Consider the following 72089-nt stretch of genomic DNA (forward strand, 5'->3'; position numbering starts at 1 on the left):
GGTTTAAACTGTTGAAGTGATTTTAATCATTTTGATTCTTGTATGTGAATGTTACTGACCTCAGTCTCTCCAGTTTACAGTGTGAATCCTTCAGTATGTCACATAAGTGATTCACTCCTGTGTTTTTTATTTGATTCTCACTCAGGTTCAGTTCTCTCAGGTGTGACGGGTTTGATTTCAGAGCTGAAGTCAGGATGAGACACTGTTTCTCTGTAATACTGCAATCACACAGACTGAAAACAGAAGGAGAAAAGACAATGAATCAGATCTATGATGCATCATGAACAAATGTCATACATTCACTAATAAACCAGCAAAATCATGGAAACTTCTAATATATGAATGAACAAACCAAGAGAGGAGTATTTGAGGAGACTAGTTACAATCCAAGTCTGGACCCTCAGTCAACAAATAAGTCAATTTTACCAATGGAAATTAATATGTAAATATGCATTTCCCTTAATAAAAAAAAATGAGTGAAGTCCAGTATAAATCTAACTGTCAGAAACATCTACTGTCATTTGTTAGACTGTTTTTTGTCTGTTTTCACTGTTGTTTTATTTTACAACAAAGATGTCAAATTTCAGGAAGTTTCATGCTGTTTTTTACAGATACACATAAAAACATTGTATTTCTGAATCTTTCTTCAGATGGAGAAATGCCAGAAAGTGCAGCACTGGAAATGATGTGACAAGAGCCCAGCGGTCTTAAACTAAACAGTGAACTTTAATCTCACTGTCACTGCTGTACAGTATAATGATACTAACTCTAGTTTCTCCAGCTTGAATTGTGTGTTCATCAGTAGATCACTGAGGTTTTTCACTCCAGAGTCTCCTAGTTCATTCCAGCTCAGGTTCAGTTCTCTCAGGTGTGATGGGTTTGATTTCAGAGCTGAAGTCACAGCAGAACAACCTTCATCTGTCATTTCACAGTTGCTTAACCTGCAATGGCAAAAACAGCATAAAATAAAGAAAAGAAAATATTATCATTATCATCATGTTTCCTGATTCTTGTATGTGAATGTTACTGAGCTCAGTCTCTCCAGTTTACAGTGTGAATCATCCTGTGTTTTTTATTTGATTCAAACTAAGGTTTAGGATCTATGATGATCATAATATTGAAGAGGCATTTAGTTTCTAATAGTTTGTTACATTAGTTTTGTATGAGGGCAGGCACTGCTTCTACTTACTTACTTTTACTTTATTATTTTTTTTTTTAATGCCACCATTCTTTATTCTCTAATGAAAGGCTGATTTCTATGGAAGCCCGTTTCCGCCACTAAATAAAAAATAAATAAATAAATAAATAAAATATTGCGACTTTTTATCTCGCAATTCTGACTTTTTTTTCCTCGCAATCGCGACTTTATATCTCGCAATTCTGACTTTATAACTCGCAACTGTGAGTTTATAACAGGCAGTTCTAACTTTTGTTTCTCTTCATTTGCGACACTTTCTGGCAAAGCACCACAGTAAACCACGAGATGTGATTCTTACAGCACGGTGACGCATTGCTGCCACACACATATTTTTTTCCACTCAGCTATGTCGTAATAGCGAGATCTTTTCTCGTTAAAACGACATATTATGTCATAAAAACGATATGATTTTCCCGTTCTAGAAGATACATGGTTACATTATGTGAGCGAGCTAAGCGATTGTCCGCGCTGCCTTCGCCACAGTCCTGACATAAAGGAGGATCTGCACGTTGCTGAAGTTATAGAAATACACTGTTTTAAGTATTTTAATGTAATGCTTTCAATTGTAGCGGTATATTTATTAGGATTAATCTGTCTACAAACTGCACTCAGACCCAGAGGATATGACTCATTTAAGATGATCAGGGATGCGTTTCCCGTACAATGACGTAACTCGCTGATTAACCTCCATAGTACGATGCATTGTTGTGGAAACGAACTAGCTAGTCACGACTGTTTCCCGAACACGGTCGCATCTCCGTCGTTTGAACCACATTAGTTCAACAATATAGGGCCTTTGTTAATGACGTCACCGAGTAATAATTTATGCTATTTAACTTATTAGAGATCTCTAAAATGCAGCTATATTAAATAATGCACCTGATGACTAATTTACTATTTTTGTTCCGTGTCATTTCGCTTTATTTGATGTTTCATTCATCGCGGGTTCCCTCTTACGTCATACTCCGGGGTTCCCGTAGGCGTTTATGCGCATGCGCACTATTCAAAAACGTCCCTTGCAGAGGAAGCTAAAAAAAATACATAGATTAAAGTGCATTTATATTTAGATCGAGTGAAAGATATAGATTGCACTGCATGTTAGCTTGCTTACTGTGCCCAAGAGCATAATTTATTGAGCCCATATGTCTTACTAACAAGGAACTATGCTTCTAACCACAGGTTGAGAGCTGTAGTTTCAACCACGCAAGTTTGTGACGCTGTTTGCGAATGTTCGTTTGAACTATGGTTTCGGGAAACACCGAATCATTGAACTATGTTGGTAACGACAGAACTTGCGAACATAGTTGTCTAACGATGCTTTTGGGAAACGCACCCCAGATCAAAACTGTTATTTCTGAATAATCGACTCTGGACTTGGGATGTTATTTGGATGGCATAAGTTTGATTTAACAGCAAATCGAAATACTAACAGAAAGAAATGAAAGAAAAATGACAAGCGGTTTGAATGTATTATGATGATGATGATAATGATAATGATGATGATGATGATGATGATGATTTCGTTCTGTTTGAAAAATGGAGAAAAAAAATTAAGCCAGATTTTTCCTATTTTTGATCATGGGTAAAAAGAGAGCTTATGCTTTAATATTTGTGCGTGGGCGGCCCTGAAAAGCCACTTTTCTAAAGCGCGACACTGCACTTCTCGGGTCGGCGGCACTGGCGCGATCCATTACATTGTGATAATATAAATGTCTGCTTTATTTTATGTACGTCCACAGTAACAACAACAACAACAACAAAAAACGTTACAAATTTCTTTTGTAAAAATACATAGTGTGCTGTCGCAACGTATGTCTATAGACAGCTTGAAAGGTCTACTTCAATAAAACAATGGAAAACAAAATTTTGTTTATTTAATTCGTATAAATCCAACTAGAGGTAGTGTACAGTCTTTCCCGTGTGAGTTCATTGTCTGTAGCCTAACATTGTGCTTAAACTCAGACCCAGCGCAGCCTATTCCCACAGTATAAAGTCTGGAATTCAACCCAGAAGAACAAGATATCATTTAATAACATATAATAAATAATACATCATTTATATATAACCAGACTAAGTATCAAGGCCACCCACGGATGTTAAACAAACATTAAAGCAATAAGCTTATTTGTTTTACCCGCGAACAAAAATCTTAATTTTCGTTTTTCCGTTTCTCAAACAAAACGAAATAATAATAATAACAATAATAACAATAATAATAATAATAAGCTATTATTATTATTATTATTATTATAAAATATTTTTATTTCTTTCAGCCGGTATTTCGACATCAAACTTAAGTGTTCCAAATAAATATTCCAAGCCCAGAGTCGATTTTTCCGAAATGTTGACAATCTTAAATGAGATTTTATAATAAACATAATAATAATACGCCTAATAATAATAATAATAATAATAATAATAGTCTACTATTATTATTATTATTATTATTTCGTTTTGTTTATGTCTATAGACATAAGGTGCGACAGCGCACCCTGTATTTTTACAAAAGCAATTTGTAACGTTTTTGTTGTTGTTGTTGTTGTTTGTTGTTGTTACTGTGGACGTACATAAAATAAAGCAGGCATTTATATTATCACAATGTAATGGATCGCGCCGGCGCCGCCGACCCGAGAAGTGCAGTGTTGCGCTTTATATGAGATGTATGTTTGCAAGAAATATAGCCTATGCAACAGCCAGCCATTATGAAGAAACGCTATTGTGACTAATTTGCAGAGCGGTACATCAGACGAACATTTATTCTGCATGATGGGACAGACAGTAAAGTCAGGTTGAGTTGAAAAGTGGCTTTTCAGGGCCGCCCACGCACAAATATTAAAGCATAAGCTCTCGTTTTACCCATGATCAAAGAATAGAAAAAATCTGGCTTAATTTTTTTTCCCATTTTTCAAACAGAACGAAATCATCATCATCATCATCATAATACAATCAAACCGTTTGTCATTTTTCTTTTATTTCTTTCTGTTAGTATTTCGATTTGCTGTTAAATCAAACTTATGCCATCCAAATAACATCCCAAGTCCAGAGTGGATTATTCAGAAATAACAGTTTTGATCTGATCATCTTAAATGAGTCATATCCTCTGGGTCTGAGTGCAGTTTGTAGACAGATTAATCCTAATAAATATACCGCTACAATTGAAAGCATTACATTAAAATACTTAAAACAGTGTATTTCTATAACTTCAGCAACGTGCAGATCCTCCTTTATGTCAGGACTGTGGCGAAGGCAGCGCGGACAATCGCTTAGCTCGCTAACATAATGTAACCATGTATCTTCTATAACGGGAAAATCATATCGTTTTTATGACATAATATGTCGTTTTAACGAGAAAAGATCTCGCTATTACGACATAGCTGAGTAGAAAAAAATATGTGTGTGGCAGCAATGCGTCACCGTGCTGTAAGAATCACATCTCGTGGTTTACTGTGGTGCTTTGCCAGAAAGTGTCGCAAATGAAGAGAAACAAAAGTTAGAATTCCCTGTTATAAACTCACAGTTGCGAGTTATAAAGTCAGAATTGCGAGATATAAAGTCGCGATTGCGAGAAAAAAAGTCAGAATTGCGAGAAAAAAAGTCAGAATTGTGAGATAAAAAGTCGCAATATTTTATTATTTTTTTATGGCGGAAACGGGCTTCCATAGGATTTCTGCATTTACAAAAAAAAAAAAAAAAAAAAGTACAAAATGTGACCAATATGGCAAAAACCAGTGCACTGCTATAAACAATATAACTTAAGACCTGCTGTCGTAAAATAAGTAAACTTTAACTGTACTAACTCTAGTTTCTCCAGCTTGAATTGTGTGTTCATCAGTAGATCACTGAGGTTTTTCACTCCAGAGTCTCCTAGTTCATTCCTGCTCAGGTTCAGTTCTCTCAGGTGTGATGGGTTTGATTTCAGAGCTGAAGTCAGGATGAGACACTGTTTCTCTGTAATTCTGCAATCATACAGACTGAAAACAGAAAGAGAAAAGACAAAGAATCAGATCTTTGATGCATCATGAACAAATGTCATACATTCACTAATAAACCAGCAAAATCATGGAAACTTCTAATATATGAATGAACAAACCAAGAGAGGAGTATTTGAGGAGACTTTTTGCAATCCAAGTCTGGACCCTCAGTCAACAAATAAGTCAATTTTACCAATGGAAATTAATACGTAGAATCAATATAAAAACAATAGTAAAGTTAAATTAATGAAATGGTCTATTTTCACATTTCTAATGAAAGAAAATCAACAAATCAGTCAAATAAAAGAAATGTTGATTTTTCAAGCCATTTTAGAGTGTAGTTTACAATTTCTAACTATACAAATATATTAAATATGCATTTCCCTTAATAAAAAAAATGAGTGAAATATACTATTAGTCCAGTATAAATCTAACTGTCAGAATCATCTACTGTCATTTGTTAGACTGTTTTTTGTCTGTTTTCACTGTTGTTTTATTTTACAGCAAAGATGTCAAATTTCAGCAAGTTTCACACTGCTTTTACAGATACACATAAAAACATTGTGTTCCTGAATCTTTCTTCAGATGGAGAAATGCCAGAAAGTGCAGCACTGGAAATGATGTGACAAGAGTCCAGCGGTCTTAAACTAAACAGTGAACTTTAATCTCACTGTCACTGCTGTACAGTATAATGATACTAACTCTAGTTTCTCCAGCTTGAATTGTGTGTTCATCAGTAGATCACTGAGGTTTTTCACTCCAGAGTCTCCTAGTTCATTCTCACTCAGGTTCAGTTCTCTCAGGTGTGATGGGTTTGATTTCAGAGCTGAAGTCAGGATGAGACACTGTTCCTCTGTAATACTGCAATCACACAGACTGAAGACAGAAAGAGAAAAGACAATGAATCAGATCTAGGATAATCAACCTACACAAGTATAAAAAACAAACAAAAAAACAAAACATCTCCTTCAGATAGATTCAATTCAGCAGTCAACCACATCACTGTGTACAGACAAAAAAGGTCAAAAATAGGTTTTTACTCAATGTGACATTATGAATAATAATGACAATAAAAATACAAATATTAATATATAATCACCTAGGTACTTAAAGCAAGGGTGGTAGGGGAAGTGAAAATAAAAATAAAAATAAAAATAGAGAACATTAAGAAAGAAAACAAACAAAAAGAAATGGTGTATTAACACCGACACAACTATTTCACGGTTTCAAGTAGCGTCGCGATTATCGGAAATTTTTAACAGGTGATTGAAAAGAGGCCTCCAAGAAGCTTCAAATAGATCTATATTTCCAGACATACTATATCTAAGCCTTTCTACATGAAGGGTGGAGGAAAGTTCAGACAACCAGATCTTGAATAATGGCCTTGACTTATTCTTCCACATGCAAAGAATAGATTTTTTTGCGATCATCATACCATACTGTATAGGCACTCGGAAAGCATTGGTAAGATGCTGCAAGGAGGCTGACCAGCCAAGAACAGCAGTTGCAGGATCTAAGGGAAGCTCGCAAGCATAAACTTCCGAAAGAAATTGAAAAACTTCTGACCAGGATTCACAGATTTTAGGGCATGCCCAAAAAAGATGACCAAGCGAACCCTCAGCAGATTCACACTTATTGCAGAGAGAGGAAATAGTGGGATAAAAAGTATTAAGTTTAACCCTAGAGTAGTGCAATCTATGTAACACCTTATACTGAATAAGTTGGTGCCTAGCATTAATAGAGCAGGTGTATATATTTTTAAGACACTTTCCCCAGTCTTCCTCAGAAACATGAATATCCAGTTCCATTTCCCAATCGTTTTTCAGATGATCAGTAGAAATATCTAACTGACTTGCAAAAAAATCTACAAATTTTGTGACTAACTTTGGGTTATTGGGAACGCAAGTAAGTAGTTTGTGTAATTCATTATCAGCAGACAGAGTTTCAAAGTTTGGCATAGTGGAACGAACATAATTTCTAATTTGTAGGTATCTAAAGAAGTGCGAAGCAGGAAGGTCGAATTTCTCTTTTAGTTGAGAAAAAATGGCAAAATTGTTGTCTATATATAAATCTCTCAAGGTAAGGATTCCTTTTCTCGCCCAACCTATGAACACCGGGTCTAGTAGTGAGGGTTTAAAGGCGAGATTATGACAGACCGGAGCAAAAAAGGAAGTATTTGGCAGATTGAATGTCTTACTAATCTGACGCCATATCCTGAGAGAGTTATTAATCATGAAGTGGGATCTAACTGCAACTTTAGATTTCTCTGGAGCAGCAAATAGCAACGAGGAGAGCGATGAGTTTAAAGCACCACGCTCAATCACAAGCCATGAAGGGAGATCGGCTAGAAGACTATCGGGGCATGGGTCCTGCCAAAAAGTTAAGGCTCTACAGTTGGCAGCCCAGTAGTAGTGTTGAAAATTTGGCAAACCTAATCCCCCCAATGACCTAGGCTTACACACATGCAATTTAGATATTCTATGTGCTTTAAAGCCCCATATAAATGGCAGTACAATAGAATCCAAAGTTTTGAAGAACTTTTTGGGCAAATAAATTGGTAGATTCTGAAAAAGATACAAGAATCTAGGTAATATCACCATCTTAATGGCATTCACCCGCCCCATCATTGATAATGGTAGGGTCCTCCACTGTTTTATATTAGTTTTCAGATTTTCTAGCATAGGTAAAAAATTTAGTTTGTATATATCCTTAGGGTTTCTAGATATATTAAGACCCAGATATTTCAAACTGTTTGTGGCTATTTTAAAAGGAAGACTACTCATAAAATTTGAGTCTATATTGTTAGTCACTGCCAGAAATTCACTTTTTTGCCAGTTTACTGAATATCCTGAGAGTTTACCAAATGTTTCCAGTAAATTTAGCAGGGGTGGTACAGACTGTTCTGGGTTGCGGAGATACAAAATAATGTCATCTGCATAAAGAGAAATATGATGATTAATTTGGCCTAAATTTGGGGGCAATATTAAAGGGTTCTTTTTAATGGCAAGGGCAAGGGGTTCAACTGCAATTGCAAAAAGCAAGGGCGAGAGAGGACAGCCCTGCCGAGTGCCTCTATGTAATAAAAATTGAGATGATCTATTAAAATTGGTTAAAACCGAAGCTCTAGGATGAGCATATAACATTTTCATCCAAGAGGCAAATGTAACACCCATGTCAAATTCACTAATCACAGCTAAAATGTAGTCCCACTCAATTTGGTCAAACGCCTTTTCTGCATCCAAGGCAAGAACTGCAATACTAGCTTGAGGCTCAAACCTAGTATACAAGATATTCATTAGTCGCATTAAAAAACATTAAAAAAGGAGAAACGGCCAGGAATGAAACCAGACTGATCATGATGAACAATTTTCCCAATACAATTATTTAGTCTGTTAGCAAGAATCTTAGTGAAGATTTTAAGATCAGAGTTCAAAAGAGATATAGGTCGATATGATGATGGATTTGTTTCTTCTTTACCTTTTTTTAAAATTAAGGAGATATTTGCCTCATACAAGGACTGGGGAAGCTGATGTTTACCAGATGAGTGGTTAAACATTCTCAACAGCAAAGGGGAAAGCGTCTGCGCAAATTTTTTATAAAATTCAATTCCGAACCCGTCTGGGCCGGGTGCCTTCCCACCCGGGAAAGATTTAATAGCATCTAGTATTTCAGCGATTGTTATGTCAGCATTCAAAGCTGTCTGCTCTGCACACCCTAACTTTGGAAGATGTAATGAATGAAGAAAATTACTTAATGCTGAGGGATCAGAGCAGCCCTTCGATTTGTATAATTCTTTGTAAAATTCTTTAAATGTATTGTTGATTTCAGTGGGATTTGTTAAAAAAACACCCTCTTTGTTTTTAATTTTATGAATTGCTCTACTGGCTTGAAGCCCTCTTAGCTGGCGAGATAGCAATTTGTCTGGTTTATCGCCAAGTTCAAATTGTTTTTGCTTAACTTTTAATAACATGTTATTAACTTGGTTTGAAAGAATTGAATTATATTCCAATTTGAGTGCTGCAATTTCATTAAACAAATCTGAATCTGTAGAATCTCTGTATGCATCTTCTAACTGAGAAAGACGATTATCAATTTCTGAGAGACGTTTCTCTCTTTGTTTTTTAAGACTGGATTCGTAAGAAATAATATGTCCTCTCAGGACAGACTTTAGAGTTTCCCATAATATTGAATCCGAAACCTCGCCCGTGTCATTAAATTTGAGAAACTCAGCAAGCAACTCTGTTAAATGCTCACAGAACCCAGAGTCCAAAAGCAGGGTAGGGTTAAACCGCCAATTATAGCTGGGCCTAATTTCTGACAGATCTAGGGAAAGTGTCACTGCTGAATGGTCAGAAATTATTCTATTATGATGTTTGATTGATTTAACACATGAAATTATTTTAGAGTCGATTAAAAAGAAATCTATCCTAGAGTATGATTTGTGAACCTGCGAAAAAAAAGTGTACTGCTTGTCTGTTGAATATTTTAATCTCCAGATATCAACAAGGTCAAGGGAAGCCATCAGATCATTAAGAACAATGGCAGAATTAGTCAAGGATATATCAGCGCGTGAAGGAAATCTGTCTAAAACAGGGTCTAATACTAAGTTGAAATCGCCACCTATTATCAGATGTGTGTTTACAGTGGTTGGCAAAAGTCTCTTGCAAAAATAATATGTCAGCAGCTATAGACTTTAAATAAGAGAAAACTTTGGCTCTTTTAATCTGATTATTTAATCCCCGGACATTCCAGCTGGCAAGGGTGACGCTGCCAACTTTAGATAAAGACCTACTACAAGTCATAATGTATAATATTTATGTATAATGTAGTGGCTGCTGTAAATGAATTTGGAGAGATACTAGCCAGTGAAGGAGGTACACAGACACAACACACTACATACACAATGAAGAAAAAAGACACCACCCACCCCTCCCTTTTCAACAGCTTCCCCAAATGAAGCCGGGAAAAAAACCCCATACGAACAGTGGAGCTGCTGGGCAGCATAAGGAGTGAAAGAAAAACCTATCTATCAAAGTAACCTCAAATAGAGAAACGGGGACTCCCTCGCAGCCTCCATCCGAAAAATATAAGGAAAGCAATTGCTCAATGAACCTGAGCTACGAATTTAGAACTCTATTAACAGATATAAAACTGTTTATAAAATTATTTTAAAAACTATTTAGACAAATATGTCGGTCTCAACATTCACATGCAAACAAGGGCATTAATGACTACATGTATAACGTAATCCAATAACAGACCATGTACGATCTATAAATGTCTTTTTTTTTTTTTTTTTTTTTTTTTTTTCTTTTCTCCGTATGAGACTATACTCACAACATCCTATAAAGGCCAGTAAACAAAGAGTTTAAGTCCTTCAGCAATGGTCACAGCACGGAGAAACAGTCCTGAACTGCAGATCAAGAAGGGTCTTGCTCTACGATGGACTTCACAAACTCTTCAGCCTCCGGCACCGAGCCGAAGATTTTCTTTTTATTGTCCTGGGTGACAATAAGACGTGCGGGGAAGAGCAATCCAAATCGGACACCGGCCTCCTTTAGCTTCTTTTTCACTCCGTCGAACGCCCTCCGCTGAGAAAGTACCTCTGCCGTAAAGTCCGGAAAGATGGAGATGAGTACTCCGTCAAATTTTAAAGGGGCATGTTGCCGCGCGAGTCGCAGTATCGTCTCTTTGACCGGATAATGATGTATCCTCGCGATCATGATTCGGGGACGTCCTCCTCTTGATGGTAAAGGCCCGGTGCGATGTGCACGGTCAACTTTAATCCGTTCGGGAAAGTTCTCAGTACCCAGAAGTTTTGGGATGAGTTGTTCCACAAACTCGGTTGGACGGCCAGCCTCCAAGTTCTCAGGTAACCCCACGATCTTAATATTCGCTCGCCGAGAACGACCCTCGAGATCGTCCAATTTAGCACGCAGGGCCTTGTTAACTGCAAGAATTTCCTGGCAAGAGGCCTCCAGGTCAGAAATGCGGGCTTCATGCTCAGCTTTGGCACCCTCAAGGTCAGCAATACGCGAGGTGGTTTCAGACAGTGTCGTTTGCAGCTGAGATAAAGTAGCTTCCAGCGAATTAAATCTGTCATTCATACTATTACTCATAGTTTGAATCGCCGATAGAATGACAGATGAATCTGTGGCCGCGTGAGTATCGCCATCCGCCTCGCTTTCATTAGACGGCGGTTTCTCGGCCGGCTGTTTACCTGAGGAAGTTGGCGAATCGCCTTTCTTGAGTTTAGCCTTCTTCATTTCACTACTATATAGTAGCGAGCAAACTTTCACGATGAAAATAGAAGAAAAAACAAATTTGTCGAGGCTTTGAGGGAGCACTCTAAATTTACGTCCACACCATGTGGTGCTCTCTAGCGCGCCCCCCCGAAATTGCTTAGTTTTAGTTTAGTTTTTATTAGTTACAGTGTTAGTTTTAGTTTTTTTTTTTTTTTTTGTAAATTAGGATATTTGTCAGGTGCATGAATCAAAATCACCAGAATAAGTATTGTATAATAAAAACTCAACCAAAGATACATTTTGAAACATGTATTCAGAGGACACATGAACACCCATCCTCAAATTGAAATACAACAGCCCACAAGATAACAGCCCTAAGTACAATATTTGTGCAATGCTGCTTCTGAGGTTAGATACACAGTGTGCAGAGTACAAATTAACATAGCCAACAGACTAAAGACACACATAAACATAAAAACAAACATGCTTTTCAACCAGGAGTCCCAGGGAGCTCAATCTAAGAAATCATGAACAACCTGACAACCTTTGCATTATGAATAAATGAACGAACTTAAATTTCAGCTTTTTGAAATTGTGTGTGTAAACAGAAATGGGTGAACTTCAGTCAAGCAACAATTTGTTGTTAATCTTGAGGAAAATGCACTGCTCAAGAGATGTGGTTGTTCTGTTTCTAAGGCTAGCTTGTCCAGGTACTCTTGGTTTGCCTTTTTGTGTGAGCTTTTCAAATGGACTTTCAGATTCGTGGGGTTTTTCCCCTTGAGAAGTATTCCACATATTGTATCACCTGCTTCTACAACAAGGCACTTACTTTTATTTTTGACACTGTCATAATCAAAGAAATCCCAAATAGGACTCTGCCGCTTTCTTCCAACTTTCGCTGCAGCCATCACGCTAGCCAGCGGCGTCGCGGACAGACTATGGATACGTGATGTCACAGACTACGTGGTGCCATACGGGTCAAACACCTGGCTTAAAACTGGCAGCATGAAGTAAATAGATTTTAATTCAACCCAAAAGGCTTATGTATTTACAAAGACGAAAACGAAGGACGTTTTTGCTATAATATTAGTTCAAGTTCGTTTTGTATACACACAAAACAGTTTCAGTTAGTTTTCGTTTTTTTTTAAACTCTCGTTGTTATTTTTATTTCAGTTAACGAAAATGCTTTTTCAATTCTAGTTTTAGTTTTTTCGTTCATTTTCGTTAACTATAATAACCTTGCTACACAAAAGTTACAAATGTATGCAAAGGTTGAAAATCAGCTAAATTACCCATTAAGACAGGGGTCAGCACAGAGTGTCCGGTGTCCTACAGAGTTTTGCTCCAACCGTAATCAAACACACCAAGGTCTTAATACTGTAGGTTTACTTCAAACTTCCAGGCAGCTGTGTTGAGGCAAGTTGGAGCTAAACTCTGCAGGACACCGGCCCTCCAGGATCAAGTTTGGTGACCCCTGCATTAAGATGTGAGCTATTTATCCAAGTTGCGAGGTTTCACTTGATAACATTAACTACATTAGTTAACATGAACTGATGATGAACAACTAGAACAAATAAAACTGTTGCACTAAATCTGGTCAAATGTTACACATTGCTATTTGCACTGTGGTTATAAAATGCATCTATGAAAAACAATATATTTCTACATAATATAAAACACTTTTTTTAATAAGGCATCGACATATGATAGATAAAACAAACAGTGCAGCACAAAATGTTTACAATATTTGCACCTGGTGTGTAAAATGATGTGCGTGAAGCAACACAGAGTCACAGAACACAGTGCTTCGCATTAAAAAGTTCAAATCACAAAGGGAACAGATAGTGATGGGTGGTGTATTATATCTGTGCAACAGTTTATTGAGCCATTAATGAAACATTAATTCATGCGTTTATGACCTCAAGGTTAGATTATTGTAATGCTTTATTGGATGGTTGTTCAGCACGTCTAATAAAACTCCAGCTGGTCCAAAATGCAGCAGCTAGAGTTCTTACTAGAACCAAAAAGTATGATCATATTAGCCCGGTTCTGTCAACACTGCACTGGCTCCTTATTAAAGATCGTATAGATTTTAAAATCTTGCTAATTACTTATAAAGCCCTGAATGGTTTAGCTCCTTAGTACCTGCACGAGCTTTTATCACATTATAGTCCCTCACGTCCGCTGCATTCTCAAAACTCTGGCAATTTGATAATACCTAGAATATCAAAATCAACTGTGGGCGGCAGATCATTTTCTTATCTAGTGCCCAAACTCTGGAACAATCTACCCAACACTGTTTGGGACGCAGACACACTCTGTCAGTTTAAATCTAGATTAAAGACCCATCTCTTTAACCTTGCTTACACATAACACATCAACATATTCTTATCATTTCAAATCCATTAAAGGATTGTTAGGCTGCAATAATTAGGTCAACCGGAACCGGGAACACTTCCCATAACACCCGATGTACTCAGTGCATCGTCAGAAGAATGGCATCTACGCTAATATTTTCTAATAGTTTCTTTCTTATTCCAAGGTCACCTTAACCACCAGATCCAGTCCGTATCCAGATCAGATGGTCACTGCATGAATGTCAGCGGAGACCCCATCAACTAGATGAGCCCCAGAGATGGATCCCCAGTGAAGACCTCACCACCTAGACGGCCGTCGGCACAAGACCACGGGAACCTGGTGAGTCCTCTGTGTCTGGCCAGAGGAGAACTGGCCCCCCGACTGAGCCTGGTTTCTCCCAAGGTTTTTTCTCCATTCTGTCACCGATGGAGTTTTGGTTCCTTGCTATTGTCACCTCTGGCTTGCTTAGTTGGGGACACTTTATCTTCAAACGATATTGTATACTATTTGAACTGAACTGAGCTAGATGATGACATCATTGAATCCAATGATGAACTGCCTTTACCTGAAAATTGAGTGTTTACTGTTGCCCTTTTGCATTATTGATGCACTATTTCCTATTTAATACTGTACAGCCGCTTTGTCACAATTCTGTATTGTTAAAAGCTGTATATAAATAAAGGTGACTTGACTTGACTTATGGTTTATAGATTTATAGATTAAACACAGAAGTTAGACTAACTTAGTTTGATTTAGACTGATTGAGAACACCTTCAATTACATTTATGTTATTCAGTTTATTTGTGAAATGATTGGATTGAACATGCTTATTGAAATTTAATTTTTATTTTTCAGTTTTAAGTTATGATTCTTCTGTTACTCATTTGCATTTCTGAAAACTTATGAATACATTTGTAACTTCTCCAACCCACCCCGTCTGACGTGGATTCGATTTTGCATCACTGACAGACGCAGCAGAGAAAAGTGTTTACATGAACTTTATTGTACTTTAGTTATTGACTTAAATATTCATCTGTACCTCACATTAAGCTATCGAATACCTTCAGAAGACTTGGAATATTGTGCACAAAACATTGTGCTTTTAGTGCTTGTATGTCTTTTGTGTGGCTTAACAGTAACACAGAACAGTAACACAATATCAGATTTAGATCAGCCCTGTCTGAGCAATATACCTGCAAGGAATAGTAGTATCAGAACTGATACCCGATATGAGTCCCCAATTTAAAGCTTGATGAAAAAAAAAAAACTCTTCATTATTCTAAAAACAAGATCTAACAATTGCAAAACTTTTCTTTGACCATTCGAATACACAAATAAATACATAAATATTTGAAAACAAAAAAAGTCTAATAGTCTAGAAACTAGAGTGACACTCAGTCCTAAAGCTCAGAAGAACAGAAACGTCCCACAGAGCAGAAGAGCAAAACCTCACTAGATCATGATTTTCAGTTTACAAATACAGAGTGTGCAATTAAAAGCCTCAAGATCTTTCAGAAGGAGTGAGAGAAAACTGGCTTGTGAAACTGAATGTTTTTGATCATCTGGAGACTCACAGACCTGCTGTAGAGAAACAGTGATAGAGTGAATCTGAGCTTGATGGCAATTCAACTACAGTGCATCTAAACTGTTTTCCTAGAATTAGTGTTGCACGATTTACTGGTACTAAAGTGGTATCGTGATACCCTGCAGGTACCCTGCTTTACTAGTACCAGTACTTTAAGAAAGCATTTTGATAAGAGCCGTATTAACACTGTTTATTTAGGGTTCTATGATTAAAGTGAATCAGAAAACATGGACGGAATCGGAGGATCCAGTCTTAAAAACAGAGTTTACTGTAACACGGAATATTACAGATTTTGCCTATTTAAATATGTATCCTGCACATTCTGCACATCTCTGTATTAATGAATGGATGCACAGTTTACTACACACATACTGAAGCGCATGTGACACTCACAGAGTTTTCAGCCTCTGACGCCTCAATATATGAGTACATAAATACATAAACGTAGTCTCTAGAACTGCTGTGAGAGTCAGTTCATGAGCATTTTACCATTAATTTTGAGAAAACCCATTCTCATATCATATACAAACAGAAACATGACGGCAGCAACCCGTCAAAATAAAAGTTCAGACGGAAATATTGCTTAATGTAATGATAATACTACTACTAAAAAGAAAAATATTATTAAAGCAATATTTAAGAAATATTTAAAAGAAACAAATGGAATGCAGAAAACGAAAAGAAAACAGATTCACAGAATTTGATCAAAATAGAACTCTACCAAAAAGTATTTTATAGGGCCTTAAAATGTAATTTCTGTTAAACTTTTAATTGCTGTTAAATTGTATACGTTTCATTATTTCATTTAATTAGCCATGTATTTCCAAATGAATTTGGAAAAAAATAAAACAGAATTTGGGAATAAAACAAATTTCATAGGGCCCTATTTACTTTATTTGTGTCCTTGTTTTATTGCATTTGTCCTTTAGTTTGTTATTTTATTATTTTTTTTTTTAAGGGGGATGAAATGCTTTTTTTAAATAAATAAAATAACTATAACCTCCATTTCGATCATCTATTATTCATTTACTTTACCTCTCATTCTGTGGTTTTGTTGTAGTTCAGTAGTAGTATTGAGATATTTTAGTTCGGTATCGTATCAGACTCAACATTTTTGTATCATCACAACAATACCTAGAAGTGTCCATAAAAATTGTGCATGTTAATGATCAAGGTAAACCATACTCCAGAATAACAGCACAACTAAACTGTGTTGACAGTCATCGTTCACTCAACAGCTCATTCACAAATTGGTCCAGCTGGGGCTCAACACCTGCAGAGTCTCCAGGACCAGCAGACTGAAGGACAAATTCATCCATCAGGAAACTACCTCTTCTGACAGTTTAAATAAAGACTGCTCTCTGAGCTCTTTGTCACTTTAAACAGACTGATAAACTCTTTTTGCACTACACTCATTATATCTGCACTGTTTATTTCACTGGTTTGCACTTCATCTGCCATGTGCCTTGTGCTACTTTATCTATCTTTTTTGCATGTCCTTATTTGTATATTTGTATAGTTGTATTTTGTATTATATTGAATCTGTATTTATTTGTATTTTTACATTTTACTGTTAGTGTTTAGTGTTATCTGTATGGACTAAGGGTCTGAAAGTAATGCAGTTTCAATTCTCTGTATGTATGTGCTGTACATGTGGCAGAATTGACAATAAAGCAGACTTGGACTTTGATTTTGACTTTTTACATCATTTATTTTTAAGTTTTTATTTCATTTAGATGTTGTAGTTTCATGAATCTCTAGTATGTAAAAAACACAAAAATTCCTTGTGTGTTTGCGCACATTTAATTCTGATTCTGATCATTGCACATTATGATTGTCCATTCACTTATAGCTAAAAAAAATGTAATTCATTCACTTATTTAATATTATTTCATCACGTCTCACCTCAGTGTCTTGAGTTGACAGTTTGGATCCTGTAGTAAATCACTGAGCTCCTTCACTCCTGATTGTCCAGGATCATTTCCTGTGAGATCCAGCTCTATCAGGTGTGAAGGGTTTGATCTCAGAGCTGAAGCCAGAGCTTTATAACCTTCTTCAGTGATACTGCAGTCTGAAAGTCTAGAACCAGAATGAAAATGTCAATCAGATGATTAATCATTTATTCTAGAAATGACCTAAACAATGTAAATGCCTAAATGGAATTAGATTTTGTTCATTATACAAATGAACAAATGAGACTGAACACCTGAAATGTAACTTTTTTTATTTTCAATAAAATCAGTGTAATATATTTTTGTTCTATAGAAGACAGACTCTAAGAACCTGAAGTCAATGTCCCTGATCTGTATCTATACAGACTGTATCCATGTATCCAAGCTAGGGATGCACCATGGGTGCAGGACACTATAGTTCATTTATAAAAGTAAGGAGAGCAAAATAAAGTAAACTGTGACATATTACAGAACTTTTCATACAGTGGACTACCAGTAAAGTTGATAAACATTTGTGACCAAACATTATTCAGACCAAGTCTGTAAAAAACTGAAGTTCAGGTTTATAAATGAACTATAGTGTCCTGCACCCACTAGTAAAAAATATCAAAAAATTACATCTGGTGTTTGATTAATTTCTGGGTTTGACTCTATATCCTTCAGTTATTTTCACAATTAATTATGCCCGTTAAAATTTATTTTCAACGTTTCACTTTCACTCGTCTTTTTTTTTTTTTTTTTTTTTTTTTTTGCTCTATGGTATGTTATCTTTAATTTAATAGCATTAGATCTGCTCCATTGCAGCGTTCAGTGCTGAAATAACGCGTTTTGCTGTAATAATGCAGGCAATCACTCTGATATTTTGTTGTGTTTTGTTTCAACTGAAAAGTGCTGTGATTTATATTCCAAAGCGACTGATATAATGCAGAAACAGAATGCAGAATGGAACATTTCACACAGGCTGCTATAGTTTCACTTTCGCCATGAAGTCGTGTATGCAAACGTTGACAATGACTGATGTTTATAGTGAATGCCACTATAAATAATTTTATATTTACTATTTAGTTTTAATCTAAATGATGCATGCTGAGCGAACATAAACAAAGATCATGCAACAGAAGATCACGCAACTCTCTCTCTCTCTCTCTCTCTCTCTCTCTCTCTGTGCGCATGCGTTGAGTGAGTCTGTACGGGAGTAGGGTGTGCTAGTGCGAGTGGGTGGATCTAGTATTTTTTTCTTTTTTCTTTCCCTCTTTTTAGTCAGCTAGCTGTTTGATTGTCTCTATAGGTGGTGTACCGCGGGTGGTGCGGTTCTAAACGCCGGGATGGCGGCAGCTCCCGTGCAGGGAACACCACCTGCTCTCTCACTCCGTAATGGGTGCAGGTGTGTGTCAGACCCTGGTGTTATGGTCGAGGAGTTGCTCTTAGTTAGTTTAATGACGTTATCATTAAAGAATTAACGAGATTCGGTAAGATTGCAAGCCCCATTAAAATGATTCCGTTAGGTTGCAAAAATCCCGCGCTTAAACATGTGCTCTCTTTTAGACGTGTAGTCTACATGTTTCTAACTTCATCAGAGCGCATTTTTGTTTGTGAATATGTATGCTCCTAATTCTGGCCCTGAAAGAGTTAAGCTTTTCACCAAGCTGAAACAGTTTTTAAGGCAAAACCAGAATGAAGATTTTATTGTTTTTTTTTTTTTTGGGGGGGTGAAAGTGGTGGGAAGTGGGGAAAGCACATATAAAATTGTTTTGTCAGCAATATGCTTCTTTTTCCATTTTATGTTTAAAAAAGACATTCATCATTTCATCATCATTTTTTTATTCCTTTCATGAAAATGCATTATTTGTACAAAGCACATACAATTCATTCATTTCACAATTCACAAAATAACATTAGAGCAACTGGAGAAAGAAATTACTGCTGTTGAAAGAAATATGACTATTAATAATGCTGTTGAATTACAAGAAATGTGGACTGAAAAGAAACTTTCCTTAAGTTCTGTTTTAAACGAAAAAGTTAAGGGAGCACTTATTAGGAGCAGGTTTTTAACAGTGAGAGACATGGATGCACCTTCTTCTTTTTTCTTTAATTTGGAGCGCAAAGCTGCTCAGGAAAAACAAATGTACAGTTTAAAGGACAGTAGTGGGCGGATCACTTCTGACCCAGTGGAGATGCGTAGACTGGCTGTAGATTTTTACTCTACTCTTTTTGCTGCTGATAATTCAGATGGACATTGTAGAAAATAACTTTTACAGGATCTCCCTGTTCTAACCTCAGAGCAGAAGAACCTTTTGGAAAAGAGACTTCCTTTTGATGAAGTGACTGCCTCTGTGATGGAACTTTCTTTAGGCCGTACGCCCGGAATTGATGGTCTTCCGACGGAGTTCTATCAAAGCTTGTGGACTGTCAACGGGAGTGACTTTTTTAAAGTTCTTCAGGAATCAATTAATGAAGGAAGTCTTCCTAAGAGTTGCCAGTGCACAGTTTTAACTTTGCTTCCAAAAAAAGGAGACCTAACCTTATTAAAGCACTGGAGGCCTGTAGCACTTTTATGCTCGGAGTACAAGATTCTCTCTAAATGCTTGGCCAAAAGACTAAATAATGTACTGCAAAAAATTATACATAATGATCAGTCATACTGTGTAAAGGGTAGATCTATTGCAGACAATTTGAATTTGGTGAGAGATCTTTTTGACTTTGCTTCTTTGAATAATGTTAATGTGGGAGTCTTGTCATTGGATCAAGAAAAGGCTTTTGATAGGGTTGATCATGTCTATCTATTTGAAACGCTTAAAGCCTTTGGTTTTGGAGATAATTTTATTTCATTAATTAGATTGCTCTATTCTGAAGCTACTTGTTTAATTAAAATGGCTGGTGGTCTCAGTGTTCCGATAAGGGTTCAAAGGGGTATCAGACAAGGCTGTCTTCTTTCAGGGCAGCTTTATAGTATTGTCATTGAACCTCTACTTTGTAAGTTAAGAAGAGAGTTAATGGGTCTACATTTTAATACATTAATGCCTCAGCAATCTGTTAAACTTTCTGCCTATGCAGATGATGTCACGGTTTTAATTAGAGGTGCTGGAGATGTTCATCGTTTAGAAGAAAGTTTAGAATGTTATTGTAAAGCCTCCTCTGCTAAAGTTAATTGGGCAAAAAGTGATGCTGTGTGGTGTGGAAAAGACAGTAAAGGTCCCTTGCTTCCAGGGGGATTGAAATGGGGAAGGGCAGGTTTAAAATACTTAGGGGTGTTTTTAGGATCTGATGATTATAAGAAACAAAATTGGGAGGGCCTAGTGGAGAAAGTGTGTGCTTGGCTGTCTCACTGGCATTGGCTGCTACCCCAGCTCTCATACAGGGGAAGAGTTCTGGTCTGTAATAATTTGGTTGCCTCCTCTCTGTGGCACAGAATGAGGGTGCTGGAGCCCCCAGTAGATTTAGTTAGAGACATTCAGCAACGAATGATAAACTTTTTTTGGTCAGGACAACACTGGCTAAAATCCCCAGTCCTTTACCTCCCTAGGCAAGATGGGCGTCAGGGGCTCATTGACATTAGATCACAAATTAAGGCCTTCAGACTCCAGACGGCTCAAAGGCTTCTTTACGGAGAGGATGTGAGTTGGTTTGGGGTTGCTTGTGCCCTTCTGAAAAGAGCAGGAAAGATGGGATACAATCGTCATTTGTTTTTAATGGACTGTAATCAATTGGACTTGAGTGGACTGACATCTTTTTACAAATCAGTGTTAAAATCATGGACACTAATCTTCATTGGCTAAAGGAGGAGCCTTTGCTTTTCAACCCAGCATTTGAGTTGGATATTTTTAATTCACTCTCTCTGAGAAAAGCTCTTCTTACTGCAAGCATCACCAAAGTAGGGCATCTAGCCTCCGAGGATGGCTGGGTGTCTGCAGAGATATTGGCTCTTAAGCTTGGTATAAGACCTGTTCGTGTTGCTCAAAGACTTGTAACCAAGGTGCAGGAACAGTTACCACAGTTTTTTCAGAATTGCAGTGCATCCCTGGTTGTACCTGGTGGAGAGGAAATATTATCCTTTCCAGAGTTGGAGGTTTCACCAGCAAATGGCGAGTTGTCAGAAACAGAGGGCAACATCTTGTCTTTTGCATCACCTAAGTCAGAACTTTTTTGTTCCGTTGGGAAGAAGAAACTATATGTGATGTGCGTAAAGGCTTTTCATTGTCATACTTTGGAGAATGTAAAAGAGTCTAAGTGGTTAGACTTTTTTGGATCAGACTTTTCCCCTAGAGGTAGTTGGAGGACCTTGTACAAACCCCCTATTGAGAAACAGTCTGGAGACCTACAGTGGCGGATTGTGCATGGTATAATAGCTATGAACAGACACAGAGCACACATTGATCCACAGGTTGGGGAGGGTTGCCCTTTCTGTGGACAGTCAGAAACAGTTTTTCATCTCTTTTCTGAATGTGACAGGCTTGTCCCCCTTTTTTGTTTTTTAGAAGAATGCTGCAGAAAATTAGGAGAGGTTTTTACTAGAGCATTCTATCTATGGTCCTAAATATAAACATTTCAAAAGGGAGACACATGTATTAGTAAATTTTGTTTTTGGCCAAGCAAAGTTGGCTATTTGGTTGTCTCGGAAAAACAAGACTGTTGGAATGGGACAGACTGATGTTATACTGATTTTTAGGGGTTTGATTAAATCACGTTTAAATGTTGAATTTGCTTTTTATAATTTAATAATGGACCTGGAGACTTTTAAATATAGGCTGGGAATTAAGAACTGTTTATGTGAAGTTGATTGTGATGGCTGTTTGAATATTAATGTTTGAATTTTTTTTTTTTTTTTTCTTTTTTTTTCTTTTTATGTCTCTCTTTTTGGATTTTTCTATTTGTGTTGTACTTTTTGATTTGGGAAGGAAAAAGAAAAAAAAAAAAAAAAACATTATTTTCTGGTGATTAAAGAGATGTTAAAGGTCAAGGTCTCTCTCTCTCTCTCTCTCTCTCTCTCTCTCTCTCTCCCCCTCCTACCGTTTAGTAACTCGTGCACTGTTTTACTTACTTGTTTTTGATAAATCCGAACAAACTACAAACTTCTACAAACTCTTGCGATGTCTGTGACAAAGTGATACTACCATGATAAGCTAAAAGCATTGATAGTTGTGTGTAAATATTGTCATACTAACACCTGTCTGAATAATTGTTGGTTGACTGTAATCCATTACATACCTTTCTATCAAAGTTATCTGACATTTTCAAGATGTATTTGTTTAGACACAGTTGAGTTATTGTCTTATTTTATTATAATTTTCTAAACTAGAGAAAATAAACTGTGATAATGTGAGAAATGTTTTAGGTGTCAGAATGAATTTTGGTTTGAATGTTTGAATCTATTTGATACATGAAGTTAACCAACTAACATTATACATATTCTTTTGGTTTCTGTACCAAATATATTAAAAAAAATGTAATGTACAAATGCAATGAAAATATTGGTATCATTACTCGGTATTGGCAAGTATAAAAAATAAAAGTATCGGTATTGGGCAAGTACTGAAAAAAGTGGTATCAGTGTATCCCTAATTCAAATGCATGTTATATTTACGTTATAGTTACTGTACTCATAAACATCCTTACTTGTTACATGTACAATTTTAACCTAAAACTGACAACAACAAATACTTTAGCCAGTGTTTCCCCTGCCATTATATTAGGGGGGCGCCCCACACCTTAAAGTTCATATTTTATTTATTTTATTTTCTCTATAGCACCATATCACAACAGAAGTTTAAGGTTACTGTTCCTATAGAACAGGTCTATACCTTGTTCTTTTATTAAACAAACTAAACAAACTTATGTTACTTATCTTATTTACATGACAGCATGTCATTTCTGTCTGTACATGGTTGCGCATTTACAATTCATTATTTCTTCAGTGTTTTAATTGTAGTATTAAATCCCCTTTATTTGCCAACTTATATATATATATATTAATTTTCAATAATTAAAAGATAAATTAAATTAATGTTTCATGCCTTAATTTGGTAAACAGAAAAATGTAAATACACAACACAGAATTTCTGAGGAGAAAAATTCATAAAGCTATTGTAAGAATAAATTAAGAATAAATAAGGAATAAATTTTATGCTTTCAAAGAAGCAGACATGCTAAAACAGAATTTTGGTACCAATTAAACATAAGGTTGAAAAACATTTCATAGGGCCCTAAACATATAATTTTTGTTAAACTTTTATTACATTTATGTTAAATTGTTTAAGTTTCATGATTGTAATTAATGATTTTAATTAGGTCTTAAAATTTGGAAAATAAATCCTCAGATAAATATCATCACATGACATATCACACAGTGTCATTATTTATTTAAGAAAAATACAGCCAAGAGGGAAAGGCCATGTGTGACAAAGTTAGGACACCCTATGAGTCAAATGCCTGTAGATCTACTTTTAGCAGCAACTTGAAGCATTCATTTTCTGTGTGACTTTATCAGTCTCTCACATCGTTCTGGAGGAATTTGGATCACTCTTCTTTTCAGTGTTGCTCCAGTTTATTGAGGTTTGTGGGCATTTGCTTATGCACAGCTCTCACCACAGCAACTGAGTCAGGATGAGCTCTGGACTTTGACTGGGCTATTGCAACACCTTGATTCTTTTCTTTTCAGCCATTCTGTTGTAGATTTGCTGCTGTGCTTGGGATCTTTGTCCTGTTGAATGACCCAATTTTGGCCCAACTTTAGACGTCCTCACATCGACTCTAGAATACTTTGATATACAGAGGAGTTAATGGCCAACTCAGTGAGTGTAAGGTGCCCAGGTCCTGTGACTACAAAACAAGCCCAAAATTTTCAGCCCTCCTTCAGCATGTGCGTCTTTTGGTATGAGGTGTTTGTGCTGATATGCTTTTTAGGTTTTTACCAAACTTGGTGCTGTGCATTATGGCCAAACATCTCCACTTCAGTCTCGTCTATTCAAAGGACATTATTCTAGAAGACTTGTGTTTTGTTCAGATGCAACTTTGCAGACCTAAACTGTGCTGCAATGTTTTTGTTTTTTTAGAGAGAAGAGGCTTTCTTCTGCCAAGCCTTCCAAACATGCTATTTTTGTCCCATATTTTTCTTATGGTATTGTCATGAACTTTTTGATTTAACATGTTAACTGAGGCCTGTAGAGTCTAAGGTGTAGTTCTTGGGTATCTGCCATTTCTCTGAGCTTTACACGGTCTGATCTTAGAATGAATTTTCTGGTACGTCCACTCCTGGAAGGAGAGGTGTCTGTTTTAAATGTCTCCCACTTGTGAATAAACTTTAAATTGTTTGGAAATGACCGTATTACTCTTCTCAGATTGATGGCAGCAACAACTGCTTCTCTAAGATGATTGCTGATGTCTTACTTCCTTGGCATTGTGTTAACACACACCTGAAGGCTCCAGACCAGCAAACTGCCAAAGCTTATGCTTTTATAGAGGCACTCAGACTTGCTGATGATCAGTTAATCAAAGGTATTTGATTAGCAGTGCCTGACTGTTATTTACCCTCTTAATTCCAATGTTAACAGTAAGGGTGTCCTAACTTTGTCACACATGGCTTTTCCATTTTGGCTTTATTTTTGTTCAGTAAATAATGACACAGTTTAATTTGTCATGTGTTGTTGTTCATCTGAGGTTTTATTTTCGAAATTTTAAGACCAGCCAAGGACCAGTTTTATTTAATGATGTCCTGAAACGGAAAACCATGGAACGCAATAGGGTGTCCTAACTTTTTCACATGACTGTACGTCTGGTTTTCACCTTATGTTTTTGTTGAGCTCAATTTTTATCTATTGTCACACAACTTACCTCAGTATCTCCAAATGACACTTCATATTTTCCAGTCCAGCACAGAGTAGCTTCATTCCTGAATCCTGTAGATTATTATTGCTCATGTTCAGCTCTTTCAGACTGGTATCTGATCCAAGAACTGTAGCCAGAGCTGAACAGCTTTTGTCTGTTAAGCCACAATCATTTAGCCTATGAGGGAAATAAGATTACACAAAAATTAGAAATTACATTTTTTTTTTTTTTATCATTTTCCAAAACAGCAACATTTTTCACAAAATTGTATATTTTTTCTAATTTCTTATGCAATTTCTAGAACTAAAAAAAAAAAATAATTTTCCAGGTTTTCCTGGATGCACTGGAACCCTAGATACATGTATTTTTCAGATGAAAGCCAAAAATGATTAACTTACAGAGCTCTTTTGGAGGTTTTGATGACTGCCAATAATCTAATGAGACACTCGTCTGATTTCTGAAATTTTTGAAGCTCAAACTCCTCCAGCTCCTCTCTGATGTCAACAACACAAAGGCCAAAGCAGACCACTGGGCAGGTGAAAGATCAGCAGATGAGAGACTTCCTTTGCTAAGGTGGGTCTGAATGTCTTTCACCAAAGTTTGATCATTCAGTTCATTCAGACAGTAGAAGAGATTGATGGATCTCTCTGGAGACAGATTAGTTTCAAATTTCTGCTTGATGTACTGAACTATTTCCTTTTTGCTCTGGTCATTTCCATCCTGCTGTGTCAACAGACCCTGTAAGAGTCGCTGATTGGACTGGAGTGACAAACCAAGGAGGAATCGAAGAAAAAGGTCCAGGTGTCCATTATCACTCTCTAGTGCTTTGTCCACTGCAGTCTTGAGCAAATCAATCATGGTTTCACTTTTGTTTTCCTGTTCTGTAGACTCATGAACAAATATACTTCTCTTCTTTATGTCTAGAAACAGATGTGCATAAAGGGCTGCAATAAACTCTTGAATGCTCAAGTGAACAAAGCAGTACATGGTACCAAGAACAATCCCTGTTTCCTCCTTAAAGATCTGGGTACACATGCCTGAATACACTGATGCCTTATTGACATCAATACCACAGGCTTCCAGGTCTGATTCATAGAAGATCACATTGTTTCTTTCCAGTTGATGAAATGCCAGTTTCCCCAGTGAAAGCATTGCGTCTTTATCCCAGGAAACATCTGGTCTGTATTCTCCATCATACTTTCGTCTGCTCTGCATGATCTGAAAGCAAAGAAAGTGTGTGTACATCTGTGTCAGAGTCTTAGGAGTGTCTTCAGTATTTGACTCCTGCAGTGTTTTGGAGGCGTCATCAGCCTGATTATTTTTTACAACATTATTTCTTTTTGCCTCTAAAATGTTCTGGAGAACAGTGGCTGAAATCCAGCAGAAGACTGGGATGTGGCACATAATAAAGAGACTCTTTGATTGTTTAACATGATCAATGATTTCTTTGGCCAGATTCTCATCCGTGATTCTTTTTCTGAAGTACTCCTCCTTTTGTGCATCATTGAATCCTCGTACCTCTGTCAGACGGTCGATACAATCAGGAGGAATCTTACTGGCAGCTGCTGGTCTGGTGGTGATCCAGATGAGAGCAGAAGGAAGCAGATTTCCCTTGATGAGGTTTGTTAGAAGAACATCCAGAGAGGCTGGTGATGAAACATCAGACCACTTCTCATTACCATAAAATTTCAAAGGAAGACGACATTCATCCAAACCATCAAGTATGAACAGAATTTTAAAATTATTCCTCCTTTCAAGGTTTAGTCTTTTTGTCTCTGGAAAAAACTGATTTATAAGGTCCATCAAACTTAGTTTTTCTTGCTCCTTTAAGTTCATTTCTCTAAATGGAAGAGGAAATATGAAGCTGATATCTTGATTTTCTTTTCCTTCAGCCCAATCCAGAACAAACTTTTGTACAGAGACTGATTTTCCGATGCCAGCAACTCCTTTTGTCAGTACAGTTTTGATCTGCTTGTCTTGTTCAGGTGCTTCAAACAAATTTTTGCATTCAACCTGTATTTCTTGTGATTCATGACGCCTCGAAGCAACTTCAATCTGTCTTACCTCATGTTCAGTATTGACCTGTTCACTACAACCCTGAGTGATATAGAGATCTGTGTAGATGTTATTCAGAAGTGAAGCATCTCCTTGTTTTGCAATTCCTTCAAACACACATTGATACTTCTTCTTTAGACTACACTTTAGCTGATGAATGAAGACCAGCACATCTAAACAGAAACAAAAATAGACATATTTTAATCTTATTTTCTAAGTCATTTATAAGTGACAGTCTGACAGATTGTCATGAGTCTCTTACCTTCTAAAGTATCAGCAGCTTCATCTTGCTTCATCTCTCTCAGGAAGTAGAGTGTGAGATCAAGAGCTGCTTCTTTGATACTGCATTTTTTCTCATTAAAATCCTTTACAAAGTATTGCAAGTCCTCTTTTTGCAATATTTTCTTAAACTTGTCTAGTTCTTCCTTCAGAAATGTGAATATTTTGCTCTCTAGATCCTACAAAGCAAGGCAAAAATGAATGAATGACCCCACAATTGGTCAAAACTATTTATTCAATAATTAAAAAAATATTTGTAAAAAAATCTATTTGAAACTACGAAGTGCCACCTTAAAAAAAAAAAAATCTAAGATTATGAGATTAAACTCGTAATATTTCCAGAATAAACTCGAAACTACGAGAAAAAAGTCGAAATGTTACGAGAATAAAGTCGAAATGTTACGAGAAAAAGTCAAAATATTTCGACTTTATTCTCTAAATATTTCGACTTTTTCTCGTAACATTTCGACTTTTTTTCTCGTAACATTTCGACTTTTTTCTCGTAACAGTTCGACTTTTTTCTCGTAACATTTCGACTTTATTCTCTGAAATTGCCTCTTTTGTGCAGTCTGAAGTGGTCGACTCCACGGATATTGGTGGTTACATCTGCGTGCTATTCGAAGAGGATATGTTGTTTCTCAAGAAACTTTAGCCGCTTTTCCACTATCGGGCCGAACCGTTCTCTTCGCTTAACCGTTCTGTGCCGATCCGGGCCAGTCATCACGGATACGGTTTAATTTTCCACTGTTGTGCTGATAACGGAACTCTTCGGAATGAAAATAAAAATGTGTCAGTCGTTGCCTTGGTAACGCAATTGTAATATAAACAGAGATATGATCAGATATTTCTGTTTTTGGGACTTTGTTACATAACAGAAAAAAGGACACAACATAAACAACGCAAAAAATAAAATAAACAGAAGGCAACAACAGGTATAAGGTTACCAACTAATGCTGAGGGGATATGCATGCTAACGGAGATGGACAGCGTTCTAAGAACAGTTCGGCACGACAGTGTAAAAACGGCTTATGAGGATGATCATCAAATAAAGCAATCGGTCCTGAAAGAGTTGAACACCGGCGCGCTCGACGTCTCCAACGTCGCCAGTACTTCAGCCGGGGTCCCAACGCATTGTGGCATATGGATTCATATGATAAACTCAAGCCGTACGGCATTGCAATTAATGGTTGCATTGACAGCTTCAGTCGGTTTGTGTTGTGGGTGGAAGCGTACAATGCATTCACGTAAAATACGACTTTATTTTCGTAATTTTGACTTTATTTCTTAAAATACTACGATTTTAATCTCGTATTACTACGAGTTTATTCTCAAAATATTTCGACTTTTTTCTCGTAACATTTCGACTTTATTCTCGTAAGATTTCGACTTTTTTTCTCGTAACATTTCAACTTTATTCTCATAAGATTTCGACTTTATTCTCGTAGTTTCGAGTTTATTCGCGAAATATTAGGAGTTTAATCTCGTAATCATAGATTTATTTTTTTTTTTTTAAGGTGGCATTAAAACGCCGTCGTATGAAACAAATGTTAAATAGCTGTCAGTATAATACATTCTTTTTTATTTCATGGGTTCTTAAAAAAAAAAATGGTTAAGAAGAATTTTAAATAAAATTTCTCTTACACAGGGTTTCTGCAGGTTTTATGAGGGTAAATTTAAGACTTTTTAAAGACCTTTTTAAAACAAACTAAATAAAATTTAAGGGAAAAAAAATCAAAGGGAAAACAATACAGCAATATGTTCCCTAAGTATAGTTTGAGTTTCACTTTCACTTTCAAATTAGCAGCAATTCAGCACCTAGCAATTGTTTGTTATTAGTTCATTTGAGTTTTCCCTCTTTTCCTCACTTTCCTTTAGTTTTAAGCAGCTTGTAAACAGGGCCGCTGCTGGCCAAATGGGCGCCCTAAGCAGAATTGTATTGTTGTGCCCCCTCGCTCATTTTTTTTCAAAAAAACAAAACAAAACAAACAAACAAACACCTATTACACAGGGTCTAAATAGAACTTTAATAAAATATAAAAGTAAATTCATCAATTGCAATTAAATTGTATTATTTATAAATTACAACTGTAGATCTAGACAGTTACCTATGATTATTAGGCCTAATACAGTTGTCTAATTGATTATACAATTGCAAGTGTAACAACAACAATTATTAAGCCTTTGGCGCCCTTTGCAGGCATTTGTAATATGTAATGTACATAAATTATTTTCTATTAGCCCACATTATGTATCAGTGTTATTTCATGAAACCATAAGATTATTTTTAATTAACCGATCATTATTCCCTCATTGTTTTTATATCGGTTAATGCATTTTAAGCCATAGAAGATAGTAAGGCAGGCGCATTGGTGGTGGTAAAATTATTACTTACATTAAAACGTTATTAACGCCAACAGCAGAAAAGGTTTCTCAGGATTATAAACACACCTGTTTGTGCATATTCTGTGCTGGTACTGCTTGTAAAAGCGTCCTGTGCATTTTACTTTCACTTTAAATTAGCTGCATTAACGTAACGTAACAAACTTTTATTAACAAAACGAATAATAATACACCATGTTATATGCCTAGTATAAAATAATAAGTTTACACAAAGTTTAAATAGGTATAGAAAACTGAAAAACACTGTGTAACCAAATAAATAAGAAATTTTGAATGTTTATTAGCAAAATGAATAAGAAAGCTTGGAAGCACAGCATACACCTTGCACGCTTAATATAAATTTTAAAAATATACAGATTAAATAAATAAATATTAGCAAACATGGTGGAACAAAATAAATATGAAACTTCCACTATCACCTTAGATAAATGGCAGAAGTCAACAGGCTTTTCAAAATCCAAAACATTTTTAAAACAGGCGCTTTTGCATTTCGTTTTGAAACTCTTCCACCATAGTCTTGTCTTTCTAACCTCTCTCTTCTTTTCAGTCAGCTCCACTCACTTTACGTGATAAATGAAATCTGATCTGTGATGCGACTGTCGTTCGGTGCACTGCATTGAGCAGTTGCGTTCAGTTTTAATTGTATTGTCCGTTCTCTAACTAAACTAAATGATTTGTATTACTATTTCTTTATCACATAGATTTATTACTACTTCTGTAGCACAGAAATTACGCTTTTGCTTCACTTTAAAATGAAACGCATGAGGAAACATTCCCTCACGAATGTTTTTTTTTTTTTTTTCCATGTAACAAATACAGAACCCTTTAGACATACAACACATACAACAAAAAAAAAAAAATAAATAATAATATTAATAATAATAAAAATAATAAGTAAAGAATGTGACAATATTTAAATGTGCCAGATATATATGATCAATTAGACAAACAAACATATACTAACAATCAACATTATAAGTCCATTCAGATAACTCCTGTGTATATATTCATGCGTCTGTGATCCTGTGTGTGTATGGGGGTTGGGGGGTTGGGCATACAAATCAAATAGTATCTAACAGATTAACAAGAAACAATTATCAGAAATAATAATGACAATAATAACTATGACAACCAAAGCAACAACAACAACAACAATAATACTACTACTACTACTACTACTACTACTAATAATAATATTGATTTCATTTAGATTTGGAAAGGGTAGAGGACAATGAAGAGGGCAAGTAATAATAGTAATTTTAATAATAATATTTAATAATATTAAATAATATTACTAATATTAAATAATGTAATAATAATAATAAGAAGAAGAAATATATAGAAGATATATATATATATATACATACAGTGTTGGGCACGTACCTTTAAAAAAAGTAATTAGTTATAGTTACTAGTTACCTCTTACAAATAGTAACTGAGTTAGTAACAGAGTTACATCATTATAAAAGTAACTAATTACCAGGGAAAGTAACTACTGTGTTGCTTTAAAAAAAAAAAAAAAAAAAATTTTTTTAAATAAATAAATTAATATATTAAATAACTTGGATGACCCCAATATTAAATATGTTAAATGAATGAAATTTTAATGAAATTAATTACATTTTTAGTTTACTCACCTGACTAATATTAAACATCTGATATAATATTATAATTATAATTAGCATTCAACTTTAGCCATTAGTTTGTAATTTAGTGTTTCTATGAACGTCTTGTTACTACCACGAATTCTACTATTAATAACAATATTAAACACACTAAGGTTTAATGAGCTTCTGGGTTCACGAATATTAATGACGTTGTCTGCGTTCGCTCTAACTGATTTGCTGTAATCAAAACAGGGATGATAATAGGTGAGCGCCAGCCAATGAGATTGCTGTTTGCACATTAGTTCCGCCTACTACCGGAGAAACCAGCAGTTCTTAAAAGCTGAAGTATTCCAAAGGAGCGCCGTTGTTTTGAGAGGAAAATACAACAAAGAATATCGTTTACACGTAGCGCGTCAATTCTGCATGGTATAAGACTCTGTCGCTCTGTATCTTTCTTTGGGTGTGTGAGACAAAGTGACGGCTAGTCGTGTGCCTTCACACTAGAGTTTACAGCTCGTCAAATACAGGTACGCTGTGCATCCATTCAGATGAACTGAAAAATAAAATTATAATAATATTATAATAAATGATAGTAACGTCGTATTTTATTGGCAGAAATGGTAACGGCGTTGTAACGTAGAAAACAGTAATTCGTTTGATTACTCGTTACTGAAAAAAATACGCCGTTAGTAACGCCGTTATTCCCATCACTGTATATATATATATATATATATATATAAATTAAAAAATACATAAATCAATAATTATTAGGGTTGCCTCTGATCTCTCTGTGGCTATCACATACTTAGCACCTGACACATTTCATCAGGAGTGCCAGGAAATGATGCTGTGGGGCAACGGGGCCCAAAGCTTCCCAACCATCCCCAAAAACACCAGTCATCCCTGGCCTCTACCTAGATGCCTCACAGGCCTTATATGTCTGTTATTTATTTATTTGTGTTTTTTAAATGTGTTGGTGTTTAGATGTTTCGACTAGTTTGTGATGCATTAAAAAAGTGAGACGCGTAGGCAGCTCAGGCCTAGAACCCGGCCCACCCACATAGCCCACTTACCCTGACTATGTGTTTTTTTGTTTGTTTGTTTGTTTTGTTTTTTCTTTATGTAAATACATGTATTCTATATTAAACATTTTAATAGGCGTGTATGTATTTAAACTAATATGTGGGGTGCATTAAAACAGCGAGGAATGCAGGCCAGAACCAGCCAGGGCAAGAGATCCCGAAAGAGCGAGCTCAGGGGAGAAGGTGAGGACACACCAGCCCCACCACAGATCCACCCACCCATATATGTTACCCACAATAAATACATAAATAAATAAATAAATAAATAAATAAAATTAATTAATTAATACAAATAGTAGTTTAGGTGCAGATGAGTTGTTGTGGTCGGTCTCAGACAAAAAAATTAACAGATTATGACTGCTGGAGGGTAATTAGAGATGACCAGAAGGGGTGTGATTCTACTGTATTACTATTAAATGAACTGTATAGTCTTTCCATTGTGATATAATCAGTTAGTAGTTTCTTCCAGGATGCAATATGTATAGAATTTCTTGATTCCCAGTTCATGAGGATAGTTTTCTTAGCGATAGTCAGCGCCACTAGGAGTAACTGACTGTTTATGTTGTCTAAGTTGATTATGGATATATCTCCTAGCAAACAAAGTGATGGAGAAATTGGGATGTGACATCCATAGTGACGGATAGTGATTCAATGACATTTTCCCAAAAATGTTTAATTGGAGTACAATACCAAAGAGCGTGAGCATATGTGTCTGGGTTATTTTGGGTGCAATGTGAACATGTTTCTGAAGTGAATCCAATTTCAAACAATTTCTGTCTGGTTAGGTGAAATCTGTGGTGAAAGGTCAAGATTAAAGGTCCGAATGTTGATTTTTGATTGGATAGATGATCGGAGTTGTAGATATTCCAGAAAACTATTACTCCTGATGCCGTTTTTCTGGACCAAGTATGAAATGAGGCCAGATTATTACTATGAAAGATTTGTTTCAGCCCATGTGTGTAAGTTAAGTGGTTTCTTATTAATTCTTAAATCTGCGTTATTCCGAATGGGGGTGTATTTAGACGGTGCAGGAGGAGTGTCTGTGAAATTTTTTGGTGAAATTTCCACCAGGCTGTCAGAGCTGCTGCTATAGTTGGTGCTTTAAAACAGGAGTGTTTTTTGACTGTCTGACTACAGAACGGTAGATCTGAAGTTTGAATGTCCTTACAAATTGTTTGTTCAATGTCTAGCCATATGTTTACTGATGGGTTTGGGTGAATCCAATTGTATATATATTGAAGCTGATTAGCCAGAAAGTAGTGGTAGAAGTGTGGTGCTTCCAATCCTCCTTGTGTTTTTTGTTTCTGTAGGGTAGTCAATTTTATCCTTGGGGTCTTATTTTTCCAGTAAAATTTGGTGATGACTGAGTCTACAGATTTAAACCAGGTGAGGGTGGGTTGTATTGGGATCATTGAGAATAAGTAGTTTAGTTTAGGGAGTATAGTCATTTTAATTACTGATATTCTGCCCATAATGGATAGTGGCATCCAACATTGAAAATTGTCACTTATTTTTTTGAGTAATGGAGTGAAATTAGGACTAATTAGCTCTGACAGTCTGGGGGAAACATTAATGCCTAAATATATGATGTGATTGGTGCATAAACGGATAGGTGATGTCTGGGGTGTCACATCCAAGCTATTCTGATTTAATGAAAGAATAGATGATTTACTCCAGTTGACGGAGTATTCAGAAATATGAGAGAATGAATCAATAAGTTTAATTGTTTCCTGTAATGATGATTGAGGATCTTGTAAATACAGTAGTATGTCATCTGCGTAAAGACTGATTTTGTGCTGCATGTTTAATGTTTGAACTCCTTTAATGTAACTGTTTTGTCGGATGGCTGCTGCTAATGGTTCAATAAAAATGGTGAATAATGAGGGGGAGAGTGGGCATCCTTGTCTAGTCCCCCAGTGCAGTGTGAATCTACGTGATGTTAGTCCATTGGTGATGACAGTTGCTGAAGGTGATGTATATAAAATTTTAATCCAATTAATAAATGACTCACGAAAATTAATGCCACGATCATATAAATAAAGACTTTCTGCTCTAATTTAAGACCTTTCAAGGCCTTAATTCACAGAAAAGCGATTTAAGACTTTTTAAGACTTTTTAAGACCCGCGGAAACCCTGTTACACTCTTTTTCAATAAATTGTCAGAATTATTAATTATTTATGAAAATGTGTTTTATTACCTGGAAGATCTGCAGGAAACTGTTTGTAAAGTCCTTTTGGTTTCTGTTAGTCTGGAAATCTGGAACTAAGGTTTGATTTTGAAGTCTGCTGCTGAATAAAATAAATCAAAATACTGCTTTTTTGGGGAAAATATGACTAAAATCTCTTGTAAACATTTTTAGCAAAGAGAAAAACAATACTTTAATCAATTTATGAACTATAAAGCTTTATGATAATTATTCACTGATACACTTTCTGATACAGTTTATGTGTAAACAAAAATAAGAAACACATCAAATACCGTTTGGGTTGTGATGCTGTTTCTTCCCTGAAGTTTGGTACATCACCCTTTGACCGGTCAGTCTTCACAGACACAGATCTGGACACATGTGAGCCTGATCTTACACTAATGACACAGAGAGAAAAGAAACTTTAGTACAGGAGGTTCATCTGTGTTTTATATTGACACACATTCTCACTAGTCCTTCACAGAAACACTTGCAGAGTTTTAAAGATAGCAGTCATTCTTGTTTACAGACTCACATTTGTGTAACAAATTTTGCAAAGTATTTCTAATCTAACCGAAGAGAACATTTTCATTTTTGACTAAAATGGAGAGTAGAAATGTCAGCGCTACACAGTTCTGTTAGCATACTTCAATTAAAAAGGCCATATGATCCTATTCTAAAACTTCATTACTTTGTTTATTGGGTGTAACAATAACAGTAACAATGTCGTCGTAATAATTACCGTATCCGCTTGACCATGAGTCCAAGTCTGAGCTGAACGTTTCACAGTGGTAAGCTTTAATTTTGCAACTCTCTTAACTTTCAAATAAAATATCATAAAGTTATAATTTTTCTTCTTCACTGTAACAACTTTATGTCCTGATGTGCCAACATAAAATACAGTCATTAGGTGTGGTTTATTGTATTTTGTTTACAATTTATTTAGGTGTGTATAGCTCAGGTGTGTATTCACTGCAGCTCCATAAAATGTGCTGTACACAAGTTAACCTTTGAGTTGGACGGCTCAGGAACAGCGTGATAAATACATTTTAACCACTGATTCCAAACAAAGTGGGTTTGCTTTCGCATCCAAACACACAGCGTCTATGATCTTTGTAACTTTGAAGATGTTACACAAACAGATACATTAAACACTAAAGGAAAATGAAAACATTAAAAAGCATCATATGACCCCTTTAAATTATGTGTGCAATCATTTTTAATGTCTGAATACACATTTATGACCTAAAAACCAAAATCACTGATGTGGAATAATTTACTTTAATATCTACATACCCAGTGCTGAAGAGCGACTGTAAATTGGGTCAAGATTGTAAATGATGATTTTGCTTTCAGTTCTCAGATATTTATCATTTATTGGCTACTTTTTAAATATTTTAGGTTATTTTTTTAAATTAGGAAGTTATGGAGCTCTTAAGTTCTGCAAAGCATTTGTAAATATAAAACAAACTTTGTTAAGGTTTTGTTTTTTACAGCAAACATCTGAAGCTGCAGCAGTGTTTAAAATAATTCTCTTAAAACAGACTCAGTGTTACCTCTGTTTCTGTGAGAGACTCATCTCAGACTGAGAGTCCTTTCCTTGGTCTTCTGACAAACTGCAGATAAACTGCCAGTGATCAGCATTGGGTTGAGAAAACAATCTGCTGTTCGGTTTGACCTGAAGATGATGATCGTTAATGAGATGAATAAATATGTTGCGTTAGCAGCAACAGCAACAAAAACACTATATAAAATAAAGTGAGTTACAAACAAATGCACTGCCATGTAGAAAAACCAAATGGTCTTAATAGGTTGTCTGCAATCACATGATTCTGAGGATGTGCAAAATGCAGATGGAGGGCAGGAAGTGATTTTTCTCTATAGGACTCAATAGCAGAATCTCAATGACTATGTTTTCAGTTGTTTATGGAAATCGGTCAAACCAAGAAATTTCATTTCATATCATGTATGAAAATTTGCTGTTCATAAGGAGGAAAAGGCAAGAAATTGACTGAAAAAAAGCAGGGAAAAGTGGCTTGTAAACTTGCGTCTGCGGTCAGGAGGAGATAATGTTTGTGTGTGCAAATGGTTAATAAAAGATATAATAATATTAAGATATAAAGAAATATATAAATAGATACACTGTAAAAAATAATTTCACCATGTAGTTGTTTCAATTATTTTTTTAAGTTGACACAACTTGCAGCTTCTGAATTTGTTCATCCAACTTAATATCTTAAATTTTACTGTCTCAGCTAATTCATAAGTTAACAAAACGTTTTTATTTGCCCCATCAACTTAAAAAAAATGTATTGAATCAATTTAATAAGGAAACCATGTTCTTAACATCACATATCGCAAGAGCTCGTGAAGACCGTTGCAGAAAGATGATGTTTGTCAGCCATCATGGTGAGCTTTTCCACAGTGCTGGAAATGTTTTCGATCATCAAATTTGGCAAGTAAATGTTTTTATTTATTCATTTAATATATGTACATTTATGTATGTTGTCTAAGAAGAGTACAAATATGGTTTAACATGTCATATTTTCTCGTTAGTAATATGTATCAGTTTCGCAGCACTCTGAAGCCACAGTATTTTCGATATAAATATTAAAGTATTGATTGATTTATGTGGAGAATGATAAATACACAGTTTGGTATGTTTTTGTTTGTTCTATTTTCCTGTGTTATGTAATTTAAAAGCCTTAAAAACTACCACGTTAGATTAATAAAAAAATGCTTATACTCGCTTCTGCTGTAAGTGAAGCTGGATCACGAATGATTCGCGAGAACATAGATGGATATATGTTGATCGGGAGGCGCAGTCCATTCACAAACAAACATAATCTACTGCATCTTCGGAGGCTCAAATGTCGGGAGTAAATGACAACCACTATGTTCATTATTACAACTGGCAACACAACACCTCAATCACTCAATCTGAGATATTCTTGTCTAACTTACATCCCTGCTCCAGCATCAAAACATGGAAAGTTACTGGACTGTGACAGCTGGTCTTAGGTAGGAGCTCATGTCAATCAACTATCATGGGGGCGGCCTCTGTCTGACTGCACACCAACAGGCATCTGAGAATGGCTCGATTTGAAAAAGGGGATATTATTTTTACAGATTAATTAAAAACCACTGCATGGATTTTTTATCATTATAGGGTAGATTTGTACATACACTGACAACACACATTAATGTTCAAACAACATTAAAAAGTGAACTTAGCACCCAATGACCCCTTAAGGCTTCCCTTTGTTTTTATTAAAGAACACAGGTTCTCAAGAGGTATTCATCAAGGACATGACATATATAGTTGTGGGTGACCAAATTGAGCACCATCAATCTGCAGTGATGTGTTTCTGGTAATAGAAGAATAATTCTTGGTTATCAGTGGCTGTAACACCCAAGTTTTCGATATGGTACACAGTACTTATGGTAAAACTGAAAAAAATGTACGGTAAAAATGTATGTCATGATACACGGTACAATACTAAAAAAGCCAAAAAGTGTTAAAGGGATAGTTCACCCTAAAATTTGCTTGGTGTAGGTGACTTTTGTTTTCCTACAATAGAAGATTTTTAGCTGAAATTGTGGTCCCTAGTGATTCATAAAATTTAGATCAGTTGCTACACTGTTAAAAACAACCTATAGAATCTACTCAATAAAATGAGGTAAACTGAGGTAACAATTTACACTCAGTTTGTTTGGGTAGATTCTATCCTATATGTCTGAGTAAAGAATACCTGAATTTATCAGCTAAGACAAACTAAAAAAAAGTAGGTAAAGTCTACAAAGCAAAAAGCGCAGTGTTCAATGAACTCTCCCGGGAGTTTGAGTCCATACTCAAGAGTATTAAAATGAGCACTGAAGCAGTGTTAGAGTTAATGAGGTAATTAAGTGATTCATTGAGTGATGATTGACCATTATTAAAGACGCCTGATGTTAATAAGCAGAATCACCAAAAGGAGAAAATCTAATTTTGTAAGTTGCCATTATAGTGGTCAGTGTTAGCATTAGTTGGGCTCTTGACCCGTAGCTTTTTAACATTAGCTTTTGTTCAGCTGTTTAGTTAAACTAGCCAGACAAGCCAAAGAGCAAAAGTCATGCAGTGGTGATAATTCTGTTTTAAAATAAACTTAATTTGAGCCACTGAAACCATTTAGAGTTCTATATCCTTTATTTATTACAACTGCCTTGTGGTTTCACAGCAGCAAAAAAATGATACAGCCTGAATTTTTTTATTTTTATTTTGAATGGACTTCTTACAAGCTCCTCCGATCAAAAAAAAAAAAAAAAAAAACTTTCAAAGCTGTTCTTTTAGGCACACACAGACATCATGAATCAGCATATGAATCTCAAAAATGGTGACAAACAGCATATCCAGAAACAGATCAACTCTAAACATCATGGAAATCATCAGCTCATTATTTATTCATGCCACAATGCATGATGGGAGATATGGATGAGTTTTGATTGGTTAAAACATACATTTTTGTTGGTCACCATTGTTGTGATTCTCATGCTGATTGTTGATGTCTGTGTGTCTAAATCTAAAAAACGTTTATATTTTTTCCGGTCAAATAAATTTCAGAAACACCTGTCTGATTAAACCAACATAAACAAAATACAACTCACTTATTCAGATCGTTACTTCATGACTTTGTCAAAGCATATTCAAAACCACAAAATCTTGTTTCTTCTGGTTTGTCTGACTGTTATAACTCAATTACAACACCCAAACAAAATCTAATATGAAGAAGTTACTGGTAAAGAGCTAAACTAATGCTAACACTGACCACTATAATGGCAACTTACAAAATTAGATTTTCTCCTTTTGGTGATTCTGCTTATTAACATCAGGCGTCTTTAATAATTTTACTCGAGTATGGACTCAAACTCCCGGGAGAGTTCATTTAACACTGGGCTTTTTGCTGTATAGACTTCACCTACTTTTTTTTTAGTTTGTCTTAGCTGATAAATTCAGGTATTCTTTACTCAGACATATAGGATAGAATCTACCCAAACAAACTGAGTGTAAAATGTTACCTCAGTTTACCTCATCTTTGAAGGAGTAGGGCATAGGGATGACTCAGCTCATAAACAAGGCGCAGCCCATGCATGTTCTACATCAGCACCACACACGTCATGATACTCTCGTGAACGTGTGGCCAAGACTGATAATATAAGTAAATATCTATTTACTAAAAATATTTTGTATGTAAAATGTAACATTAAAGTGACAGTACTTTGAATGTAGTCTTTGTAAAACTATGAAGCAAAATATGTGAAAATGTGCCAATAGAAAAATTTAACGACTGGTATTTTCAGCATCTGCTAGCAGCAGTAGAATTTTGGCAACTAGTTTAATAAATCCCTAATGGCTACAATTTCAGATAAACAATGAACGAACTAAGAGTTCACATCATCCAAATGAACCAAACTCTAACATCAACCAAACCTGGTGCACACCAAAAGTGCTACTGTTGAAGCACCCTTATATTCTGGAAATTAAAGTACTCGTTGCAGTTGGTCTGATACTCCCAGCCATGCTAATGTAACTTATGCCCTTTAAAAAAATAAATAAATAAATAAATAACATAATGTATTACTATAGTTAATGTATAGCAGTATTCTATATTGATTCAATTGTTATATTTGCACGTAAATAATTTATTGTTTTGTTGTTGTTGTTGTTTAAGGCATCTCATGAAATTGAAGAATTGGTGAAAGGCATAGAAATGGACATCTTGATTGTGACTGAGGAGGAGCAGTGGGAAATGCTTCCAAAAGAAACCATTGACTTTGCCAAAATTTTGGAAGATCACACTGACCTCACCGATATCTGTGACGTCCTGAAAACATTTGTGCTTTGGATGGGTCTTCTTAACATTGATTACCCAAAACACATGAAGCACACTTTCGATGTTCTCCAAAAACTTTTCATGAACATTGGTGGAAGCAGCTTCTTAGTGTGTTTACGGGCTACGTAACATGCTACTCTGCTTGAAATTTAGAATCCCTCATCTGTTCTTTTGATTAAATGTGAATTAGTGAAAGGAATGTAAATATGTACTGAAGTTGTTACACAGAAATGAAATGTCAATGTTCATCTATGTTTTTTAAAGTTAGGGTGTTTTAATACTAAACACAGCAATACTAAGTTGTCTATTTTGAATTCAAATAAAATAGCCTTCTGCAGAAACTTACTTGTGTGGGCAAATTACATAGTTCAGCTGAATGAACTTAACATTACAAGTAAGATGAACTATTCTTGAAAAAGTAACCTGGCTGCCTTAAAAAGATAAGCTGATTCAGCAAAATGCTTAGTTGAGCCAATTTTTATTCAGTCTGCACAACTTATAATTATAAATTTAAACTTGAGTTGTGTGGGAAAATTGCATAGTTCCACCATTTGTGGGGGCAGCCGCGGCCTAATGATTAGGGAGTCAGGCTTGCAACCGAAAGGTTGCGGGCTTGAGTCCCAGGTCAAGCAGGGATTGAAGGTGGGGGGAGTGAATAACCAATGCTCTCTCCATTCTCAATACCAAGACTGAAGTGAGTCCCTTGAGCAAGGCACCGATCCCCCAACTGCTCCCCGGGCACCGCAGCGATAGCGATCTGGCTGCCCACTGCTCTTGGTGTGTGCGCACTTGGATGGGTTAAATGCAGGGCACAAATTCTGAGTATAGGTCACCATACTTGGCCTCACGTCATGTCCTTTCATTTACTTTTCCTTTCCTTTTTATTCAGTCTGCACAACTTATAATTATAAATTTATTCAACAAAATGGTTAGTTTAAACAACTAAACGTTGGTTGGTCTTACTAAGTTTATGTTGTTTCAACTTGCATTTAGGTTAGCACAACTTTCTCATCTTGCTGGGCTAACTAAAAACTTAAAAGTTGACTCAGCTTCACCTTTGTTACCCCAACTATTAATTCTAGGTTTAAGGAACTCCAACATATGTATAAACAGCAAGTTTTTTACCTTATTTAACACAACAAGGCAGCCAGGTTACAAATTATTTTAAGTTTAATCAACTTGTTTGTTTTTACAGTGTACAGAGTGAAAGTCAGAATTCACTCAATGCTAAATGCCACACTTCGATACAATGTAAATAGGATATTATATTTGCAGTTGATTACAATGGAACCTTGTGAGACTGTGATAAATTGAAGTGACAAATTATTTGTGACTATATGAAAGCTTTCTAGGCTATAATCAATTCAGAAATAAAAAAAATCGCTTTACATGCTGCTAACAAAAACCCTGTAAAGCAGTAGTTTCAGGAGTGGCATATATCCTGCATCCTTCATATAAATGTGGGAATCACTTTCGAAACAGTTTGTTTGCTATCAGGCCGTCATGTATCTGGTCGGTGACCTGCGGTCCACTCACCACCAGATGTCGCTCTCACTCTATCTTCTCACACAGACTGTTGCTCTACACCCCGGACTACGTTTCCACTTATCCACCACGCTGATTGTGCCATACACCTGTGGCCAATCAGCGGCCCTATTTAGTCCCCGGACTTTCACTCGGTAGGCACAGAGTATTGTGGAGTGTCATGTGGAGAACTGTGTCAGTTGCGTTTAGCGCTCTCCTAGTGCTAGCACTGTGTCATAGTCGTCCCTAGTTACCTAGTTTTCTAAGTTTCCTAGTTCCTGTGTTCTTCCTGTGTTCTTGTGTTCCCTTGGTTTCGTATTCTCGCCTGGCCATCTTGTTCTCGACTGTCTTGCCACCTGCCTACTGGACTATCACTCGTTTCATGGATTATTCCCTCTCCTCGCCCACTTTATGGATTACGTTCGCCACAGATCGACCTACGCCTGCTTCACAGACTACTCTTATGCCTCGCTCCAACATATCTGTTAGTTGTTGTTCAGACCCTGCTTGTATGACCATGTCTTTGCCTCGTCCTAGTAATAAAAGCTTGCAAATGGATCCCCTCGCCTCTCGTCTCCCTCTCCACATTACACAGGCTTAGTTGCTTATCTTATTTCCAATGCCTCGATTTCAATTTAGCCGAAAAATCACTCTTCTTCTTAACATAAGGATCACATCCAACATATGTTATAATTTTTCCGTTTCTCTTACAGACAGTACAGACTTTCCTCCATCTCATCCGTTCTGCTTTTTCAGTCACTCCTGAAACTTCGCTGCATGTGCAGGGTTTTGTGGCTATTGGTCCTGTTAGCAGCAGGTAAAGCGAAACTTTGATTCAAATTCTAAACTGATTATAGAAAGCGAGCAAATAGTGCTTATAGTCACTAAAAAGCTGTCACTCGCTTCAATTTATCTCACAATGTTCCATTATAATCAATGACACTCTCGAAACTACAAATATAATAGCTTACAATGTGTCCACGTGTGGCGTTTAGCATTACGTGAATTCTCACTGTCTCACCCTGTATTAGGGCTGGGCAATATGGGCAAAAAAAATATCACAATATGCAATTTGCTCCAAAGTGGAAGTTGTAGAAGCCAGACTATTAATTTTCCTTAACAAAATAAATATCTAATCAGAAAAAAATAATTTCTGCATGTTCTAATGAGTTATATTGTTTCAAATCAAGAAACAGGTTTGGGTTGTCTGATAATGATGATGATGATGATGATGATAATAATAGTAATATCACTTTTTTGTCTCTTAGAATGCACATTTGATAGGACCTTGAGGATGCAGAAGTAAATTTTTGTTCATTATCAATCAGTAACATCTGCAAAAATTGTAGCAACCTCAGTTTTATATGGTTAAAATTATTCTGACCTTTTTTTTTTTAATTAAGCATTGGTCTCCCATAGTAGCAAGCATACATTTTAAATAATGATAAACAGTTAAAACCACACAGAATGGTACCTCAATACCATGGTAAAAATATAACTACATGGTTTTATAGGTAGCCTATTTGTATGAAAACCGTAGTCTAAAAACATTCAGTATAAATGCACACATGCTATGGCTTAATCACAAATACATACTATAATTATATACCATTACGCCTGTAATAAAATGCAATGTGAATATCCCACATTGCTGCCACAATACCATGGTGCAGTGAGTGTTACTACAGTAAATCCATGGTAAATGATGGTGATGTGTAGATTGAAAAGCCTTATGACTGTCTCGTTGCACACAGCTTTAAACTAGTTTGAATCACAGAGTCATTTGTGTTCATCACTGAATTCAAGTGTTTCACACTGGATCTCACAGCGCTGTTTAGTGCTCGCCTGACGGAGCCGTTCACATATCGCGTCTTTTGCGCGTTCATTATTTCAAATGTCGGCGCGCGGCAGCTGCGTTCATAACGGAAGGGACGCGCATGCGGTGCAACGCGCTCGGTTTTTTCCAGATATCAAGATAATAAATGCATTTTCTGTTGTGAGCTTGCGCAGGGCGGCAGTTTGAAACTTGGTCCAAGGGGATAAACGCCGTGTCGTGCTGTTTCTTTCTGCTTTTGGCACATAAAAGTTATATCGAATATTTATCGAACTCCTCATATCGTTTTATCGAGGAAAATTATATGGAGAAAATTATCGTTATCGAATTATCGCCCAGCCCTACGCTGCATATTTTTCTATATTTCTTTATTAATATCTTAACATATTATTATATCTTTTCTTAATCATTTGCACACACAAGCATGATCCGACTCTCCTCCACCACAGACGGAGGTTTACAAGCCACTTTTTCCTGCGCTTTTCAGTCAATTTATTGCCTTTCTGCCTTATGAAGAGCAACTTTTTAACATGACTTTTTAAAACATTTTAGCTCTTTTGTGGTTTCTCGGTTTTACCGATTTGCGAATCCATAAACAACACAAAACATCGGCTTTTGAGTTTCTGCTAGTGATTGCTATGGAGAAAATTCAGTTTGCGCACTCCAGCTGCATTTCGCGCTTCAAGCTAAACTTTACATCACAAAAACAACAGCATAAAACAGAAGCAAAATGCAGAAAAACCTTCAGAAACACATTCGCATTCAATGGCCACTTTTGGAAAACTTACTAAGAAGAGGATTTAGAAGTATTTGAAATGCTATTTTATCTGTTCTTTAGGCCTGTAGCTTGTCAGCAATTAATTCTCATATCTCTCAGATGAATTGGATGAAATATGTAGAAACAATGTCCACGAGTGTTAAAATGAGTAGGGTCTGTGCTGAAATTGTATCTGTAAAAATGTTTTCTAGAACATAAATCCATTGAGCAACGCAGGGTTTTGGACGAGTTGAACAGTTACTGACACCTGCTGTACTGGAGTGTGGATATTCTACCTAATACATTTAAACACTGTATTATTATTTTCCCTGTTCCTGGACTGTTGTCTATGATGCTGTTTATTGCGAATGTCACACATTCTAAGATTTGTATGTATTTCTTCCTTTCAATTCTTTCTATTCGTATAGTATTAATACTTGCTCTACAATTTCTGCTTCTTTATGTATACAGGCTCCTTGTTTAACATGGTGGGTGATTCATGTCCATAAAGCTGGAAAAAAGAAATAATCACCAAAACTATGCCATTTGTTTGTGCTACATTTGTGCTGATTTGTGCCATTGAAATGAACGTCAAATATATTTCCCCTTCTTAGAAATAACAAAAACAATTCGGGCTGGGAAGTCACTCTCCACCCCATGTCGTCCAAATCTGCGTAAATATAACGAAAAAAAACTTTTTTTATGAACACTGAAAACGTTTTTTATGAACACTGACGTCACTCTCCACCCCATGCAACGTAAATCAGATTAAACTAAGTCTGGATTTGGTATAGTGAGGGTTGCATTTAAAGCATTATTTAGAGGAAACAATTGAATTACTCTCTGACAAAGAAGAATTAAAGAAATAGACAAAAGGGACCTAAATATAAATATATAAATATATATATATATATATATATATATATATATTATACACAGCATTACTGGTCACACCATCTTGTTGGATGGTAATTTTCTAGGGTTAGGTTAATAAGGAAAATATAATAGTGAAAGACCAAAGCAATGAAATCAAAAGATTTACATTAAATTATTAGAACTTGTGAAAAAAACATTTAAATGTGCTTGGGAAGTGACACAGCAAAGATGTGTGGAATTTCACTGCTAAAACTGTGTGTTCCCCATTCAGAACAGTAGGCCTAAGCAAGAGTGTGATGGCCAGAAGAGTGTGAATGTGTGTGAATGATGGCCAGTGTATGAATGGAGTAAAAGATAGTGTCTGAAGAGACACTAAAGCAAATTAAGAATTGAGCAAAACAGCTGTTCTCTAAATTATAATAATCTAAATTATTGATATGTGGGCCCACAGGGCAGATTATGCCCAATAAAAATAATGACCATGGATGAATTTGGGTTATTGTTTTGGCAGAATGGAAAAGTGCCACATGTGCGCAGCATAATATGATGGAACAGCAGATCAAACAAGCTTAATCAAACTTTCTTTTCAGCATATCAAGATGAAGCTGGTTCTTGTCAAACATATAAAATGGTGGTTTATAACTGTTAACTTGAGCAAAAGTGGGTTGAATGCTTTCCAGATGCTGCATAACAGATTATGTGGTAATAATGGGACTGATAAAGAATACTTGAGTCAGATTAGCCAATTGTGAAGAATAACTTGAGAAATTGTAAAAATGCAATTCATATGATAAAAAGCCAAATTGTCTGAGATGAAAATGAGATGAAAGCAAACCTTACTAGTGATAAAAGCATGTAAACCCTAAAAAGGGGCCAGGAGAGCATTCAGCCCACACACGGTCTCCACAGGTGACACCAAGAAGGACACCAAGTGGATGATGAAATATATGTTGCCACTAACAAAACAGTTAAAGTCTCATTGACAGAGGACAGCAGCTTAATTCCAGGAAGGTTTGCTCCAACAATAAGAACCAGTGAGGATGTGTTAAAATCTCAGAGAAGGACTGGATTTGAAGCAGAGAGTAAATAGACACAAAGAGGCTTCAAAGAATTATGGAGCTCCAAGCCAGCATGCTGAGCAAATAATTCAGTTAAACCACAAGAAGGCAGCAGACTAATGAGAAGACAGAAACAACCTGTCCCAGGTGACTAAATAAATGTGAGAATGAATGTTAAGGAGAACATGGAATGAGCCAAGGAGAGAGGACAACTACAACAGCAATCTAAGTTGAAGGAAGCACTAATGGTAGATCACCCAAACTAAAGGAAATGTACAGAGAAGAAAAGTTGAAATAGTAAATACAGAAGAAAAGGAAAATGAAGAAGAGCACATTACTAAAAACTCCTGAAAAAGTAACTGTGTCAAGTAAAGAGACTCCCACAAGAAAAAAAGAATGGATATATCAGCATGGATAATTACCATCATATGCCTAGTCCACACTGTAAAAAAAATCCCGTAGTTTTTACGGAAAAAAACTGGCAGCTGGGGTTACCTGTTACGAAGCGGACGGGACACAGATGGTAAGTATGCAATAACAGTTTATTGAAAATGAGTTCAGCTGACAGGATAAGCAGAATAGGTAAGTAGACAATCTTGAGAGAGTTTGAGAGCGTTGTTTGAGAATGTAACCAGTACTTATTTCCGTTGGGTCCACAGATAAGCCGATGAAGACGAAGCCAATGACGAATACCACAATCACACACCACAATTCACAGGACGACACAAGGAAGGCGATCGCTGGGAATCTGAAGGAGAACGAGGAACCAACAAGGAGAACACAGGTAAGTGCAAACAGGTAAGTATAACAGGAATATGCAGAGATCAGAGAGTCCACTTCGAATAGTCGAGCTTGGACGGTGAATGCAGAGTGGTGTGTGCTTTTATGTGGTGCTTGATTGAAGAGTTGATGGCTGACAGGTGCTGATGATCAGAATTCGGGTGAATGAGAGCGTTGCGTAGTATTGAGGGTGGAGCCTGGCGTGGATGTAACATTACCCCTCCTCCAGGGCTCCCTCCCGGGCCCTCTCCCGAGGCCGGGCCCCTCCGACGCCGGGGTGGTCTACCTCTGCTCCGAGGTGCTGGACGATCTGGGTGACTCTGATGAAACTCTGTCAACAATGTTGGGTCTAAGATATCTTCACGAGACACCCAGGACCTTTCTTCTGGACCGTAACCTTCCCAGTCCACGAAATACTGTAACCTACCACCTCGACGTCGGGAATTCAGGATTTCTTTGACCGTGTATATGGTTCCTTCTTCAGTGATCATGGGAGGAGGGGGTTCTTCACGGCCAGGCTCTGTGGGAACAAGAGAATCATGGTAAGGTTTTAACAGTGACACATGGAATGTAGGATGGATTCTGTAGTGTGCAGGTAGTTGCAAGCGGTACGTGACTGGGTTGATCTGCTCCGTGATGGTGAAGGGACCAACAAACCTGGGACTCAGCTTCTTACAGGGCAGGCGTAGACGTATATCTCGGGTGGATAGCCAAACCTTTTGTCCAACTTGAAAGGTGGGAGCCTCGGAACGACGACGATCCGCTGTATTTACCTGCCTACGCACTGCCCTTTGGAGATGTTGGTGTGCTTCGTCCCATACCCTCTCACTCTCCCGGAACCAGTGATCTACTGATGGAACGTCCGAGGGTTCTCCTGTCCAAGGGAAGAGCGGGGGCTGGAATCCGAGTATGCACTGAAATGGAGTGAGTCCTGTAGTGGCTTGACGAAGTGAGTTCTGTGCATACTCGGCCCAGCCCAGGAACTGGTTCCAGGTGTCTTGGTGGCTTGTGCAGAAGGTACGGAGGAACCGCCCCACCTCTTGGATCTTTCTTTCCGTTTGCCCATTGGTCTGTGGGTGGTAGCCTGAGGAAAGGCTGACGGTCACACCTAGGAGCCGGAAGAAAGCTTTCCACACTCTGGAGATAAATTGCGGTCCTCTATCTGAAACAATATCTTCAGGTAAGCCATATGGACGAAACACTTGATCAAACAGAAGTTTTGCTGTGTTCCAGGCTGTAGGAAGACCTTGGAGTGGAATTAACCGACAAAACTTAGAAAATCTATCTACTATGACCAGGATGCAGGTATTACCTTCTGATGGAGGTAGGTCCGTGATGAAATCGACCCCTAGGTGTGACCAGGGGCGGTTAGGTACGGGAAGTGGTACTAGCTTTCCTGAGGGAAGATGACGAGGAGACTTTGCCATAGCACATTCCCGACACCCTCTCACATACCTCTGCACGTCCTGTTCCATCCTAGGCCACCAAAACTGATCTTGCAGGAGTGAGAGGGTTCTGTTGGTCCCAGGATGCCCTGTGCCCAGTGAGGTATGAGATGAGTGGATCAATGGTATACGTTCATCAGGTGGAACAAACCTCCGATGTGGAGGACAGTCCGGCGGAGCTTCAGGGGCTGGATCGGAGGCGACTGGAGGGGTCGTCCATTGAATGGGACTTACGAAAATCTTTTCCGACAGAATGGGGTCGATGGGTTCTTGTGTCTCCTCCGGTGAATAGATACGTGACAGTGCATCGGCTCTGACATTCTTGGCTCCGGGTCTGTAGGAAATGGTAAACTGGAATCTAGTAAAGAACAGTGCCCAACGGGCTTGTCGGGGTGTTAGACGTTTGGCTTCGCGTAAATACTGTAGGTTCTTGTGATCAGTCAATACCTGAAATGGATGTATGGACCCTTCCAGCCAGTGTCGCCATTCCTCAAGTGCCAGCTTGATGGCCAACAATTCTCTATTCCCGATGTCATAATTACGCTCCGCCGGACTGAGCTTCTTAGAGAAGTAGGCACATGGATGGAGCTCGGTTGATTTCCCCTGCTGCTGCTGTTGTGAAAGTACTGCTCCTACCCCTGTGGTAGAAGCATCTACTTTCACAACGAAAGGGAGCTGTGGATCCGGATGGGCCAGAATGGGTGCTGTTATGAAGGCTTGTTTGAGTTGTTGGAAAGCTTGAGTTGCTTTGGGTGTCCAGGTCAGGGTTTTGGGCTTACCTTTCAGCATTGAGGTTAATGGGCTGGCTATGGTACTGTAATTATTAATAAACCGTCTGTAGAAATTTGAAAATCCTAGGAATTTCTGAAGTGACTTAACTGTTGTGGGGGTTGGCCAATTGACTATGGCTTCGACCTTACTCTCATCCATCTTGACGCCTGTGTGATCGATGAAGTAGCCCAGAAACTGGACAGAGGACTGATGAAAGGTGCACTTCTCGGCCTTCAGGTACAGGTTGTGCTCTCGGAGACGTTGGAGTACTTTGGTGACCTGTTGGTGATGCTCAGATAGGTTATTGGAGTAAATTAGGATGTCATCTATGTAGATGATCATGAACTGGTGTAGGTAATCTCGGAATATTTCATGCATAAAGTTCTGGAAGACAGACGGGGCGTTGACAAGCCCATACGGCATTACCCTGTATTCATAATGGCCAGTAGGGGTGATAAAGGCAGTTTTCCACTCGTCCCCTTTGCGTATACGGATAAGATTATACGCACTTCGTAGATCAAGTTTGGTGAACACTTTGGCTCCTCTGAGTTTTTCAATGGCAGCAGGGACGAGTGGAAGTGGATATTTGAATTTAACGGTACCTTCATTGAGAGCTCGGTAATCTATACAAGGTCGTAGGCCACCATCCTTTTTTGCAATGAAGAAGAAGCTGGAGGCAGCAGGGGAAGTGGAGGGACGGATATATCCTTGCTTTAGAGCTTCCTGAATGTACTCCTCCATGGCCTTGGTTTCAGGAATGGAAAGTGGAAAGATTCGTCCTTGGGGCACAGAGGCATCCGGGAGCAGATCTATGGCGCAGTCCCATCGAGTCATCGTAAGGCGCTAACATCATACGGAGGTTTGGTTCGAGTCCTTGACGATATGTAGTGAGCAACGCCATTTCATTCCAGCCGCTGGCTGCTGCTAAAGTACGAAATTTCACAGAATATTCTTGAATACTGAGTGTGCCTTGATGAAAATGGTATAATTCCTCACCAGCAGAGGTTTCCTGATCTATTCGTCCAAATACCTCCATGAAATGGCGAGTAAATGCAGCATAAGTCTTGACGGGAGGTCCCGCTTGATTCCAGATGGACTCCGCCCACCTTAGTGCGGTGCCTGTGAGACAAGAGATCAGATATCCAATTTTTGAAGAATCAGAATTATACACCTGAGGGTATGTGGCGAACGTGATGGAGCACTGGAAGAGAAATCCCTTGCAATCTCCCGCCGTACCAGAGTAGGGCGTTGTGCGCACCATGGGACATACGACAGAGAGTGGCGAAGAAGCATTGTTGACAGACGGTGATGGAGCTGATGATGGTAATGGATTCGGTGCCGTTGGTGATGGTGACGTGGCGAGAATTGCTTGGCGAACGGAATCCACAAGTTCCTGGAAGGGATCAGATGAACTCATAATTACGGTTTTGGTCCAAGCTTCTGTTACGAAGCGGACGGGACACAGATGGTAAGTATGCAATAACAGTTTATTGAAAATGAGTTCAGCTGACAGGATAAGCAGAATAGGTAAGTAGACAATCTTGAGAGAGTTTGAGAGCGTTGTTTGAGAATGTAACCAGTACTTATTTCCGTTGGGTCCACAGATAAGCCGATGAAGACGAAGCCAATGACGAATACCACAATCACACACCACAATTCACAGGACGACACAAGGAAGGCGATCGCTGGGAATCTGAAGGAGAACGAGGAACCAACAAGGAGAACACAGGTAAGTGCAAACAGGTAAGTATAACAGGAATATGCAGAGATCAGAGAGTCCACTTCGAATAGTCGAGCTTGGACGGTGAATGCAGAGTGGTGTGTGCTTTTATGTGGTGCTTGATTGAAGAGTTGATGGCTGACAGGTGCTGATGATCAGAATTCGGGTGAATGAGAGCGTTGCGTAGTATTGAGGGTGGAGCCTGGCGTGGATGTAACATTACCAGAACAATTCCGTAAAATATACAACAAAACAGTAATTGCTTTTACCGAATAACATGTACATTTTACAGTTTAAACCAGCATATAACACACTGGACTTCTGTTATATTTACTGGTTTATACTGTAAAATTGACATGTTATTCGGTAAAAGCAATTACTGTTTTGTTGTATATTTTACGGAATTGTTCTGGTAACCCCAGCTGCCAGTTTTTTTCCGTAAAAACTACGGGACTTTTTTTTACATTTAACATTTTGTGTTTTACGGTTTTCAGTTCAATTTACAGGTAAATACCGTAATTTTATTCTGATATAATTTTAATGTACCAACCTATTGAAGTACTGAAATCTTTTTTGTACCTTTGTAATACACTGATAACCACCAAAAGCAGGTGGTGATGAGAAAGTCAAATGATGAACCAAAGCTCATCACAAACAGCTTTTAAAAATTAACATATATAGAAGGTGCACAGTGTCATTCACACAAACACCAAACACCATCATGGTAACACACATGAAACTGAAATAATGCATAAACATTAATTTAACAACATTAGATGTAACATAGAACCCTAATGTACAAAACAGCTAAGAAAAAACTAAGAAGAAAGGGTTATTTCAACAAAAAAACATCAAATTTAAAAAAAAATGTAACACAGGGAATTCTGGGAATATCAGTTTACGGTAAATTTCACTGTTCACTGTAAATTTTACAGTATTTTACTGTTAAATTCACGGTCATTTTTTTTAATTTAAGTCTACAGAATTTAATTGTAATTTTAACACAGTTTCATTGCCATTTATACTGTATTGCATTGTATTGCAAAAACAGTGTTTGTTTGTCAAAATAACATCAATATGTCTTTTACACAGAGAAAGTATGTTTAAAAAACAATTTTGATGTTGAATTTACAGTTACATTTAGTTTACTAAATGTAGTTTACTAAATGTAGTGTACTAAATTACACTAAAGTATACAATGTTTCACTGTAATTCAATTTACAGTATTTTAATGTTGTGATTTTACAGCATTTCACTGTTATTTTAACAGACATTTTTTTACAGTGCAGGGGTGCTCAATCCTGTTCCTGGAGATCTACCTTCCTGCAGAGTTCAGCTCAAACCCTGATCTAATACACCTGAACCAACTAATTAGGATCTGAAGGAGCTCTTGATAATTACAGACAGGTGTGTTTGACCAGGGTTGGAGCTAAACTCTTCAGGAAGGTTGATCTCCAGGAACAGAGTTGGACACCCCTGGCCTAGTCCATCTAATAATACAGGTCAACGGACAATGTCAACCCAATTTCCCTACAATGAACTTTTCAGCCTTAGAATGACACCACAAGTCAACAGAGCAAAATATATCAAAATATTGTAGAAACATGGACTATAAAATCCAAAATGATGAGGAAATTTGTAAAGAAGATGAATTATGGGAAACCGCACAAAATAATGAAGGGTATCATTGGGCATTTTTTACTATTAGAGAAACAGTGAAAGGAATTGCTTGCTGTGCTACAGACAAAGTAATAGGCTTATCTAAAATATGCTCAACATGATAGAAACTTCTGTCCATTAGGACAGACAAAGCCATATCTGTGATTTCTGAAATCAATCTTGTCAGATCATGTTATTAGACCATACTGGGAAGGTTAGTGTATGCATTCTAATGAAAAAGAAAATATGAAAATATCAAAGGGAAAAGTGGAGATTCCAAAATGGTATAGCAATAGACTACAAACAAGAATTCAAATGCTTTCATAAATCAAAGAGAACACATGATTTGGGGAAATTCAAAGGAAAATGTGATGTTATTTGGTATAAAAACAATGTTTTGGGGATCAGGCAATCCTACAAGAGCTCCAGACCTGTGAGCACAAGGAATAAGAAATTAAAACAGAGCCACAAATTTGTGAAAATCAAACTATAGCTTTACTTTCTAAAGAAACATCAAGATTTCTTTGGATTTGTGGAAAATAATGACTATTGACTGCTTTATCAATTAAATGAAAAGGAATATGTATAAGAGTATGACTGATTCAATAAATTGCCATGAAGCAGTGGGGAACAGAACAAATTGAAGAAAACATCACAACTAAAAGGGTTATAAACCAGATCCTAATTAATATATAGCCTAGACGAATTTTAAACAATTTAAGGCAAGTAAATAAAATGAATTAGAGTTTGAATCAATAATTATCTGGATTACACTAAATTAAATTATAATGGATTAATTATATAATCAACAAAGATTTAATAATTATACAGATGATGCTTTAACTGCATCAGGAGAACAGGCACACGAAACAATTAGAATAACCTGACAAAATAAACAAGCTCTTAATTAGTTCTAGATTGAAGAAATGTATATGAAGACTATACACTTATATACCAAATCTAAATAAATCTGGAGAAACACTTTGTGATGTTATGATTAAAGTAAAAAAAAAATTAAGAACTAAAATTAAGGCAAAGGGCTGGAAGAGCTGATCAAATATGATTAGTTTGCATTGAAATTCGGAGCATAGGAGCATAGTTTTTAAACTGGAAATGTTCTTAAGAGTTATCGTATTGATAAGAGGTTTATTATTTTGTCATGTTTATTATTATTAGTCATTAAAGCAATAGTAAAAACAATGGAAATGTTAAGATAAAGAACTATTATACAAAGCAACCTAAGGTAACATTATCAAGAGTAGCTGAATAAACTAAATTTAAATTTGCAAATGGGATGAAGTTCCAGTACGGTTGGACAATGAAGATGAGATAAACCATACAGTGAGAAACCTAGCCACTACCCAAGAGCGACCCTTTGCAATACACAAAATATCTAGATTGAAGACATGTTATATTTGTTGAATCTGTGTAATGTATTCTATAAGTTGAAATTTCCAATATTTTTAAAACATTAGGGAATCAGAATCTTTATTCTTTCTTCTGCCTCTGGTATACTGAAGAATGGTGAGGGGAGATGTTTGGTTCTGATGTCCCCTGCAATGTAGTTGCATAATTGGGTCATTGATAATGAATCTGTCTGACTTGTTTTAGTTCGAATAATACACAAACTGAGAAACTTGGATTGTGAAACTACATTCTAGAACAAAGTACGGAAGATGGGACTTAAGTAAGACCCGGAGGGGGGAGAATGTAGAATATTTTCAATATAATGTATAGAACTATAGATCTACATGAGAGGAAATTATTCTTCTACAAAGAACCTTTTCTTGAGCTAGAAATACATGACAGCTATTGATCCACTTTCAGATACTCATATATGGAAAAAATACCTTGTCCAAAAACAGAGTGTGTATATATGGAGTACTGCAAATAATTTTAATCTTCTTTCTTCTGTACTCATAGTAACAGCTAATGAAGAGATCGGCTATGAAGCAAAAACCTGAATGAGTTGATGCATGCATGCCACCATCTTATATACCCTTGGCATATATATACATATTGGTATATATATATATATACCCTGGCTTGGCATGCAAATTCCACTCACCAATTTTTCTTCTTAAGCTCAGAGGTGATTGGAGATCAACGTAACATCGAACATGACTGACTGATAGGGAACTAGAGATATTGAAGTGAAGGTGTTTAAAGGGTTAAAATGCCATAAATTAACATTAATATCTTCTCTTCATGTTTCTCACCGCACGTCCCGATTTTGCTGAGTTAGATGTGTTCCTGGAACAACATTTTAATCTTGACCACATCTCTACACCTAAACCTAAACTTACCCATGAGTAATCCCTAAAATCAGAGGAAATGATAGAAGAATGACACTGATTTACAACCACCAAACACTGATTGTAAGCCTAAACTTCACAAAAACTGTAAACTGTTTTTTCAAATCTGATTGGTTAATCACAATGTTGTTCCAGGGTCAACAAAGATGTTGATCCAGGAACATGTCATACCTGGTAAAATCAGGTTCTGCATTTCTCACCTGCAGTAAATGATCAGTTTGAGAGTAGATCTCCTCTTGTTTAGATTCCTCTCTCCTCTCCACTTGTCTTCTCTTCAGATCATCTTCGCTCTCTGTTGAACCTGTAAGAGAGGAAATGCATCAGTTTTACAGCCTAAAGGCCTTTCCACATTGAGCACAATGCAAAATTGCTAGGCAAATTGCCAACGAATCGAACTTTCACCACGAGCGTGAAACAATTATTCACCTTGTGCTAGGTGGCATCGACCAACAATACATTTTTCCTCAGATATGTATCTTGTATATGCTTTAACATCGTCTACTGCTCAATATACAGCATTAACTTAAGATAAATAAATTTTAGATCTATGCCAGAAACACAAACTATCTATAATGCTTACAAGAAAACACCTTAAAATAAAAATAGAAGTACAATTAGCATCATGCCACATTTGAAAATGTATATAATTATTGTGTTTGCTTAAAACCCACTCTAAATTATCATTGAGTGCTTGTAATAACTTCTGATTGTGATTTGTAGTTGATTATGATTCTGTAATAGGCAGACATTCTATGTTTAATAACGCCACACTGCTTATTATCATAAACATCCTTTATTGTTATAAAAATACCATGAGCTGCATACAAAACACATACAGAAAATATTGTCATAATCATATGTCTTCTGCTTTCATATTTCATGTGTAGAAAAATGTTTCACTCAATTTATTAGTACAGAAGATCTAGAGAGTGAACGCGCCCTGACTCATATAACACTCGCGCATGTGGAAAAAAACGAACAGTGCTCTCCTCCAGATTTTAATTGAAATTATATTAAGAATGTGTGAGTATAACCATCTGTTCTCAGATACAGTGATACAAAAAACACAACCTCTCTGAATGCTCTTCTTCTGTGTTTGTTTACACTAGTTTTCGAAACAGTGCTGTTCAACAGCAGCTGTTATGACCATGTGATGCAATGCTCAATTCTTACTGGATGGTCCATGTTTTCACTTTGAGAAACTGAAAAGATTTGTCGGACTGTGTGAGAAATCGAGCACCACCAGCTCGCTTGGGGATGTAACTAGTGCCCGTAAAAGTTGTTAAAAAAAAAAAAAAGCCCCACAGTGAAGTATTTACAGGTAACAGCACTTTCAAAGTGGAAAACAAACGGTGTAAATTCTATTTACAGAGCCAAAAACAGGGTTTGGGTCGCTTGATAGTCCACAGTGAAGTATTTACAGGTAACAATAACACAAGCCTGAAAGTATCAAAGAAACAACAAAAGTGGAAAACAAACAGGAAAAAGGTTTGCTCTGTTTGGCTGACGCAGCATCTCAACCAAAAAAGGCAGACAAACCTATGTGCACGTAAGACAAGACATAAAGACATACAAATGCAGTGTGTATGCGTGACACGTCTGGGAAAGCTTAAACTGACAGAAAGGGGGAGAAATGTTCATCATTTTGCTTTAAGTTTGATCACAATATTTAATCATTGCTGTTAATTGTGTCTGTTAAATGGGTCAATGACGTGACACTACTTTTTTTGTGTCCATATGGTTTCATTCAATTTAAAAGGGTTAAAATTTCTAAATAAATGTGCACAATAATTGCATAGATTCTCTTTTTTTGTGGAGCAAATCTAAATTTGGTTTTAATGAATTTGGAGATAATATTTGGGGGATGATTACAAAAATGTCAATGTGGTGTAACCGTAATAACTTAATAATTGATAACTGTGTTTATAATTGTGTTTAATAATAATTAATAAATGTGTTTAAAAAAGGTGAAATTCTCAACAAAACACCAGATCAGCTGGTTTGGCATAATCTTACATTAGTACTATTTATTAATAAATAAAAGTAAATGGAGCACCATTGTTCTGAATATTATAATTAATTTGGGGAATTATGTGAGTCAAGTCAAATTCCTGAATTGTCAAGGTGGTGTAACCACCATTCAAGGAGCCATTTTGTTAATATTTTGAAAGAAGATCACGTGACAGGAAATTATATCACAGAGAAGGGCCTCTGGTGATACTAACTGCTGCATGCAAAGGTTAGTAACTCTCTTTAAAATGTGAGATAATTTGACATTTTTAGGGTGTGGTCAGGTATTCAAGTATACATGTCAAATGGTATGACCTCAGGAATACACTGATAATTCAGTAATGTTAGAAAAATGAGTATTAACTTTAAAAATTTTATTTGCAATATTCCCAACAAGACCATGTACTTGAATAGGTGTCCACGATAATGCCTGTCAAATTTGATTTTAAATTGAAATGTCAAGTGGTGTAACCGGGTTACACCATTTGACTCCTATTACAAGAATTTCTGTTAGGGGCCAATTTAGTCAAATACCAGTAGTTTATGATGCTGATTAAAGATGTCATATAAACTAACCTACTATTTGGAACTATTTTCAAGTGTTTAATGCTGTATTTTTTGAGGAAGTGGTTCTTCATCTACAACTTTATTATTGAAGCTTTATAAGCGTAGGATAAAATAAATATGTTGAACAACATTTGTGTTTTTGAAAAGTTTAGTTGTAATGCACATTTCTATTCCATTCACTTAAAATTGCATATGTGCATATGACTTTCTTCTTTCAGATGAATACAATCAGCATTACATTAAAAAAAAAAAAAAATGTGTAGGCTCTTACAAGCCTTATAATGGCAGTGAATGGGTGATGTTCAATAGTCTAACAGTAGTCCATTAAACTGTGTCCATTCATCATAACAAAAAAAGTGCTCCAGATGGCTCTTAAAGTAAATCTATGTGCTTTTATAAGCAAAATATCCATATTTAAACTTTATAAACTGTAATCTCTAGCTTCTGCTAACTGTAGTACTTGTGTTCATGAGAGAATGGCGTTCCAGTGGATGATGTAGGATGTACCGTAAGCTCTGGTGAGAAGTGACAAACATGGAATCGTAGAGGTGAGAGCAAAACAAAACACTGGTCACAAATTAGAAGTACAAAACAATGATTTGTAAATAAAAAAAAAAAAAAAGTACAATGAATTCGATATAATCCAAGAGGAGATTGGTTTTCCTTTTCTTTAAACACAACTTGGTTCTCGTGAGACTAGCATATTCTCACCAATGCTTACATTGTCTACGTTCTACATCATCCACTGGAACCGCACTCACTAGTGAACACAAGTGTGATAGATAACAGAAGCTAAAGATTACAGTTTATAAAGTTTTAAATATGGATATTTTTCTTACAAAAGTGCATTGATTCACTTCAGGAGGCCTTAGACCCCTGATCTAAGGGCTTGGAAAACAGTTACTCACTGGAACAGCACCATGTGACATTATGATAGAAGAAAAAGAGCATAAAGAAACACTGATACGCAATAAATTGTGATTGTGAAAGTTTTCACAATTTGAGTATGACTTAAAAACAATGTTTTTGTATTTGAGCAGTCTGCGTGTTTATTGGTAAAACACATTAAACATGAAGAGCGCCTAGTTTTCACATTCCTTACACTGTAAAAAACAATTTGTGGAGTCAACGTAAATTAATTTGTAACCTGGCTGCCTTAAAATTTTAAGTTTAGTCAATTTAAAAAAGTTTATTCAAAATGAAATGTTAAATTATACTAAGTGACAACTTAGATATTTGAGCTAAATCAACTTAAAATTTTAAGGCAGCTGGGTTACTTACCCATCTGTTAAGTTTAGCAAACACAAATATATAAGTTGTTACTTAGTATAATTTAACATTTCAAGTTGACTAAACTTATTTTAGTTGACTGAACTTAAAATTTAAAGGGAGCGGGGTAACAAATTATTTTAAGCTGACTCAACAAATTGTGTTTTTTTTTTTTTTTTATATATTTTTTTTTTTTTTTTTTTTTTTTTTTTTACAGTGAACTATAGCGGACTTACCAAGGGATTTACGGACAAGAGCTTTGCTGTGAAAAAATTCGCAGATCAAGCTGGTTAAGATGACAGCAGTTTCAGTCTGCTAAGTTTCCAACTTTCGGAGCTATAAGCATTATAAAATTAAGAGTCTCATCGAAAAGAAACAAAAAAAAAAAAAAAAAAAAAAAAAGGACAGCATCACCAGAATTCACAAATCATGGAGAACACATTCGGGATTATTTGCATGTTTATGACAGCGCGCTGTGTATTCAGTGGTGGGCAGTAACGAAGTAGTTGTAATTCGTTACTGTACTTAAGTACATTTTTCAAGTATCTGTACTTTACTGGAGTAGTTTTATTTTGAGTAACTTTCACTTTTACTTCACTACATTCCAAAGCGTAAGATCGTACTTTTACTTCACTACATTTCATAAACATATCGTTACTACGTATAATATATCACGTGCTCTGAGACGCAGAAGCGGTGTCTGAGTCATGAACAAACTGATTCTTTTCAATGAACCTCTTAAATTGATTTGCCAATCGCACTAAACGATTCATTCACGAATTGCAATGATCCGATTGCAGCTGTTCTAGAATCGACAACTCATTGATTCAAATGATCCGTTAAGAGAGAGTCTTCAGTCAACTGAATTCACAAGTAAGAACCGGGAGATCTTGTGTGCGCGCGACCGATGCTGCGAAAAGTAAGTTACTAATGTCGAATTTTAGGATTAATTATTATAACTGAAAATCATATTTAGGTCAAAGCTGTCCGTTGTTTGTGAATTACATCTGCTGTAAAAGGTGATCTGTTTAAGCGCACTAGAAATGCTCGAATTCAGACACATAAAAAACGAAAAATTTAAATAACAGCTTTAATAAAACAACTCCTGTACGATCATATTCCTCGCTGATGTAACGTTAGCAGTTTTATTAAAATGCTACCCCTACGTGACGTCTGTTTTTATATTGTTTAGCAACAGTATAAATGTTTATATTGTTTGGATCAGCTAGAGTAGACAGATATAATGTTTATTAAACAATACTGAAAATAAGTAAATATTGTTAGCTGATGCTAACTGTCTAGCTGCTTGCTGGTGCTAAATTGAGATAATTTTTAGATATAAAGTCCACTTATTTTTATTTAACCACCTAGATAGATTACATCAGAGGGAAAAAGAAAGGATGTGATGTTCAGATCATGGTAACTACAGTAATTATCAAAGAAAAAAGGAAATAATCATTATGTAAATATTTCCTTAAAATGTTCTTGCTAACTTTAGGCCTTATTCTCATGTCATATATAACTGTGACGTTATGCAAAACAAGCTTTAAAACACTTTTTTCTTACTGTTGAAAATATGATTGTCAAATCTGTGTTCTCTCAGGTACATTGCAGTGTAAGCTGCACATTGAATATTACTATATCACTCTCGTCAACATAGTCCATATCAACAACAAAAATGTATTTTTTTGGGAAAATCCCAGGTATTTTGAGCAGTAGGATTATAAAAAAATATGTGCTAATAAAAAATTCAATTAAGTAGCCTATATAAAATTGCAAAATAAATCTATCAGTACTTTTTTACTTAAGTACATAAAAAAATCTGGTACTTTTGTACTTTCACTTGAGTAAAATTGAAAGAGGAGCACTTTTACTTTTACTGGAGTAATATTTTATTATACGTATCTGTACTTTTACTCAAGTACTCAACTTGTGTACTTCGTCCACCACTGTGTGTATTTATAACCAAAATAAATCCGAATATCAAACCGCAAACTATCTTTACTGCGGTTGAGAATGTTGAGTGCGACGGCTCCGACGTTCATTTGCGAAACAAGCCAGACAGCAACTAAGTTAACGTTACACTCTAAAAAGTGCTGGGTTATTTCTGTAAACACATTGCTGGGTTAATTGTGCTGGGTCAAAATTCTGGGTTGTTTGAGGTACTGTAAACACACAGTTGGGTTGATCATGCTGGGTCAAATGGACTTTCACCGCTGAACACGCAGATTGTTTATTTTTCCACTTCATCGAACTTTCTGGATTCTTCACTCGTCTCTTCGTCAGGCGGTCTCGCAATTCGCAGCAAGCAGGATTATTCGGTAAATTAATATGATTATATGATTATTTACCTTTAGTTTTTAATAAGTTGTGGTTTATAGCACAGTGATTTCACTGTTTAATGCAATATTTGATATGTCGCTGTGCGGGGTTAGCGTTTTATTCTGTGAATGATTAACGAACGTTAAGTAGCAGCCTATAGTGAGGTACTTTTTTGCCTCAACAATCACTTTATCGTTAAATAAAGGTTGTTGTGTGTGCACGTGCAAAGTTTTATTTATATACAGTACACATGTCCCCTTTTTAACGCTTCATGAAAACAGGCATAGATTAGAAATACGGTGTAAGTTCAGTTACTGGCATACTGTATGGCTTCGTAATGTTTTGTCAAAATTATGTCATTTCAAAATTGATCTTTAAAGGGCATATTTTTTTTCAAGTCAATGCCTGCGACGTGCCGAATCCAACGATAGATCCGTAATTTTTATGTTGTGTGTCGCGCTCTTTTTTTTTTTCTATTTTTTTAATTTAAAATAACTATTTTCTATTGTAATATATTTTGAAAAATGTAATTTAAAAAGCATCTGTGATCATTCTAATATACTTTGCTACTCAAGAAACATTTTTTTTTTAATAATGCTTTATTATTTCAATGCAATGGGAAGAAGAGGAAGAAACACCATGTCTGATTACTATCAATGATGAATGAAGCGTCAGCAGCGAACGCTATCAGTGATCGATTGGTTCTGTCTTATAGCATTTGTGTGTTCCGATGAGCAGGAGAAAAAGTTCTATACTACACAATAACTCGTTAATAGTCTGTTGTTCCTCTTAGAGGTTTATTTTATGCACCAAACTTCTTGTAAACTAAATTAAATTAATGGTTAAAATGCACTTTAGAATCTATATTTTTATGTTAGGATCGATCCTTTCGATACAACGTCAGTATCGAAAGTATCGATATTTCAGGATCGATCCGCCCATCCCTAGCAGCCGGGTATACTTGCATTAGCTACGCTATGCACCTTACGTTAACTGTCTTGGTGTATCAGCAGTGGTGTAGTGCAGGGTATACGCAGGTACACGGCTTATGTCCACTTCTTTATCAGTTGGCTTTGCGTGTACCCACTTCTAAATCCCCTCTGTTGCGCATCGAGTAGTGTCCTCCAAAATCATGACAGTCCACCACATGAATAGCTAATTTAATCGCATGTGAGTATATACAAATATTCCCTAAAAACACCTGGTAACGACAGCGATGCGGTCAGAACAGTGGCGCGGGCTTCCTTTGAAATATATTTGATGATTGAGCCTAAATGCGCCCGCGCCCGCTCCGTCCGCTCCTCCACCCAGATGCTGCCTGTTCACACGCGAGGGCATGTCAGAGAAAACCCGACCAATTTAATCAGAAACTGCGGGAAATCACGCGATCACCTGATCTGTGTTTAAACGATTATGCTGCATGTAAACGCATTAACCTGCTTTCTATATAAAATAAGTCATTGTAAAAACAGTTTTGTGAAATTCTAATTTTTTCAAAGCTGAAATTTCATTCTAGATATGGGAGATTCTTGCTGGTGCAGATGGACAGTTTTGTAATAGAGAAGTTGAAGGAAAGGCAGCTTGATACCCTGGTTAAAACCTTTGAAGGCAAGTTATATCATTCAGTAACATTCAATAACTATGATTTGATTTAGAATTTGATCTTTTCATTAAAATAACAATAGTTACTGCTATGGCAATAAAATCAAACAATCAATCTAACATTTAAAAGCTTTAACTTATTAAACCACATTTGTAAATAATTTCATTATTTAAAGGAATGAATAAATTTTCATATGAAAGTGTTTCACTGTGTTGTTTTGATTATGAGATAAGTTTCACAGTTTGGACTGTATTATTCTTATGGTCTAGATGCTAAAGGGGAGAGTGCTTTTTAAAGTCCGGCCCATTCTGGAGGAATGGTCCACAGAACCACAACCACAAGCCATTCATTGACATACAAACCTGCAAGTTTTGTTTTACTTTTTCTATATATACGGTACTGTGCAAAGGTTTTAGGCCACTAGTATTTTCATCAGCTAAAAAATGGTTTAAAGTCAGTTAAAGTCTGTCTTTTGCTGTAGTGTGTCAGTAGAAAATCTGTGACAAAGTCTCCAGGATGCTTCAAGAAACCTACCTGCAAATCTGCAGCACTGTTAAAAGTTTTAAGCACTTGTGTAAGAATGCTGTAAAATAAGGATGCTGTCATAAATAGATTTTCTTTATCAATTACCTTCTATTAACTAAATGAAATCAACATTTGGTGCGACCATTCTTTGCATTTACAGCAGCTTTTGTCCTATGTGCACTTGCGCAAAATTTTTCAGGCAGCTTTGCAGGTAGGTCTCTTGAAGCATCTTGGAGACACTGCCACAGTTCTTCTGGATTTAGTCTGTCTCAGTTTGTTCTGTTTCTTCGTGTCATTCCAGGAAAAATGTATGATGATGAGATTAGATCAGTGTTTGAGCACTGGCTGTTGTCAGACTCCTTATGCAAACAAAAATCTCACTAGATTATTACGATTAATAGCAAACAGAATGTTTGGAAATGTAAACCAATATTTTTTACTGGCACACTAAAGCAAAAGATATAAATAACTTTAAATCATTTACTAGTGGCCTAAAACTTTTGCACAGTACTATATATATAATGAATTTTTGGATGGAAAAGACTAAAAATGTGCAGTTTGAAATTTTCTTCTAAAATTAAAATGGTTTTAGGCCTAAGTGTCTTCGAGACTAAGTGTCATATAATTAACAGATGGGGACCAGCATGGTGGATTTGAGCCTTGGGGACGAGACAACGACATTCCAGACCTTCACCATTGTTACGGGCTGTGCCACTAAAGCGGACTCGTTGCCTAGGAAATTCTCCAGCTTGCAGTATATTATATTGATGGACATAAGTCTTCATAAGTCTGGACATAAGTCAAGGCCAACAGTTTTTTTTTTCTGGCCACCAGTAACATGTTTTAATTTGTCATATGTATCGTCTGGTAGACACTTTGTTTGGCTTAGTTTTAATAGCACAATGTTTTGAACGATTCTGATGTGGTAATAATTAATTTTTGAGTGTTCTGCTGCTGCAATGTTGACAAAGAATCGGAATCTATAGTGCCTAGTTTACACAGTTTTGTGTTTTAAAGTAACTGATCTACTAAAATTGTTGTTTTGTGTGTCTGTAATAAAATAGATAAAGAGTAGATAGTAGATAAAATGTTTGACAGCTGCACCCATTTAAAAATTGTTTTAAAAAGAAATAAAACTCACTAAATTGATGTTTATGATTTTTTGTGTTTTTTAACTGTATTACAGAAAAGCAATAATAATTTTACATTCTTTTGTGATTATTATTATTGGTAAAGGAAGCAAGGCAATAAGACAACAAATAACCCAATGATTAGGTTATGTTTAACCCAGCAACACAGTTAACCTGACCCACTGTTTGGGTCAAATAAACAACCCAACATTGGGTCAAATGGTTAAACCCAGCACTTGGGTCAAAACAACCCAACGCATGTTTTCGTGCCTGAGGTTCTTGTTCCCACAATGCAAAGCGTAATTCAAAAATACTGAAAAACATCTGTAAAAACCAAATATGGAAAATTTTCCTAAATTATTAGGGTATGTTGTACTGTATTTTGACAGATTTTTTACAGTGTTCATTTGGTTGTTTTTGTGTTGTTTAAATTAGCTTTGAGAAAATAAATAACACATTATTTGGTAAAGGAAATATGATTATTAAATTAGTTTTTAAATGATTTTAAAAGAATGTTACAATTTCACATAACTTCATTCCGCACTGTTTTCATTTCCAGCTATTGCTGCGTTGGCTTTAAGCCAGTGAATGTTCGCTCAGTGGAATGTGGTCCATCGAAGTCAATGCAAGTTATGAATCAGGCACAACGAACAAACACACTAGTTCTTATTAGGCGCTACTCAAACTCTGGTCAGATTTACGGACAGATTTATTTGATCCATTTTAGATCACTTCACAGCCTGCCTTTTTTTCTAATTCAACATCTTAATTTCATGGCGTGTTCTTTTATTGTAAGTGCGTTAAAGTTCATTGATATTTCCATTGATATTTTAAATAAAATGACCGACGATATAAATCAGTTTACACGGTTCTAATGTTGCCCGTTTTCAGAAGTAAACACTTTACATAGCGTGTACGCTGCAAATAGAAAGTAAAACAGTACGGAGCTTCTGTAGTAAAACACTTGTGTGCCCTAAATAGATTCCACAAATTATTGTCAGTATAATTATTATGACCAAAAATAATCTTAAAATAAAGACAAAAACATTTACCTTTTCCCTCTTTTGTAGCGCTTGAGGACGCCATGGCGCAAAACACCTGCGCAGCTCTAGGAGATGAAGACTTTCTCAAAATGTGAGGCTCAAATGCAATTACTGGAAGAAGTGTCACATCATGATAGGCTACAATCCTTTCCTCTGAATCGTTTCAATTTGTTTCCTGCTGCAGATTATGATCTGTCACAAACTTCATTTATGAAACAACAGACCAGGAACAAAATAATTGTTAGCCCACTTGTAATGTAACATTGAATTGTAATGGATTTGTAAACGTGTTACTGTTAATTTAAATAAATCATTATTATTAAATTAATTAAAATAATTAATTAAATAATTGATTAGCCCTATGTAAGAAGGTTAAAATAAACATTTAATGTAAAGAGCTAAAGAAGTCCACTTCTAAAACAAAGATGCACATATAATTTACTCAGCCCCTTGTCTTTCTTCAGTCGTAAAGAAATTATGTTTTTTGAGGAAAACATTTCAGCATTTTTCTCCATATTGTTAAATGATATCACGCTCTCTGAAGAGAATATCTTAGGATAAAATATAAATGTAAGCTCGGTTTCATGTGCTAATTTTCAGCCGCAGTGATGACAGCGTAACGCAAAATAATGGGAAAAAACATGTCTCTTAATAAACTGTGCACGATGGTTGCACGCGCACGCAGCGCGCGCCAGTGCTTCATTAAGAAATGACTCTTATGAACCGGTACTTTTTGAGTCAAAAACACAACGCACGGGAGAAGGGTCTGGCTGCAGACATCTGTACCTGCACTCTCAGACACCTCCACTCTCAGACAACCGCACTTCCGGAAGTGACGTCACCTGCAGTCGATTTTTTATTTAACCTAGAGATATAGTCTTGTGTTAGGAGACCAAGAATCTGCTATAGTACTGTATATTGTAATGAAATTTTGCCAAATGTGCAGAGGTTGCTGAATTTACTTTTTTAATTGTATTTTTTACTGTACTGTATTGTGGTGCAAACCAAGTTCACATACAGTTCTTTGGTATTTGAACTTTTCATGTACTGCAGAATTACTTGTTAGTTGCTGAATTAGCAATCTGCAATTTAATTGATGTTGTATACTGTAACAGACATTGAGTTGCAAATTAATTCCTAATAAGAGTTTTTTGTTAGTGTTATTGATCTCATGAGTGTTCACTGGGCAGGAGACCCATTGTTGTATTCGAATTGTGTGTAATCATTTAAAAATACCTGTAATAACTAGATTGAAACGTTTGAAAGACAAATGTATGCTGGCTTGTCTTAAAGTCTTGTTTAAAAACATAAATAGTTTGGTCAGTTACATGTTCTAGATGTTTGCTAAAGTGTTACTCGTTGGTTGCTAGGATATTCTGGGTGGTTGCTAGGCTCTTGCTATGCAGTGTCTGAGGTGTTGATAGATTGTATGGTTGATTGTGTGTTATGAGTGATTACAGACATTCCCACCTCTGTTAATAACAGAAAAGCATTATTATTATTACTATTGTATTTATGTTATTATTATTATTATAACATTGTTTCCAAAACTGATCCAGTTTCAGTGCTTTGATATTAATATATATTTATTTCTAATGTTAATTAGAAATTAATGAAATTAACATTAAATAATCAACATTAACATCTTAAACTTGCACTAAAACATGATTTATATAATCTAAGTAGTAATTTAATAAAATTGCATGTCTTTTTTAGTGATAGAAGTTCAGAAACATTTATAACCTGTTGTTGTTCATTGACTTGGTGCCATGATTGATATTGAAATGTTATATATATATATTTTTCATTTCATTCGGTCATTTCGTTTTACTGGCTGACTGACTCGCTTATTTATCAATCTCTTTATTGAATTATTCCTTAAAATAAACATAGTTATTAGAGTAAATATGATTTCAGAGGGATTTGACATGCCTAACGATAGAGAAGATATTATTGTTCAAAAGAGAAATGTCCCACTGAACAAACTGTACACAATTCAGTAGATAGAAATGACTGTACTGATATCCTACTTCAAATCTAGCAATTTGATATAAGTATCATATTTTATAAATTATACACTGTCTAATTTTTATTTGGTGCTCAAGTAATGTAAAATCTGCGTACCCCGTAATAGACATATTTAATAGTATTTAATATTACGCATGATGGTTGATCGTGTGCTCAGTATGTTTTTATGAATTAAACAATGGATAAAAACAAGACATGTGTTTTATAATACTGATTAGGCTTCCATATCATTTCCATGCCATTTATACTATACTGGGTCGTGATTGTGCTGGATGATTACTGACATTACTTAGTTTTCTCCATCAGTACCACTATTATTGGCGTTTGAGCTGTATTTATGTGTGATTCACATTCAGAGCTACATTTCAGCAGCATATAATAGATATTCTATAATAGAATAAACTGATTTTCTCTATCTGTTTTTGTTATTGAGTATCTTCATGGTTAGCTGCATGGTTATGTCTCAAGCTTGAACTTTTACCTGCACTTCTTGTCAGACAAGAAACAGGTTGTTTCATTTATCTTTTAAACAGATCACTGATACACTCACACTCATCTGCGCAACATTCCTTACCTTTAAACTATTTAACAACATATCTCATTTCCTCAATTGCTTTTTTATTATTTTTTTTTATTCCTTTATATTACTTTGCTTACACCTTTAGCACTTCAGCACTCCACAATAAGTCTTTTTGGCTTAACAGTTAATCTCCTTGGCCGCTCTACCTTTTCTGCATTTAGAGATAACTACAGTGTGCTGTCTGTAGAAGTTTTCTTTGGGGTACTCCTTTGCCCTACATCACTCTCTTTACTCTGTTCTTTTGGAGCCACAGGACAATTGATCCTGACATCCTAGTTGAATTCTGTTTTAGGAATTTTCAACAAATCCAGGATTCCATGTCTCGCAAAAATTGTTTTCAAATGTGAGATCACATGCTTTGCAGAGGTGTCTGTCAACAATGTGAAGTCTGGATAGTTGGAATAGTAATCCATGACAATCAGGTAATCTTTCCCATTCAGCTGGAACAAATCAGCTCAGACTTTCCTCCACGGTTCACATAATGAACTAAATGAGGTAAAAGTGTCTCTTTCTGCTGTTTGTATTTGTGTTGTTGACAAATCTCACAGCGCTGTACTTGTGTCTCTATGTCTCTGTTCATATATGGCCAGTACATCACATCTCAGGTACAGCATTTACATTTCTCAATACCCATATGAAGCTCAGTCATTTGTTGCCTCTTTGCACTAGGGACTACAATCCTCCTTCCCTTTAGAAGAACTGCAGCGATGGCAGAAAGCTCATCTCTGAAATGCTGATATGGGCTTGGCAGCATCTCGTCTCCAGGTGAGTTGATTTTGCAAATCACTTCCTGTAATACGCTGTTACTTGCTGTTGCATCTGCAAACTCAACCCACTTCTTGACACCGGTATCTGGCTCACTACACAAACCACATGAATTTGAACATCATTTTCTGTTCTGCTTTTACCAGTGTGACTCTGCTAAGAGCATCGGCCACTACCAGTAATTTACCTGGAGTAAACTCAAATGTCAAATGGTACTTCTGTAAGCGCAACAGAAGACGCTGGATGTGTGGTGGTGCATCACCCAGGGCCTTTGTTGAAATCACAATCAAAGGTTTGTGGTCAGTCTCCACAATCACTTCTCTTCCATATACGTATTCATGGAACTTCTCACAGCCGAAAACTACGCCTAATGTCTCTTTTTCAATCTGTGCGTGTCACTGTGCGTGATGCATACGCTATAGGAAACCACTCAGTTCCATGTTTTTGGAGTAATACTGCTCCAAATTCATCATTGGACGCATCGGTTGACACTTTGACTCATTTCTCCGGATCATACATTTTAAGCACTTGAGTATTCTTGCACTTGGCTGTATTCCTGCCGCAGAAAGTTCATCTCCGAGGTAAGTTATTCTCTGTCACTCCAAATTCGCATTTTTGCCTGTTTAGTTTCAGTCCTGCCTTTTTGTGCTTGTTTTAACACTTCACAAAGTCTTTTGTCATGGTCGTTTTGCGTTCTTCCCCATATTATTATGTCATCCAGGAATACTCATAAACCTTCCATACCATCAAACAGCTGTTGCACTGTCTGGTGAAATACCTCTGGCGCCAAACAGATACCAAAAGGTAAGCGAAGGAAACAGTGTCGCCCGAAGGGTGTATTGAAAGTACACAACTTAGCACTTTCTTCATCCAGAAAAATTTGGTAGAAACCTGACGATGCATCCAGTTTAGAAAAATAACATGCACCTGACATTGTGCTTGTTATGTCAGTCTTTGTTGGCAACTTGTAGTGCTCTCTTTTGATCCACTTGTTTAAATCTCTTGGATCTACGCAAAGTCTTAGATCTCTGTTTTTCTTTTCTACAATTACAAGAGAATTTACTCACTCTGTTGGCTCCTCTATTTGTCTCATTATTCCTTTTTGGATCAAAGATTGCAATTCAGATCTCAACCTTTCTTTGAGGGCAACTGGAACCTTCCTGGCTGGATGTATGACTGCTTGAGGATTTTCTTTCAGCTGTATCTTGTGTTTGCTTGGTAGACAACCCACACCTTCAAACACATCTTGGTACTGTTTAACTATCTTGTTAACACTAGTTACCATCTCATTCTGTTTCTCAGCTGTGCCACTCTGTTTAACTGCTCTACTGTGAATCACATGCACTCTCTTTATGAGCCCCAAATTTTCACAAGCCTTCAGCCCAAGTATAAGCTGTCTGTTGCCCTCTACCAGTACACACATTACATTAACAGACTGTCCTGTTTTTGCTGTCAGTGTGATCCTACATACCCTGACAATGTTCACATTTTATTTACTGAACCAACGACTCACTTCTTTCAACATTTCCGCTTGACAATAAAGCGTAGGCCTATTTGTATTCCCCATCGGTCATAAGCATGAGCATTGATCGAGTGCTACATGTTTTTCAATTTGTACACTTTTGGCAGATTTGCTAGAGGGACTATAATGCCACCTTGTAATGTGATCACAATTAAGAACCATAACATTACACCACATGCCCTTGAAAAGGTTATAGACATAGTCTTTTATACAGGAAATATGTTTGTACAATTTACAAAAGAAACATGTTAAAATATAAAAAGAGATGCTCTTCTAAACTATTTTTAGGTTTTAATGTTGATTTTGATGCTAGTTGATGATGATGTATATCTTTTTCATTGTTTTTGTACAGTTTTTAGATGAAGACTACTCTCAGAGTTTGGTCAAGCATGCAGTGAGTGTTCACAGGAAAACGTGTGCAAATACAGTATAAGAGAATGAAATTAAAGCCCTTCTACATGAGAGTGTTTAAACTAAAACTGTGATGTACTGTTAGAGCATCTTTCAGGTCTGTCTACAAAGTGGCGCAAGACACAAGGCCTCAACATGAAAAGTGAGTCTTACTGTTTTTCTGTTACATCTATTACATTTAAAACACTTCAAGTTACACATTAATAATTGAAGATGTTGTGGAAACACTATTTTCTTTGTACGTGTCTCTAAACATGACTTCAGTTAATAAACCATTGTTCATTGTTGATAAGTAGTTAATATAAGTGAGAGGTGGATGATTCAGACCGTTTTATTCAGTTGTTGTGTTTTAGGTTTGATCCAGGAAGCAGGTACAACTGCAACTGTGCATTGTCATGTTTGCCTTAATAACCAGCTCTTCTTTAAGAAAACATGCGGTAAGCAGTCTTTAACACATCTTAATTCTCTTAATTTTTCACAATTTTAAAAGTTTAGCTTAAATATTAGTTTTTAGCCAGTTATAAAAGTGTCAGACATGGAGCTTATATGTATTTTTAAATAATTACAAGTATTACAGGTTCTGGGTAGTTGGATGCCTGTAAGTGGTGAAAACTTGACAGTAAATGCGACAGCCGAGAGTGTTACTCAAACACTCCTCTGCGTTATTTTAATATTCGTGGCATTTAGCATTAGGTGAATTCTCACTGTCTCACCCTGTGTATATTTATATAATTCTTCATTAATATCTTAACATATTATTATATCTTTTCTTAACCATTTGCACACACAAGCATTATCCGACTCTCCTCCTGACCACAGACGGAGGTTTACAAGCCACTTTTTCCTGCGCTTTTCAGTCAGTTTCTTGCCTTTCCCCCTTATAAACAGCTAATTTTCATACATGATTGAGCATCCATAAACAACACAAAATATAGGCATTTTTGAGTTACTGCTAGTGATTCCTAT

At 36.3% G+C, this 72089-nt stretch overlaps 1 protein-coding gene across 1 annotated transcript; it reads right to left on the reverse strand.

The window, feature by feature from the left end:
- Positions 1–22: 22 nt before the first annotated feature.
- Positions 23–39828, reverse strand: LOC127160353 (protein NLRC3-like). The gene is given in 13 exon segments (XM_051102997.1): positions 23–233; positions 768–941; positions 4996–5169; positions 5872–6045; positions 17263–17436; positions 25137–25307; positions 25529–25625; positions 25628–27358; positions 27448–27643; positions 34752–34842; positions 35033–35137; positions 36296–36417; positions 39805–39828. Coding segments are annotated over 13 exon segments (3444 nt in total).
- Between the last annotated feature and the right edge of the window lie 32261 nt (positions 39829–72089).

The sequence above is a fragment of the Labeo rohita genome, unplaced genomic scaffold (assembly GCF_022985175.1).
Source record: "Labeo rohita strain BAU-BD-2019 unplaced genomic scaffold, IGBB_LRoh.1.0 scaffold_334, whole genome shotgun sequence".
Classification (NCBI taxonomy): Eukaryota; Metazoa; Chordata; class Actinopteri; order Cypriniformes; family Cyprinidae; genus Labeo; species Labeo rohita.